Raw genomic sequence first — 58001 nt, forward strand, 5'->3', positions numbered from 1 at the left:
GAATGATTAAATGTTAATGGATAATGACTTAATTCTTAATTGATTATAAATTTAGGGTCTTTTTAATTTAAACTTTAAGGAGATAATAATAATTTAATTTTAACATAAATATAATATTTACACAATCACACTTCACAAATAAACAATTAAATAAATTTGATTTTATTAAATTATTAATTTACATCGTCAACAATATTTCCATCCTCCAAATCTGTGTTTCTGAAGAGGTTGAATAGTTTGAGATCTTTAGGGTGTTACTGATCTTTTCTGTCTACATGAGTCTAATTATGTAAACATGTTATGACTTCAACCATGTTATTGGTTAAAGAGCATCTTCTCTTTTCAACAATGCGGCTACTAATTGAGAATGTTGACTCGAATGCAATTGTCGAAATTGACATAGATAAAATGTCATATGCCATTTGGGCTACTATAGGGAATTTACTTGCATTGTGGTTCCACCATTGAAGCACATTCATGTCATGTTTCTCCTTCGTGGTCATGTAGGACATGTCCATTTGTAGGTATCGATGCAGCTCATTTGGTCCAAGTTGTCTATACGCTACTACTTCCACCACCACCACTACTGCCACGTCCCATAAACCTCCAAATGTTTGTTCCTTGCCGTCCTTGGTCTTCATCAGGGTCCTATGCTTATCTTTGTTGGCGTTGGACGCTTCAATGTGCCTAGTTTGATACAAAGAAAAAAGGCTTTCCATTTTTCTGTTAAAGTCTATCAAATAAGAACTATAGTCATATTGTAAATTATGGCATATCTCAGCAACCGTACAATTAAATACGCTTAATTTAAATCTAGGATCTACAGTAAGATCTAATCCACATAATAATGGAATATCTAACCAATATTTCTGATATTTTTTTCCATTAGAATAATAATGTCACGCAAATCTTCATTATATCTATATGTAGCAAAAGTTGTAGAAATTCGAAGTAAAATATCTAATGCTACATTAGTAGTAGGATAATAAATACCACTTAATATATTAGTGGAATAGTAAAAAACTTTAAGAAACGAAAAAAAAAGTTCGCAAACCGTCCAATTGGATTCATTGGCAACTTCCTCTAGATAGTTCTTTCGATTGATGAACTCTGTAATTTGTCTTACAGTTGGAATAACTTTTTCCAACATCAGGTATGTGCAGTTCTAACGGATAGGCATGCCCGTACATACATAACTTCTTTGGTTCAATTGGCAGATCTTCTTGGCGACAATATTTGCAGAACTTCGTCCATCTTGAATTGCTATCGGTGATGAACCCTTTCAATCCTCAAATATATAGCTTTTAAAGTTGCTTTAACAATCAAATTGATGATGTGGCAAGCACATCTCTGGTGAAAAAATTTGCTTTCACCATGCAGATCTAATCTCTTTTCAAATAAAGAAATTGCAGAGGTGCACAACTCTCTCAGATAATAAATATTCTTGCAAAACTTCAATAATTGTAAAATAAATAGTGTCAACAGTACTATATTTTTCATATAATGCTTTAAAACCTATCAATATTTGTTGTAAATGCCAACCATTATCTAGATAATGTATTGTGACACTCAAAAAATCTGTTTTTGATTTAGCATCCCATATATCTAAAGTAAGTGCAATAGATATATTCCTAAAATTTTGAAATTCTTTTTTAGGTTGATATTTTATTTTATCATAAAGTTTTATTATGTCCCTTCTAATTGTACCTCTACTAAAAGGGGTAAATGCTGGACAAAAAGCATTGTTAATTATTTCAACAAAATAAGGATTTTCAGATAAAGAAACAGGAGAGTCCGTAGCACATATGAATTTTGCTATGCACTGTCATGCTCTGAGTGCATTATATTGCCATGTTGAGAGAGTTGAGGATTGTGGATTAAAATTAAGTTGAGTTTGAATTTGCCTACCTGGTGCGGTTGAACTTGAATTGAATTGGCGGGACAGTTGCATATACTAGGGGTGCTTCTTCTCCAAGTGCCGCCCCATCATCGAAGTCCTGTTCTCAGCGCCGATAATGGTTGGACAAAAATTACATTCCCCACACATCTTTTCCCCCAACCCATTTGGCTTTGGTCGTTTTGATTGGGTGAAAAATTGCCATACCCCGAACACGACCATCTTTGACGGTCGGGCCATGGAGTCACAGCTCGCTTGTGTTTGGTCAGACCCAATGCCGACCATTTGTGGTTGTGAAATTGGAGTTGCTGCCTCTTGAAAGGGTGAAAATGGATTGAACCCTTCCATTTCTTCAGTGGATGGAACGTAAAACACAATTGGGGATGATCCTTCGAATGCATAATTTCGAGAATCCATTATGAATTTATAATAAAATAATAAATAATTAAAATGAAAGAAATTGAATAATAAATGAAATTGAAAAATGGAAAAAATTGAATAATATAAATAATAATATGAATAAATGTAAATATAAATTGAATTGAAGAGAATTTGAGAATTGGAGTAGAGAGATTGTGAGATTGAGAGAATAGATTGAGAGTTGAGTTGTGAAGAAAATGGAGGTTTAGGGGGTTTTTATAGTTGAGGCTTTGGGGGGAAAGTGAAAAATAAAAAAACTCCCAAAAAATAAGGGGTTTTTTCCAGATATTTTTCAAGGGTCAATTTAAAAAAGGGAATAAAGGTTTGGGCCCATGCCCTCCTCCATGGTTTTGGTCCGGTTATAGGACCGGTCCTAAACCCGAGTTTTTGGATGGGTTTTTTTGGGTCTAGTTCCCAATTCCCACCTCATTATTATTCAACCAAAATCTATCATTATTATTCAACCAAAAACTATCTTTTAAGGTTACAAAGACCTATATTTATACTAGAATTATCCTTAACTAACTAGGAAATCAATAAACCTATTAATTGAAACAAATCTTATTCTAATATGGAAAATAACTAAAACAAGAATTCTAATTAAATTGAACTCCTAAAACATAAATCTAATTTAAGTAGGACTATTAAAACAAAGATAACAAAATTTAAACTTGAAAACCTAAATATAAGGAAATACAGTAATAAAATCCCTTTTCATTAAAGAATTCTAAAACTATAAGCTTTACATCATCCCCCCAGGATGGAGGAAATTCGCCCTCAAATTTTTGTCACGAACAACTCCATTGTCAACTTGCTTCAACTGAAATTCTTTCAGATTCATCTCAAACTGATATGCTTGAAGAACTTTAAATTTCCCAATATTTGTGAGAAGTGATAACATCCATCCAATTTGTCCAATTATTTGAAACAAAGTCATGAAGCGAAAATTCCTTCAACTTTATTGTGTCATAAGAGTCATGCACGTCCTTGGAATAATTTATAACAAAGGAACTTTTTTTGAAGGCATCGATTTGTTCTTCAGGACAATTTCCTTTAGGCATTGATTCGTTTTCAAGGAATTCATCATCAAATTGTGGCAGCTCATCATCATCAAACTAATCATAGTGATCATTGTCGCTATGCTCAATTTTATCATCAACAATATCTTCAAAGTCCTCTTAGTCTTCCTCTTCCGATTGTTGGTTAGAAGGTGATTGAGACCGTTGTCTATCCCCTAGAACGGTCATTTGTTGACTTAACGTCTCCACTTGAGAGTCAACCTAGTTGTAGTCTCATCTCGACTTTATGGTTGGTTGTGTGATTGTCTTCCAGGAAATACCAGCTTTTTATATGATTTTCTTTCACACAACATTTTTTCTTCTCTAGGTTTCCCAAAAAACACAAATAAGGATGAAACTAAAAAGCTAAAGAACTAAAGGACCCAAGTGCATATGAGGACCAAATTGGGACTGAACTGAAAATAATTAAACTTGATATACTAAACTAATATTTGTTTAGGTAAGACCAAACTGAAACTCAATATGCTCACGTTTCAAGCAATTTTTTATCCTGAATTTTTTTAATGTTTTTTCTTCCTTAGGAAAACTGAACGAGTAAGGAAGCTAAATTTTGAGAAAAGTATAGGAGTGAAAGAAACAATTACAAGCTTGGTTTCAACTTTGATATGAACCGATGTAGCATAAAATAAAGGATAGATTCAATACTTGTTGATTCTTTGAATATATTAAAATGAAAAGATAAAACAAGTTGATTCTCAAAAGAATATCTAGGATTGCGAAATCTCACACACGAGCCAAGAAGCCACTTATTTATAATAAGTTCTCAGCTGATCCTAATACTTGATAATTAATTTGTTAAGTCAGTTATTAGTTTGTTTAATCAGTTAGGAGTTAGTTGCTTTACTGTTATATTAAGCTTGATTAGTCAGTTTTTAGTTTGTTAATTAGTTAGGAATTAGTTGCAGTTAGTTACAAAACAAGCTCATGAAACTCATGTATATAAGCTGTATTTTTCCCACTTTCAATGTAACGAATTCATTTTTACATTCAAATTCATTTCTTCACATGGTATCAGAGCAGTGTTCTCTCTATTTTTCTTGAGCTCAAACCTCTTGTCTTCGCTGCATCAATGGCTGCCTCTTCATCAACAGTTCCTTTTCAAGATCCAACTAGTCCATATTATCTTAATCCCAATGAAAACCCCGCTGTAGTTTTAGTGTCTCCAGTTCTTCATGGGACCAACTACCATGGTTGGGCAGATCAATGAAGATGACTTTACTCTCAAAGAACAAATTGAAGTTTGTAGATGGCACCATTAAAATTCCTTCAAGTAATGATCCTTTATACTCTGCTTGGGAAAGATGTAACACCATGGTATTGTCCTGGTTAACTCATTCTCTTTCTCCCTCAATAGCAAAGTCTATTTTGTGGATTGATAAAGCATGTAATGCGTGGGATGATTTGCGGGAAAGATTTTCTCAACGGGATGTTTTCAGAATTTCTGAATTACAAGAGGAAATCTAGCCTTTAAGCAAGAAAAAAAAATGTGACTGAATATTTTACTGAATTAAAAATTCTTTGGGTTGAACTGTTAAATCTTAGGCCATTACCTTCATGTACTTGTACTAGTCCATGTTTATGTGGCGCTTTGAGCAAGGTCAAAATTTACTAACACAATGATTATGTAACTCAGTTCCTCAAGGAACTTGGTGATCAATTTGCAATAGTAAGATCCCAAATCATGCTTATGGATCCACTGCCTTCAATTAATAAAGTTTTTTCTTTGGCCGTTCAACTTGAAAAACAGATGAATCTAGGGGCATCAAAGGTGTTCGTCCACAAGACTAATAATCAACAAAATTTCAACTCACAGCAACCAAAAAGGTCCACTGGTTCACAAGCTGCAAATAGTCATGGTAATAGTGATAACATATTTTGCACTTTCTGTGGCAAGCCACGCCATACAATTGAGACTTGTTACAAGAAACATGGATAACCTCCAGGATACAAGCTTCAAAATGCTAATTCTACTGCTCATAATGTGGTAATTGGTGATGATGCCGAAGGCATTGAAGGTGTTGATTTACAAACTGACATTTCAAAGGGTACTCTTAAGCATTCAGGTGTTACTCTCACTCAGGAACGATATCATCAGCTAGTTGCCTTACTCCAATCTACCAATCTTGAAATATCTTCTCACACTACAAACCAAATATTATCTCATCCCAACATCATCTTCCTGCTAATTTCTCTGCTTCATAAGGTAATCATTTTCTACCTATCTTGTTCCTCGAATACTCATCTACGGATAGTGGACATTGGTGCCACTGACCACATTACTCATTCCTTGTCATCTTCTGCCTTTTACAAACATATCAAACCCATCACCATAACTTTACCAAATGGTGCTAAAATCACCACCAATACCTTAGGCACCGTTTGTTTTTCTGACAAATTGATTCTTATTGATGTCTTGTATGTGCCTAAATTCTGTTTTAATTTGATATCTGTTACTAAGCTTACATCTTCCACTCCTTGTTGTTTGATTTTTCAAAGCTCTTGTTGTCTAATTCAGGATGTGAACTTGTGGAAGACAATTGGTTCAGCTAAGGTGGTTGATAGCGTGTATGCAATGCATAAACCTGCAAATTTGTTTACTTCTTTTTCTCTTGTTTCTCTGTCATCTACAACTAAGTTTCATGATCTCTGGCACTACCGACTTGGTCACTTATCAGATTCTAGGATTAAGCATTTATCTTCTCTTATTCCAAGTCTTAAATTGAATGATAACTCAACTTGTAGTGTGTGTCATTTTGCAAAACATAAGTGTTTACCTTTTCCTGTAAGTCATTCAAAAACCAATAAAAACTTTGATCTCATTCATGTTGATATATGGGGACACTTTTCTACTTATTCTATTCATGGCTATCATTACTTTCTCACCATTGTTGATGATTGTACACGTTATATTTGGGTGTATTTGTTGCGAAATAAATCCGAAGTCAAATATTTAATTCCTTCCTTTTTTTAATCTGATTGAAACTCAATTTGGTGTTAAAATAAAATGCATTTGCACAGACAATGGTGGTGAATTTAATCTATCCCAATTCTATGCATCAAGGAGTCATTCACCAGACTTCATGTGTAGAAACTCCTCAGCACCGTGGTTTGGTAGCGCATAGACACCAACATATATTAAACATTGCTCGCTCTTTACTTTTTCAGTCTTCTTTGCCACAACTCTATTGGAGTTATGCTGTCCTTCATGCCGTGTACTTAATGAATCGAGTCCCTTCTCCTTTTTTGCAAAAGTAGTCTCCCTTTCACTTACTATATAACACCATTCCAGATTATGAATCCTTACATGTGTTTGGTTGTCTTTGTTTTGCTTCAACTTTGCTTGCTAATCGCACCAAATTTGATCCAAGGGCTCGCAAATGTGTCTTTCTTGGTTACAAAAGTAACACTAAAGGTTTTATCCTTTTAGATATTCATTCCAAGTAAATGTTTGTCTCTCGAAATGTGTCTTTTCATGAACACATTTTTCCTTTTGCACATGTAGAGAAATCTGCTCCTTTACTTCAAGCTAATTCTTTGCCATCTTCTGATCTTACACCTCCTCAACCTCTTTTTACTGATGTTCCTTCTTTGCCACATGCTGATGCCTCTTTCCAACCTCTTTTGCGTCACTTTGAAAGACATAGAAAACCATCATCATACCTACAGGATTATCATTGTAACATGGTTGCTGTATCTACTACCAATATCTTTCCATGAGGTACCTCTCATTATCCCTTATCTTCTGTTCTCTCTTATTCTAAACTTTCTTTTTCACACCTGAATTTAACTCTTGCACTTCCTGCTGTCTCCGAGCCAAAATCCTACAGTCAAGCTATCAAACACAAGTGTTGGCAAGGCGTCATGCAAGCTGAAATTCAAGCTCTTGAGCATAATAACACCTGGGTACTCACTGATCTATCCTCGAATAAGTCTCCAATAAGTTGCAAATGGGTTTATCGCATCAAACATAGAGCTGATGGTACGATTGAGCACTATAAGGTGCGTTTGGTAGCCAAAGGCTATTCACAAACTGAAGGAGTGGACTATTTAGATACATTTTCGCATGTTGCCAAGTTAACTACTGTCCGTTTACTTCTTGCATTGGCGACTTCTCTGAACTGGCATTTAAGCAGCTTGACGTCAATAACGCCTTCTTTCATGGTGATCTTCATGAAGATGTTTATATGTTCTTACCTCTAGGCTTTAAATCAGCTAATCCCACTCAAGTCTGCAAACTCCAAAAATCACTCTATGGCCTCAAACAGGCTAGTCGTCAGTGGTTTGCAAAGCTTACTTCTGCTTTGCTTGCATTAGGTTATTCTCCATCTCTTTCTGATCACTCCTTGTTTGTCAAGCATTGTTCCATTACCATTACTGTCTTACTTGTTTATGTTGATGATGATATTTTGGCTGGTGATGATTTGCATGAAATTGATGATTTTAAGACTTATTTAAATGCCAGGTTCAAAATGATCTTGGTGATCTTAAGTATTTTCTTGGCCTCGAGGTGGCTCGCACAACTAAGGGAATTGTGTTATGTCAGCGTAAATATGCCCTTGATATCTTAGCTGATACTGGTTTTCTAGAATCCAAACCTGCTACGACACCCCTTCACACTTCTTTAAAGCTACTAAAGGATGCTAGTGTTCCTCTGGAAGACAATTCCATGTATAGGAGGTTAGTTGGTCGTTCGTTGTATCTCACCTTTTCACGCCCTGACTTATCTTTTGCTGTACAATAGCTTAGTCAGTTTATGGACAAGCCCACTTCTTTGCATCTTCAAGCTACGCATCGCGTCCTGCGTTACCTCAAGAACTGCCCTGCTTCTGGTATATTTTTTCCTGCCTCCTTTTCATTAACGCTGAAAGCTTTCAGTGATTTTGATTGGGCTGGTTGTTCGAATACCAGGAGGTCAGTCACGAGTTTCTACATCTTTCTTGGTTCATCTCCGATTAGTTAGCGTGCTAAGAAGCAGCTCACGGTGTCCCGCTCTTTGTCAAAAGCAGAGTATCATGCTTTAGCTTCTATCACTTGTGAACTTCGGTGGCTTTCTTATTTGCTCCTAGATCTTCATGTGTCTCATCCTCATCTTGCACTAATTTTTTGTGACAATCAGTCTGCACTTCAAATTACCACCAATCCAACCTTCCATGAACGCACCAAACACATAGAAATAGACTGCTATATTGTGTGTGAGAAGGTTAAAGCAGGTCTGATACATCTCATGCCTTGTTCTTCTTCAGACCAATTAGCTGATCTCTTCACAAAGTCTCTCGCTCGTGCTCCATTTCAAGCATTAATTCTCAAGCTGGGAATGTTGTCTATCCATTCTCTAGCTTGTGGGGGGCTCTCAGCTGATCCTAATACTTGATAATTAATTTGTTAAGTCAGTTATTAGTTTGTTTAATCAGTTAGGAGTTAGTTGCTTTACTGTTATATTAAACTTGATTAGTCAGTTCTTAGTTTGTTAATTAGTTAGGAATTAGTTGCAGTTAGTTACAAAACAAACTCATGAAGCTCCTGTATATAAGCTGTATTTTTCTCACTTTCAATGTAACGATTTTATTTTTACATTCCAAAATCCATTTCTTCACATAAGTAAACCTAGAGTACTAATAAGAGTAAACATGTAAGAACTAAACCTACTTAAACTAGATAACAATAATTTGGAATAAAATAAAATCTTAATCCTAAAATAGAAAAATCATAAACAAAATTAAATTTATCTAGATAGTTAAAAGCCAACTCATCAATGTAATCCAAATAAGCATAGTACTTTGCATCAATAGTGGTTCGGCCTAACGAGGCCTACGTCCACTCCTAGTCATCCTCCTTCAAGTATTCCAAATATCTATCTTGGTTGATCACCTAAAAAGTAACAATAATACTAATCTCACTAATCTCACTAATCCCTCTCACTAACCCCTCTCACTAATCCCATGTGGGAGTTTGTGATTGGCTTGGTTAGGTGGGACTCATTATTAGACAGACGAACCCTATGGAAATTGACGAATTGTGAACTGACATGTGGCATTAGTAAGAGAAGGTTAGTGAGAAGTGTTAGTGAGTGTAGTGTTACTCAAAAAGTAAATCCGATACAAATAGCTTTCCTCCATGTGTCATTAAACATTTGCACACAATTGCTTTACAAGGTGCAATTAAACCCCCTACAAACACTAGATCTTACTTTCTCTTTCTAGAATAACCTAATAAAGGAAATTAGTCCAATAAATGAAATCTTAAATATTAACGATATTTAAAGATGACTTTCGTATAAGTTTTTAATATATTTTTCTTTACAAAGGACTTATATTTGCTTTTCCTCTCTTCTATTCTACTCATTTTATGTTTCCTTTTGTGAAGTCTAAAGACCAACTAGCCGACATTCTTACCAAAGTTGTAGCCAACAACACGTTTGATAATGCTTTAGACAAGTTAGGCATGTGTGATGTCCATGCTCCAAGTTAAGGGGGAGTGTTAGAAGATCCTATGGAAATTTGAATAAACAATCTATGGATTTTATATTTAAACCAAACAATGGAATTTATCAAATACATGAATTTTGAATCCATGGATTGTACAAAATCCATGGATTTTAAAATCCCTCAATCCAAACAAGGCCAAAATTCTTTTCAAGCTACATCTACATGTACAACCTTTTGTTTTCATTAAAATTCTTTTTAATTCATTCATTTTCTCTGTTTTAAAACCNTATATATATATATATTTTTCAACTTATTCATATGATAAATAATTTTTCTGCTAAAAATGGTTATTAGTAACTGACGATACCTGATATGTACTATATGATACGATTCGATACAGGTCGTCAACGATACGTATCAGAGAGTATATCCTAAACTTTTTGATACGTTGATATGTATCGTACGATACGATACGTATCCTTAAAAATATCAATATAAATCGATACGATTTTATTAATTTGGGTCAAAGGCCCAAACAAATTTTGGGTGGAACCGAGTCACCCAACCCGATTCACTAAAACTTGTCCAAATTTACCCATTTTGCATAGAGAAAGTGAAGAGAAATATGTGTTACCCATTTTGCATGATAATAATAATATAACTGGAGATATTGATCTTGGAAATAATATGAATGGTTGAGAGAAAATAATATATAGATTCTTAATTTTGTGATTAATTTTGATTATGTAATACCATAATTTAAAGCCAATAATACTACAAAATTCTTTAATTAATCTTGGGGATGATATCAATTTTTAGAAAATTTTGATTGTTTTATTAATTTTTTTTTAAAAGGCGTATCCTACGATAAGATACACGATACACGATTCAAAAAATTAGCGGTGTGTTTAGTTCAATATTTCTACCCATATTCTCAATCATATTCCCCAAATATTGTTTGGCTAGTGTATTTTTTAATTACATTTAGACCCCTTAGTTTATTAATTTCACTAAATACCCCAAGAAAAAAGTTTAAAAATTAGCAAAAACACCCCCACCCACCCATACTTGCTAGATTCTGGCAACCACCATCGGTGGTAGCCGGAATCTGTCACAACGACTTACACCACAACTGGAACTGGCTGATTATTCACTAATCTGGCCTTCAGCCATAGCCAAAGAAATTGTCGAAATCTAGCACTGCGGGTGGTGAGGGTGTTTTTGTCATCTTATATATTGAGGTGTTTAATTAAATTAGCAAACCTAAGGGTTTTTTTTAATTTTTAAATTTTACCTTGTAATACTCCTTTATTCAACTACCTAATATTATTCCCAAAATTCTATCCAAAATAATAAATCAAACGCACTCTAGGTTTTTAATACACGATACGATATGGGATTTGATAACTATGAAAACAACCCATTAAAATCTATTTAAAGTTTTTTTCTTTAATTAATTTTGGTATTAATATAACCTTTAAAAAAAGAACAGTACATAATTTGAATTATGGGCTTTTCTTTAACAAATGGGCCACGATCCAAGAACAGTAGCCCGACCTTTAAAACAAAAAGAAAAGGTTAAACTTAAACATAATTAACAGTTCATTATCAATAGGATAATTTTTGTTATTTAAGAAATTTTAGGGGGATTTTTTTATTGAATCAAACCTCAGGGTTCTATGAACCGAAAAGAAAATACAAAACCATTTCAGTAGAGATCGAGTCGAAGCAAAAACAAAAAATTGAGGTGAAAATGGGAAGGGAAGTTTCAGAGAGCTGCGTTGATAGTCTGTTAACTGAAATGGTATCAACCTATTGCAATCGGTTCTACGCTAATAAGCCTGAGCTCGCCGCGCGTCGGATCGAAGCCATTGGTTATCAGGTCGGCCATCAGCTCTCCGAACGGTACACTCTTTCACACCTTATCAATCCCAAACTTTTGTTCCAGTTTTTTGTAAAAAATTGATTTAATATGCGGCGTTTAGAGTTATCGGAAGCTTTGGTGTTTAGATCTGATTACGACTTCTGAATTATGCGGTTTGGTTGCTGAGAAATTGCGGGAAAAGAAAAGAAAGGAAAAGAGAAGAGGAAGAGGTTTAGTTTTGGTATGTGTAAGAAAATTGAAAAGTTGAAGCTTTAGATTAGTTTTAATTGTTTAAGCGTAGGATTCTGTTTGCTTTGTATGTAAAAATCTGTTTGATATAGGTTTGATTTGGGTGAAAAATGTTGTCAGAAACAATGTTGAATTGGTTATTTTTGCTTTTTGCTGGAATATTCAGTGTTGGTATGGCACCAATCTGTGGCCAATATTGGCTTTGTTTTCGAATTTTCAAATATATAAACTTATTAAGTGGGTGGATGAACGGAGTTCCACAATGTCGGTCTCTTGTCCTTGTTTATTTTGGTGGTTAACATCAAAGTAGGGTACACAGAAGAATTGTTTTTGAAAAAATGAGTGGTAGTTTTTGGAAGCTTTTCAAGAACTCATAACATGAACTAGAATAGCTCTTTTCAATCATAATTTTCTGAATGTCGTTGGGACAGAGCCCTAGTACGTAGTGCAAACTAGAATAATTAGTTGAGAGTATATCTTTTATCATCTTGTGTTAATGGTATTTAATTTTGTATCACTTTCAAGTTATGTTTAATGCCTCTTTCTTGTTCTTCTGTGAATCCATTGTGCTGCCTATGATGACGGAATTTAAGCTTTTGTTAGGTATACGATGGAGAGGCCACGCTTTAGTGATCATCTGGAGGCAATAAAGTTCATCTGCAAGGACTTTTGGTCTGAACTCTTCAAGAAACAGATAGACAATTTGAAGACAAATCATAGAGTATGTCGAAGCACCAAAAATAGTGATTTAGGGCTGGAGGTCATAGTTTTTAGTTAATGAAATTGGTTATGTATGTTTTGTAGGGTACATTTGTATTGCAGGATAATGGGTTTCGCTGGCTTTCGCGTATTTCACTCGATCCATCCCTGGAAAATGCAGAATCTCAAGATCCTTCTGCTTCAACCGAAAGCAAGGCAGCACAAGCAACCAGCATGCATCTCTATTTCCCTTGTGGAATCATAAGAGGAGCTCTTTCAAACTTGGGAATTCCTTGTGCAGTTTCTGCTGACATATCCAACCTTCCTGCATGTAAGGAATTGGCTCTTGAGCTTTCCATTCTTGAATTGTTTTTAAAAAATTCTCATTCAATTACATTCATCGGACCTTTATTTTATAAGTACTTTTGCATCAAGTAAGATATCATGCTATAATTAAACTCATGGGTATATGAAACCAAAATTGCTCTCTGACTTCCTTGTTTATGAATTGAAGCATTGCTGAAACGCTTTTTACTTAAGTTTTTTAAATCCTGTGAATATTCTAACATGTTCGTCAATGCTATTTGGCCCACGCCTTAATGTCTTTATCTTTGCTAAAGCCTTTTAAGTTATGTTGTACTAATCCTTTTGATCAAGTCAGTTAGAAACTAAAAATAGGCAATTAGCTCCCTTCACTGCTTTAAATCCGAGCTTGGTATTTTGATATTATCTTTCTCAATTTTACTTATAATGTTTTTCCCTTTGATCTAATTTTGAATCTCACAGTTCTGAGAGATATCTCAACTGTTCTGTCAATATGTTTTTCAACCATTCACTAAAAACATTCACTTGTTGTCCTCTGTTTGAAAAATTCAACAGGCAGAGATAGTCCTTACTTTCATTTTATGTAATTGCCAAGTCCTTTCGACATGGTAACCTTTACATTCCAATTGTTGTGCTGATGCCGTTTATTTTGTTTTATGCATTTATCTCTGACCATATGAGTATAGTGTTTATATTCGTGTATCTGATATTTTACATCAATTTACAGGTTCGTTTGTGGTCCGGATAAAGGCCTGATGAACAGTTGAGCACAAGTGTGGGATTAGAGCCGGGGCTTGAAGCATGTAGTGATCTGTTTTCTCCCTATACAGCTGATGCATAAAACTGTATTTGATTTGAAAATTTCTAGATATCCCTTTGAAAATATCCATTGTGTAGCTCATGAATATTTGGGAGGAACTTCTGTTGCACAAGTAAACTTGAAATCTGGGTGCAGATATTGTGAAGCTCTATGATAATTGATGACAACAACTGTTGTTGAGTGTCAATATTAAAAGTCAAAAATGCCTTTTGTTTTTTGGGTTTTGAGTGATAGTGTAAGAATTTGGACTCATTTTTCCACAAGTAGTAAAAATTCTTTTTTCTTCCTTTAATGATGTGTTTGTGTTTGGTTCAGGGAATGTTGTATTACTGGGAATGTTATATTAATGAAAAGATAGATTACCTTGAAGATTACTGAGAATGTTTAAGAAAATGTGTTTCGTTAATTGGAATAATTTGGTGGGTATACTATATTAATATGTTTGGTTGGGAAGAATAAATCAGTGGGTATGTTATATAATTTACTAAATTTTCTTTCTTTTTAAATATTAATATAATATTATTTTTATTATTATTTTTTGAATAATTTTTTTAACCCCTTACGTTTGAAATATTGCTAAAACACCCTAGCAACAAAAAAAGTTTAAAACTTAACAAAAACATTCACACCCACCCCAAGCATTGTCGGTCACTTGCCACCGCCGCTAGCGGCATCGTAAGTGGCTGTAACGGCGTACGACCAGTCAAATCTGACCGGCTACGCGTTGATATGGTCATTTTTGGTCGGATCTACAGCCAGAACTGCCTATCGTTAACAGCCAAAGCTTTGCCCGTCATTAATGGTTAGAGTTCTGGCCGAATATGGTTGTCGTTAACAATTAGATCTATTTGGTCATTTGGTCATTAACGGCCGGAAGTCGAAGATTTGGCCGGAGATGACCAGAATAGATCTAGCCATTTTTGGCCAAATCTACGGCTATCTAGTTGTTTCCAACCATCGATATCGGCGCACGATGGTCATTTCCAGCGACTTCAGGTGGCGACAAACGGTGGCCAGCGGTGGTTGGCCAACTGTTGGCGGTGGTGGTTGGCCAACTATTGGCGATGGTGGTTGGCGAGCGGTGATGGTCATGGGTAGCCTGCAATTTGTTTTAAATATAAATGCATTATTGTTTAAAAACTTAATTAAATAGGGGTAAAATAGTAATGATAAATTAATTTCAAAATAATGGTATTATTGTCTAAAAATTTTATTAATAAGTGATAAAATTTTAACAAAAATAAAATTATCAAGTAATATTAAAATATTTATGAAAATGTAATTAATCAGATTACCTCTTATATAACCAATAATAAATATTGAAAGATATCTTATATTACTTGACAACCAAACATGATAATCAAATAATAAAAAACATAATATAATCAAATAATAAAAGAAGAGATTACCTCAGTATTTGTGGATTACCCCAACTGATCACGCCCTAATTGTATTCCTTTGCGAAAGTTGTGCAACGTTAGACAGACATAGTTGCTACGTGTGATGTCACGCGACCCATCATCAGTGGCCCGACATCCGCCCCAATCGATGAGTAATCTTGAAATAATCAGCGTACAAATTTTTGTTATTTCTTTTATTCTATTGTAATTTAAATTTATCGTAATTTATATTTAATTTTAATATAAAAAGTGCACGCATCATCAACATTTTTCGCTACTCCACTAAAGAGTCAATTTAAGTATCTACATATCTATATTAATCCTGAAGCCTAGACTACTTGAACGCCATGTAAGAATCTAGAATTGTTGTAAGTGTTTGCATGTAATTGATTTAAGCTATTTGGTATTATTAATGATAGATAATAATATAACAAGATACATTCAATGTTTATTGGATGTTTTTAATTACATAATTATAACATTTGTTGAAATATTTCCGAAGCCTCTTGACCTCCCAAAGCCTTTATCGTATATAATATTTTAGTTACGTTTTTATAATTATAATGTTTTATTGTTATGTTTCATTGTTTTTGATGAATTTAATTTGATTCAATGTTTCTGTTGAATTGAATTTGAAGGGCTAGAGATTTATTAATATTAATAATTAATAATAATTAATGTGAATGTGAATATTAAGGGATTGATAATGTGTATTATTGAATTTGGTGAATGTGAAAAGATATGTTGTATGTGTTATGTGGTAATGTTTATGTGTAATTAATATGAAGAGTTAGAATGTTTATGCGTATTTAATATGAAGGGTTAAATATATTTTATTTTTATTTTATTGAATATGAAAGGATTCATTACTTTGAATCCTATATATATATATATATATATATATATATATATATTAACAGTTTGTTACATGACTTATTTGAAGAAAGAGAGGTAACAATTTTTAATTGTTTTCTTTTGCTTTTGCGTTTATTGTTAACCTTTTTTTATTCTGATTTGATGTAGGTATATACTATTGGTTGAAACATAATATTTGTTCTCATAGTTGCAAATTACGTGCTATAGAAGGTAATGTATTCATTTTAATATGCCTCTTTAATTGCTCCTTATGGTTGCTACATATTTTTTTGTTAGAACTGTAAAATTTGTTCTCATAGTTGCAATTTATTTGCTGTTGTATTGTAATACTCTTATTCAATTGCTTATCATGTTTGCTATATAGTTTTTGTTAAAAGTTTATGTAATTTATTGTATGGTTTTAACTATTTGATTGTTTTAGTCCAGATGGTGGACCGTAAATTCTACTACATAATTGTCAGATCCATTTGACGAACCAGTAATTGTGTTATTCAATTATAAGAAGATATAGGTCGGACCATTCCAAACCATTTATTTGTCTATTGTTGTACTAAAAAAATCCATGTCGCGAACTATTTGGATAAATTATTTTTCTGTTTTTTTCTGATACGTGTGCCGAACCATTTTGATCATCAAGTTGTTTACAATTATACTATAAAATTGTAGCCATTGGTCGAACCATATTGTTGAATTATAAGAAGAAAGATGCAAAACTATATAGATTGTACTATATAATTGCAAGAGACCAGTTACCCAACCATGATTCATTAACAATTGTAATACTGTTACATCTTTTTTAGTTAATACTATATGAAAAGTTAATTTCACATTGTTGTTGATTATAATTTCTGCAAGTAAGTTGCCGAGCAATATTTTCATCCATAGTGGTAATAAACTAAAATCTTCTTTAGTTCAAATTTAATTTTTGAGATAACTATAGACCTACTGCCAAACCATTTAGTTTATCACTACACACATTTCAATTTCTCTTGTTTCTTGGTTTATACTGAACAATCAGTAGTAAATTAGTTATAGTCTACTCAATAAAACTCCAATTGATGAGCGATTTTAATCTTTGGAAACTAGAAAGACAGATCTTAGATTTTATATATTAGACAATGAATTTGGATAACTGTCGACCTGCTACCGAACCATTTGATTTATTATCACTAGTAAATTAGTCATAACTTGCTCAATAAAACTCTAATTGATGAGCGGTTTGAATCTTTAAAAACTAGACAGACGGGAATTTAATTTGATATATTGTATGTTAAATTTAGATAACTGTAAACCCACTGCCAAACCATTCACTTTATCATTACACATATTTCGGTTTTCCTATTTCTCGGTTTCCATTGAACATTCAGTAGTAAATTGGTCATAACTTGCTCAATAAAAATCCAATTGAGAAGCGGTTTGAAATTTGGAAACTTGACAGATATGACTTTAATTTGATATATTATATGATGAATTTGGATAACTATAGACCCACTGCTAAATCATTCATTTTATCATCACACATATTTTGGATTGATGGGTGGTTTAGATAATTAGAAACTAGACAGACATGGATTTAATTTGATATATTATACGTTGGATTTGAATAAATGTAAACCATTCCAATTATGGTTGAACCACACTTAAAAGAAATGATAATTTATTTAAAACAATATATAAAACGACATCATTTTAAAACGTTGGACATTTTGAAGCTAAAAAACTGACACCACACAATAAAATTATAATGTAAAACTATATATACTTAAAAAATGATATCACCAACACTAGAAAACAAACTTAATAACAATTAAAATAATGTATGAAACGACATCGTTTTAAAACGTTAGATATTTTAAAGCTAAAAAACAACACTATACAACAAAATCATAACGTAAAACTACATATAATTAAAAAATGATTTCACCAAAACTGGAAAACAAACTTAATAATAATTAGATATGCTCCTTTATATTAAATGAACATAACAATATTAATAATTAAACATAATTCAATTAATTTATTAAAAAAAAAAAATTCTGTCAAAGTTTATGATATGAACAATTATCAATTGTCATGTCAAAACACATAACACAGTCGATGAACAATAATTTGAAAAAAAAAAAAAAAAAGGTGGTTGACAAATTCAATACATGAACTATTTAATAAATATAAAATTGTATTCAAACAACATCTGATATTGTTTTTATCTTTCTTACGGATAATTTTAAATTTAAATAAGATAGTTGTCGAACCATAAATTAAAATAAATAATAGACCGGCTTTCGATTTCAATATACCAAAACATAATATATAAATATGACATAGCAAAAAAATGATATTGCCCACTATTCAATTGTAATGACCCAGATGTGCACAATAATTTCGGCTATGAAATTATATGAAGATAGATGATGAACCATATAACATTCATAATTTTAATTGGTTAAGTTATGCTTTAGTACCAAATTCTATAGAATGGTAATAAGTTACATGCTGAAGGAATGATTATTTCTTACGAAGGAATACGAATGATTGTTCCTTATGAATGGAACAATCATTTCTTATAAATGAATGGTCGTTCATCTTTAAGAAACAATCGTTTATTTCTAAGAAATAGTCGTTTATATTTAGTCAAAGTTATCAATTGACGTGATAATGTCAACTCTGCTTACCACATTAGATTATAAGAGAAAGTTGTGAGTTTAAGTTTCAATCGTAGTATTTTTGTTTAAGTATTGTAATAGTTACCAGATATAAATATATATAATTTCAATTAAAAGATCACTAACTCTTAATTTAATTTAAAAGTTTATACTTTAACGTGAACGAGAAATTTGTTATTTAAGGTAAGCATAGCTGAGGGGGAAAATGTAATAATCAATTTCTATTACTGGATAATTATTGGGTTATTATTTTATTAAATCTAAAATTTGGGGCTAAATGTTTATCACAATATTTTCTATTTTTTACTAATCTGTAACTTAATTCTCCCTATAAAATTTTGGTTTTGCTTGTGATGATAGGCTTGCTGTGAACAAGAAGTCTACAAAAGCAGCTGGAAAGAAAGCGGGAAAGGCAGCTAAAGATCCAAACAAATCCAAGAGGCCGGCCAATGCCTTTTCGTTTTCATGTGAGCTTACTTAATCCTTTTTTTTTTTTAAATGCTTTTCATGCCTGAAAATATTTCGATAAAATTGACAAAAAGAAGCTTGACATCTGATTTATTATTATTGGTTTAACATTCCAGGTAATATATGTTGTTGGCTCGTCGTTTTGCTCCATTTCTTTTACTCTGTTTACAGTAATTGCCATTTGCCACCTACGATGAGAGTGAGGTGATAAATAGTAGACCAAATGTTTGATGAAAGTCGTGTTAAGACTCTTAAATACAATATATCCGCGTAAAAATTCAGTTTCTGAATCAATTGAGGAGTATGAATTCTATGTTCTCATCCATTAGTCTGTATCCCATCGTGCCAGCCGATATTACATTCTCAGGTAGCAGAAGTGTAACTTTGACGGCACAGTCAAGTAGAAGAACTCATCGCAAGAAGGTACCAAAGAACCTTCGCAATCCGCGGCGCTCCAAACTCCCCCCTGACTTTGGGGTTAACTTGTTTTTAAAGAAACCAAGCGCTGACACTGACCTATCTCACACATATTTTAATTCTGATGATGAGGAAGATAAAGGCGGAGGAGATGAAAGTGAAGATGAAAAACAAGACAGTGATACTGTTTGGGAATCAGAAGAGCTTTAAAAGATATCGTCTCTATTTCAGGCAAGAATTCCTCAAAAACCTTGAATGTTATATAGAGAAAGGCCTCTGCCACTCTTTCACAAGTTAAGGCCACTCAGACTTCCCACTTCAAAGAAGCATGTTACGTTAGCGGCTCCAAAGATAGCCTCTTCGCTTGCATCTATGTGTCAGCAAGTATACAAAAACCCAAATTTCTTCATCAATTTAGCCAGGGAGATCAAAGGCCTTACTTCAAATGACGATGTGTCCGTAGTTCTTGACAAATGTGCTAGATTCTTGCGGAAGGGTCGTTGTCATTAACAATTAGAGAATTGGGTCACATGGGGCTTCCTGAGAGAGCTTTGCAGGCTTTCTGTTGGGTTCAGAAGCAGCCTCATCTTTTCCCAGATGGTCGGGTTTTGGCTTCTACAGTTGAGGTCTTGTTAGGCACCATGAGTTAAAAGTGCCATTCAATTTAGAGAAGTTCACTAGCTTGGCTAGTCGGAGTGTATTAGAGACAATGGTGAGGGGTTTTATTGGAGGTGGAAATTTGAAGCTTGCTTGGAAGCTTCTCTTGGCTGCCGAGGCTGCTAAAAGAATGCTGGACCCAAGCATTTATGTGGAGTTGATACTGGAGCTGGGTAGAAATCCTGATAAATACTTGCTTGTCATGACCTTACTAGATGAGCTTGGACCAAGAGAAGAATTGAATTTAAGTCAGCAAGACTGTACAGCTATCATGAAAGTCGGCGTGAGGCTACATAAATTTGATGTTGTGGAGAGTCTCTTTCATTGGTTTAGACAATCTGGAATAGATCCAAGTGTGGTATATACATTACCCTTATTGAGAGCCGTTATTCTGAGCAGAAATACAGGGAAGCATTGAATGTTGTCTGGGATATGGAGGCTTCAAATTGTCTCTTTGATCTTCTGGCTTATCGAGTTGTTATAAAGCTTTTTGTTGCTTTGAATGATCTTTCAAGGGCTGTGAGATACTTTTCAAAACTTAAGGAAACCGGTTTCTCTCCAACGTATTACATATACTGGGACATTATTAAATTATACATGGTTTCTTGGAGGTTGGCGAAGTGCAAAGAGGTTTGCAAGGAAGCAGAGTTAGCAGGATTCAAGTTGGATGAACAGATGGTGTCACGGGTTTTAGCAAATTGAAGGAGAAACAAGAATAGGTAGTTGAAATTTCTATGTTTTTAATGTTATAGTTTTGTATTAATGACACCAACTTTTTAATTATTTTCCAAATTAGCTTTAGAAATTAAATACTAAAATTACTTCAAACTAACAAATAAATTAACTAATTATATTTTATAAAAAATAAGAAATAATACGTATAGTTTTTAGAAAATTAGGGTTTATTAATAGTATCAGTGTTTTGCAAATTTGACATTGAGGATTTATTATTTGAGAAGTATATCATTTATTGCTCTTTAGATTTAAGGTATATTTAATTTTTCCTGTTTAATGCATCTTCTAAATGTTGATTGTTGTTTGGTGCACTTTTGTTGGCAATGGATTTAGATTTAATACTTTGTGTGCAGGACCAACAATATTATGTGATAAGTTAATCTAACAGTAGTAATGTACATTGCTATTTTCTTGGAATTAGTTGTTAAATCATTATGCTGAAGATAATAAACATGTTCTGAGATCTTGGTGAAGTTCCTGTATAACACCATGATTTATTTATTGGTGCAAAGTTAGAGCACATGATGGTTTACACTTGATCCCTGAATTTCAGGTAAGTTCACTTGTTGAGAAGCTTATGTGCTGATGCTTTTTCTTTGCACCTTTTGTCTGAATATGTCCTGTGGTTAGCCTGGTGTCATGTTTTGGTGTTGTTATTTATGCGGAGACAATGAATGATTGTCGAGTCTACCTTTTCTTTTGCTGGTGCAAACTCAGTGCATATGATGGTTTACACTTGATCTCTGAAATTCAGGTAAGTTCACCTGTTGAGAAGCTAATGTGCTGATGCTCTTTTTTTGCACCTTTTGTCTAAATTCAGAATATGTTCTTCTATTTAATCATACTTTTACATTTGCCTTTAGGTGGATAGAATTATATAGATGCTAAGAGATATGGAGTTGAGGGAGTTAAGAGATTTATTGCTGGGATGAGTAACGAAGGAGAGGTTGGGAGATTTCAGAGATTGTGTAATGCAGATTCAAGAATCAATCTTGCTTATGACTTAAATATGAATCATTATTATGACTCCTTAATTGTTAGAATGTGTGATTGCCATATAGGCCTTTTCTAATTTAAAAATGAGACCAGTCTCCATTGTTCCTCAGCTTTCATGAAGGAATTCTTAATTTCCATTAAACTTGCTTTACTTTCTGGTGAAAATGTTTGATGTTGCTCTATGAGTAACTTGACACTTCTGGCTATCATTTTCTTTGTGCAGAAAAATGTTTTTCTCATTTGTTCCAATGCAATGCAGTATAATTCACCAGATACGATTTACTTCCAACAGGTTTAATCTGGTTTCAGATTGTTATGTGTTTTCTTAGGGTTCTCTTTCTTTTGTTTGTGTGACAGTTGAAAATGTTTCTGAAGGCTCAAATCATTCAAGAGATGGCAAAAAAGGACTTAAAAAATTTTAGGCAAGATAGTGATAGTGAACCACAACGTCAACCAAAAGTTGTGAGGAGAGGCTGGCCACCAAAGAGCTTGAAAAAGTCACTTGACACCTCTCCTTCTGATCGTGCGTGAGTTTCTACAACCCCTTTATTTATGAGACGATTCAATTACTGAAATTGGATGAATTGATGCCATCAGAAATGTGTACTAGGCATGGAGGAACATTCTTATACAACTCATTGATCTCAAATGCATACATGCACAAAATAAAATAAGAAAAAAAATTCTAAAATATGCAGACAATTACAGTTCCTCTTCATTTTTCCTTAACAAAAGTCCTTGATTCAAAAGATGGGTGGGTGCTTTTCTCCAACAATTTTAATTCCTCAGTCATTGATGAGACGATTTAATTACCGAAATGGGATGAATTGATGCCATCAGACAGTTGTAGTAGGCATGGAGGAACATTCTTTACGACTCCAAATTCTGCTGGTATTATGTATTCTATAAGCCTATGTAAACCTGGAGATACAAAATGGATTACCTTGAAATTTACTTTATGTTGAAAGTAGTGATCCTTGTAGAATAGAAGATGATTTTTGGGGATTTTATGGAAATATTTTTGATAATGTAGAATATATGGAAGGAGTTTTCTCCTGGTCTTTCCATTGCCTGGTATAGGTTCCTTCAATCCTAAAATGAATGAGCGGAAAGGCATCCATATCCTCCAAAGGAAGGATTTTTTGTTCTAACTTGATAAACTGTGTTAGGTCAGGGATGAAATGGTGTCGCATAGAAAGGTTGGAGAAGAAAGCGTTGTTCTTGGGGAATAAATGCATGGGGGGAGACAAGTGAATTTTGCAAGCACTATACACATTCTAAATCCATATGCTACCGTGTACGTGCCAATGGACGACCCAATATCAATATATCAATCAGTATGTCCTGAAAAAGATTCCCAAAATGTTTTAGAAAGGCAATTTAAGATCGGAAGTTAGGAGAAGGATTCAACTCCCTCAACAAAAATAATTTATTATTCCACAATGATATGAATACGAATATTTTGAAACACAAGATTTGTTTGGTGGAAAGTTCATTTTTTATTATATGCCCAAAAGGGAGTTCCAAATGCTCTTAAATTCTTAATCACTATCTTTGGAATTGTATATTAATCGTTTTAAGATAATACCCCTAAGAATTGGTCTGACGATAACAGAGGTTTGTTCTCTTCATTGACTTCCTATATTTGAATCTTGAGCTATTTATTAGGGGTGTTCAGTTCTGGGTATACTGCATTTTTTGAAGGAACCGAAACCGAAACCGACAGTTTTGATTCCTAGGTACCCAGAATCAGAATCTGTAACAACGGTTCTGGTTCCGGTTCTGAGTACCCTGTATAATTACATGGATCCCCAAAAGTTTTTAAAATGGTAAAAAAACCCTTAAAAACTTACAAATACCCCCCCATTTGGCACTTGTTAACAAAAATAAAACTACAAATTACAAATTCAAAATTACAAACTCTATTACTTTGTAAAGGTAGATTCTCAAAAGTCAAACTAACTTACTTTAAATATTATGAAATATAAATATAAATGTATTCACGTTACTTTTTCTACAAAAAATTTTATTAACCCCCCTAATCTTTAATTTTATTTTATATTAGTCTCGGTTCCTGGTTTCGGTTCTGGTTCCTAACTATAGGAACCGGAAACAGAACCGTACAGTAACGATTCCAAAAATTTAGAGTTGGAACCTACCTATTGACGACTAGTTTTGGGTAGGAACCGGAACCAAACCTAGGGTACCCGTCAGTTCCAGTTCCAACCGGTTTTTTTGAACACCCCTACAGTACTTACTATATTGTAATTTATTTGGTTCTTTAGATTTGTAAGGTGTTTATTAAATTTTGAAGATTAATTAAAGTACGTGTAAATTGGCCTGAACATGTCAATTATTAAAAAAAAATAAAAAAGAAAAGAAAAGGTTACATCGTAATTATTCAAGCCTCGCATCAATGTCCAAAACCAGTCAAACGATAGAATACCTTATGGCAATCTAACACAGAGGGGTTTTTCGTTATTNGAGTTACTTATCATATTGTAACTTACTTGATTCTTTAAGTTTGTAAGGTGTTTATTGGATTTCGAGGATTAATTAAGGTACGTGTAAATTGGTATGAATATCTTGACTATTAAAAAAAAAAAAAAAAGAAGGGTAACATCGTAATTATTCAAGCCTCGCATCAATGTCCACAACCAGTCAAACGATAAAATATATGGCAATCTAACACAGAGGGGTTTTTCGTTATTCCCCAAACGTGACGGAGAACTTTGTCATTGAAGCATAGCTGAGGGGGAGAATGTAATAATCAGTTTCTACCAGTGGAGAACTACGGTATTTTGACTATTTTCTATTTTCTATTTTATTAAAATCAAACCTGAGTTCTGTAACTTTATTCTCCCCAATTGTTGAATCAGCTATTTTCGACTACCATTAATTGAACCCACTAATCGATTACCAATCGGCACCGAACCGGACGCATTCAGTATTCAGAATTCAAGCAACACAACGCAACTGTTGTCAGCTTTCTTTCAACTTCACTTCCCTTCAGTTCTTGTTTATTCATCAAAATGGTTGCACATAAGAAGGGTGCACCTAGGGTTTCAGAGGACCCAGATGATTTGGCTCGTCAGCCGTTACAAGCCGTTCTCTTGGCGGACAGTTTCGCCACCAAGTTTCGACCCATCACTCTCGAACGCCCCAAAGTGAGTTTCTAATTTAATGCCTTGATAATGTTTGTGTTTATGCGTCTGTTAAATGTTCCGAAATGGGTTCAAATTTGTTCACTGTTTTTGAAGGTGTTATTGCCGTTGGTGAATGTTCCCATGATAAATTACACTTTGGCATGGCTGGAATCCGCTGGGGTTGAAGAGGTTTTTGTGTTTTGTTGTGCTCACTCCAGGCAAGTAATTGATTATTTGGAAAGTTCTGAGTGGCTTTCACAGCCGAATTTTTCAGTTACCACAATTGAGTCACACAATACTCCTAGTGCCGGTGATGCTTTACGTTTGATTTACGAACGCAATGTGGTAGGTCAATCTTTTCACTTGCAATGTTTAGGTAAATGTTAATGCTGGTTAAGTTCATTCAGTTGCACTAAAACTGCAATATATATTGCATTCAGATACATGGAGATTTTGTTCTAATTAGTGGGGACACGGTGAGCAACATGTCACTGACGCAGGCATTGCAAGAACATAAGGAGAGGAAGAAGAAAGATAGTAATGCTGTTATGACAATGATTATTAAACAGTCTAAAACTTCTTCGATCACTCGTCAATCCAGGCTCGGTACTGATGAGCTCTTTATGGCAATAGATCCTGGTACAAACCAACTTCTTTATTACGAGGATAAGGCAGATCATTCAAAAGGGACCATAACTCTCGATAAAAGTCTGCTAGCTGATAATCCTTCAATTTCCGTGCACAATGACAAGCAGGTACATCATTTGCATCCTTTCACCAACTTCATTTTGTCAGTAACAAGTTCAATATTTTCTAGTTTTGTGCTGATTGTGAGCAATTGTTCATTGTTTGTCTGACATGGATGATGCACTTATTTTTCTGATATATCAAATAATGATTATTGTTGTTTACCCTTCCACGAGCCATAGCCAATTATTGAGGCCTTTAATTTTCATGACTTCAGTAAAATTGCATTGGAAAAGTTGCAGTCACTTGTTTTCTAACGTTGCCACTTTTTGCGAATCTTGGCCAACTCTAATTTTTTGTAATCTGCAAGATATAAATCTATTTTCCATCATCTCATGTTTGAAAATTGTAAGGTTATGAACCCCAGCCCATGAAAAAATTGAAAATATATAGCTTTAAGAATCTTTTGTAGAAGTTGCAAGTTCAAGTAGTGTTTCTACATTATGGTCTTTGGTTTGTTATAATTTGCATTTGCAGTTCTGGAATGGCTTCTTCAGTTTCATAACATTGGTTGTTTGATTGATACTAGGTTTCAAATTAATTTTTTTTTTTTTTTTTGCTCTGTTTTCTTTTCAACTTTCTAAAGATAGGGGTGCGATTTATTGTATGCTATACATTTTTTTATGCTTTTAATTTATACTAAAATGTTATTTTAATCTGCAGGATTGCTATATTGACATATGCTCTCCAGAAGTTCTGAGTCTTTTTACAGATAATTTTGATTATCAACATCTTCGCCGCCATTTTGTGAAGGGATTGCTCCTTGATGATGTGTGTATTGAACTTTAACATCTTTTCTTTATGCTATTTTAAAGAAATCTATGAGTGAATTCTTGCATGTAATGCATGAGATTTGTTTGTTCCATGAACATGGACATCGAAGACCAGCATAAGACAATTACACACTGTTTGTTCACATTGTAAAATCCATGTATCAAGCTGCATAATCTGATAATTGTTGCTGCAGAATTGGCAATTCTTTGAAAGTGATTGGAGTTTCTTTGCATGAATTATGAAAGAGCAGGATGGCTATCTGTTGTTTTATGTTCTCTTATTAGAGATAATCTTATATTTGTATATATGTGAACCTATGCACCTTGAAGCCATTAAAGAGCAGATTACATATGCGTTTTAAAAAAAAAAATGATCTGTTTCCAACATTTAGGCATGTCATAGATGTTTCAGATTTTTTCTTCTATCTATTCACTCCATCTCATGTTAACATGATTTAAGAATTATTTAGATTTAAATTTATCAATGGATGGCATTAAAGTTCATTTTGACATAATGCTAACATTAAAGATATTTGGCCCTTTTTTTCCAATTCAATTTTTTTCCTTTTAAGCTAATTATAACTGTTGTCAGATTATGGGCTACAAAATATTCACTCATGAAATTCACTCAAGTTATGCGGCTAGGATTGATAACTATCGAAGCTATGATATCATAAGCAAGGACATAATTCAAAGGTGGACATATCCTTATGTGCCTGATGTAAAGTTCTGTGGCAATCGTGCAACAAAACTTGAGAGACAAGGAATGTATCGAGCATCGGGTAACAAATATAATTTAATTACTGTTGATTGTTGCTGTCATTTTTCCTAACCTTTGTCTTTCAGTCCTTCAACATTGTTGGTTATTGTTGTTTTTTGTAAATATTTTTACTTCTTTGCAAGCTTTTCTGCTAAATTGAAGTTTGATTAAATTCATTTGCTTCAGAAATAATACAATCACGTTCTGCACAAATTGGTTCGTTTACTGTTATTGGATATGGCACCAAAATCGGGAGCAACACTAAAATTTCTAATTCAGTTATTGGGGAAGGTTGTACTATTGGATCAAATGTATTAATAGAAGGTTCCTATGTTTGGGATAATGTCACAATTGAGGATAGCTGTGAGCTAAGGCATGTGATTGTATGCGATGGGGTGATATTGAAGGCAGGAGCAGTTCTGAAACCTGGTGCAGTTTTATCTTTCAAGGTGTGTGTTTTCTAAACTGTTATGTAATCTTTCTTATATCTTCCTGTCAATATTTATGTTTAAATGCATTGTTAGACTTAAGATTTTGTCCAAAAAAAATTGCATTTTGGAGATGCTTCAAGCAATTTGCAAAATCATATTCACATTTAATTAATGTTTCCGTATCATATACTGTTTTCTTCCCCTTTGAATGTCTTTGAAATTTCCTGAGTTTCAGAAGTGAAATGTAATTTACATGTGGTTGATATAGGGCAATTCAAACTTTGGATTTTAATTGTATTAATTTATCACTCAAAGTACCCATGGGCTGCTAAAGTGACTTATTCCCTTTATTGTCTTTGTTGGTGTTTCTTGCCCAACATATTTCTGTGTATCATCATGATTCCTGTAAATCTATTATGTCTGTATTTTGATTGAAAAAAATTGAACTTAATTTGACATTGTAGTTACCTAATCTCAACAAGTGGTACAGTCATATAGTAGGGTGCAGCCATATACCTGGGTTTTTCCCATTCCTTGACGTTCTTTTCTTTCAATTATTCATGAAAATGAGAAAGCTTGATGTTGTCAGCAATGACATTAGGGTGAACCATGCAATGCCTTGAGAATTTTATGATAACACTGTCTTAACTTGCTACATGCAATTATTTGCAGTTCAATCTTGATAATGCAAACAGCTTGTATTGACTTGTACAGATCACCCACCTCAATGATGACCAAGCCATACCTACTGTTGGCTTGATTGCTCTTCAGTCTTGGTTGACACAAATTGTGATTCCTGTCCTTATAGGAGCTATAGCTCTTTAAAACAAGTAGAGTGATTGAAGTTATTGTTCAAAGTTGAGTCTCCTTTGGAATATTATGAGGATTTTTTGTATAACTATATTATGTTTACTGTCACACATTTGAGAAGGCCTTTATCTGGGGTGACAATTGGAGCACCCATTTGCATTTTTAAGAACATCATGTGGCTATAGGCCTTAAAATTTTGTATTTCTCCTTTTCATAGTCACTTCTATTTTAAAATTTGTATGATTTAAAGTTCAAAGATATTCTTTTGGTGATAATTAACATCTGACATACTTTACATTTGTAAGGTCTCTCAACGTTTTTCTTCTCCCAGGTTGTAATTGGACAACAATTTGTAGTTCCTGCATACTCAAAAGTGTCTTTACTTCAACAGCCAACTGTGGAAGATAGTGACGAGGAACTTGAATATGCTGACAATAGCAGTGCGAATGCAGAACTTTCTTGTAAGTTTGTAGGCCACTTGCTCATTTGTTTTTGAAGATTTTTCTTTGATATTGGAAAAGCATGGCCTTCATTGGGTTATAGAATCTTGGTTTATCATTCTTTATTTGTGAGATTGTACTTGTGCATAGTTTCTGTATGGTATCTTTTTAGATCATGCGATAATTGGGGCAAGGTAATCATCGTGAAGATTGAGGAAATTGTTTGGACATCAAGTGTCTTTATTGAAATAACAAGATAATTTGCAACATTTTGCTCCATTAACCCTTGTTATTTGTTGTAATTGGCTGCTATAATTTATTGTTGTACAATTAATATATTGCTAATTCTAATTCTGGATTTTTCCTATGCTTGATATCAACTTTCTGAGAAATTAGTCCTCTGCTATCTTATTCATTTTTTTTTTTAATTTTTTTCTGTGGAAACTAAACTTGCAATTTGAGTAGGAATATCTCTTGAAACTTTGTCTATAGCGATATTTTAATCATGAATTTGATTTTCGGGCTGTGCATATCTTGAAATTTATTGTATGTGAACATGTTTTGATTGTCAATGTTTTTCTATTTTTTTAGTGGCTATGATATTACTTTACAAAAACTTAAAAAGAAAATTTTCTGTTCCAATAATTCTGAAGGCCTTTCTTTGAAGTGCGTTGACATTTCTGATAATTGCAAAGTGGGTTATATGCTTTGTGTATATTATTTTCTTCAGTTTTTAATAATTAGTGGTACAATGAGGCTAGTTGAAACCATCAAGGTTCACTACAAGTGAAGTGTGAAAAATTTCAACTTGATGCCTTGGTTGATAAATTCACACTATTTTAAATATATATCTCATTTTATGTGTGCATCTACATGCAATTTTTTTAAGAGTAGATGCAATTCAATCTGTGCCATATTTTCTTATTATAACTTCTTTGGTGTTCAGCAATTCAAAGTACAGCCGATATGTTGAACGGGGACATGGAAAATGAATCATCCGAAGTGCATAAATCTGAGGTAGCTATCATATGGGTTTCTAAATGTCCTAAAACCTGTAACACTGCCTAATACCTTTGCATGAATCCTTACTTTTGTTGAAAATTTCTAAAAGAATATCTGTGTCGCATGACTAAATGTTTACTATTCAATTGTATTTGTAAATAATTGCTATTATTCACTGCCTTTCGCTTGGAGATGAATTGGAATTCCATGTGGAAACAATTTTAGAGGGTGCAATACTTAGTAAAAGATATGGTTCACTGTACAATTGGAAAGTATATGAAACCAAATTTATAATTTTTTTTTAAACCTCAATTTGAATCAGAATATGCAATTGAGTTCATGAATTTTGTGGCTTCTTAGTATTCTGTAGAATTCAATCACTTGAAATTCTTCTTCCTTTTTCTCTTGGTCCATCCTCTTATACTAATTTTTCTGTGCTTTGTCAGCTTGGTGTTGGTGGAGTTGGTTACATTTGGTCAATCTGTGAAGGAGGCCATGAAGAGGAATGGAGACATTCAGTTGCCCCCATTCCTGCAGATAAACTAGCTGAGATCACTCAAGCTGTAGATGATGATCAGGAACTTCTAACTCAAGATGGAACTGCTCTTTCACCTTCAGGAGAGTTGATATCTGACTCCAATGCTTCTGGAGATGATAATGAAGACATTAAAGATGATTCTGCCGACTTTGAGAAAGAGGCGAGTAGCACATAAACTAGAATGTTTATCATTGATATACATAAACAAGGAACTTTACTTTTGTTACTCCGTTATGATTTTCAGGTTGAGGCAACATTTTTGAGGGCTGTTCATGAAAATGTGAAAGTAGAACATGTGATCTTAGAAGTGAACTCACTTCGGTATGTTTTTATTTTTTATTTTTATTTTTTTTTGGGTTTTTACTAAATTGCTATGTTCCCTGTTTATCATAATTTTAAATTTCACTTGTTCTCTAAATGGAAATGCATTTTGCAATTTGGATTGGGCGCTTTTGCATGCCATGCTACATCTTTTAGCATTGTGCCAGACCGACCCAGTACTGTTGGATGGCAATTTTGTATATGATCTACATTTTGTCAGATGGACAGCTCTGTAAACTTTCTGCATTATTTTATTTTTACTTACATGATAATGTATATTTTGACTTTCTTTTTCTCTATGATACTCACATATGGATTCACTGAAGCTTAGTTCCTTCGTACTATCGTCTCTAATATATTTCTCATTGCAAACATCAGGCTGTCCTATAATATGACATCTGTAGACTGTGCTGGAGCACTATTTTACTCAATGATGAAATTGGCTGTAGAAACATCACATAACTCAGCTAGTGAGTATTCTTTATATGATGGATATGACAATGTATTAATTCCTTTGTGTGAATACTCTCTCTAAGTTTGTTTTATTTGATTTTTTCAATCGAAAGATCAATTCATATGTTATTGCAGTCTGTTGCTTTTTTATTTCTTGATTACCACCTCATACCTTAGTCACAGCTACTAATACTTCTCCTTCTACCTCTCAGACGAATTGTATCAGAATACTGTTAATGTAATATTGACTTGGCAGAAGCTTCTGAAGTCTTATCTACCAGATATAGATGAGGAGGTTTGTGCTATTAAACTTGACTGTTTATTAACTTATCATCATAAATATTTTGATCCTCAAATAACTGGTTTTTACTCACAGTCTGGGGATACCCCTAAGAGCGTCTTCTAAAATATTTTAGAAGTTAGCTTTCTGTTGATTGCTCCCAATTATATCATATGTTATATTATTGCAGGCTCCTTAGATAACTCTCTCCTTGCTTTGGCACTCATCCGTTTAAATTTAATTATTTGGCTTATTGTTACTTCTTTCCTTGCCAGCCTGTGTTTTCTGGGTATATAATGTACTCTATGTTTTAATTGTCTCCAATAGATTTTTGGGTCTTAACATGCTGGGGTTCCTTTTTTTCTTTTTTTTTGGCAAGACAGACAACTTATTTATGTCTTTGCTTCTTCAAATATGGTTCTTGTAGGAAAAGATCCCCAGTGTGTTAGATTAAGAACTTTATGGATTCAAATTACGTTAGTTCCTTCTATTAGATGGGTACTTGTGAATCCTAATTTTTCATATTGTTTTTACAGATTGAAGTGATCCTGAAATTTGAAGAGATCTGTCTGGAATCTGCAAAGGAGTTCTCTCCATTGTTTGCACGGGTATCTTTGTTTTTTAATTAATATAATTTGGTTACTAAATGCTGATAATACATGTGCTTGGAAGAACTTTATTAGATAAGAACTTTTGGTTACTAATTCAGAGGCATGAATGTTGTGTCATTTTCTTCACTAGAAAATCTAATCTCTCTTATTTTCTATTGCAGATTTTGCATCTTCTGTATGATAAAGACATTCTAGAAGAAGATGCTATTTTAAGGTGGGCTGCTGAAAAAGAAGGGGCAGATGAGTCAGATAAAATTTTTGTTAAGCAATCAGAGAAGTTTATCCAAGTAAGAAAATCTTTTCTATTGGTAATATTCTTTTCAATTCTGTTATTATAAGAGGGAATTATCTATGTTACTATTGTGTGAGCTGGGATTGGTTTTATGTTGACCAATTTTTGAAGCAATTCTAGTTTAAGCATGCTAGAGGAATGCTGCATTTGAAAAAATATAGAGCTACATGTATGTAAATGTTGCATAAACTGGGAGAGATATGCTGGGACCCTCTTGATTATGTCATTGATAGAGATACCATTGAGTTCAAAACATTTCAAATGGTTGAAACTGATTTCCAGGTTGCTTGCGCAATCTTTTGATCTTGCAAAGAACAATAAAGAGGATAGAAAAATTGTTGAGTTGCCTGAGAAATTGGGTTAGTTATCTCCTGTATATACTTCCTTTTGTCCTTGTAAACCTAATGGTGCCGCAGTTTCCTTCTTTCTGCTTCTATTTCCTTTCCCCATCTGATACCGTCGGTCATGAAGTTTCTCCACAGTTTACACTTTTTTTGTACAGTTGTTTCTAAGCAATTTATGGGGCATCTTGTATAAAGTATAGGCTTCCGTACTCTGGTTGCATACAACTATTCTGTTTTAACACATGCATTTCTTTGTTGCAGTGGTTGAGGGAGGCATCTGAAGAAGAAGATTGAGAAGAAGTGGTAGATATATGCTTTGACGCAGAACTCGTCGGTCATGAACGTCAAACAGAATTATTGGTTTCAGCATGCTGCATTTGTTGTCTAGGAAGAAGTTTTTGCTCATGGTCGCATTTATTTTATTCAGGGTAAATGTACATACAATGTTTTGAAGAACGCTTTCATCTGAGTGAATTTACAGGATTTATTGTAGGAGATAAAAACTGATATAGAATAAGAAAATATAATAAGTTTTGTTGCTAATTTGATTAGATTAGAACACTTGAGTGCCATGATCTAATGGGTAGTCATTCATCAAGGGACCTATATATATGTATTTGATTTCCTTAAACCAATTTTTCTAACTAAAACATTACATAAAGAGTACAATTATTTTTCTTTTTAATTTCAATGGATTTTCGAGATTAGTTAAGGTGCGCGTAAGTTATCCAGATACCCGGGTTATCAAAAAAAAAAAAATTGCTTTTAAATTGCCAAACTAATGTCAATAAAGAATCCACAAATACTGTAAATCTGTCAATTATAGATGAGAATCCAAAAATCCACCATTAGAATGTTTGATGATTAAGCTGTAATGCAGAATAAACATGTGATTTTGAGCTTACCCTTTTAATAATTCTCCAGTTTTCAGCCAATTCATGTTTCATGCTTGTGGATTTGGCTGTAATACTTTGAAGACATGGGTGTTATTCCATGGGTTAAAAAAGCTTGACTGTGGAATTCACTCAGATGAAAGCGTTCCTCAAAACATTGTATGTACATTTCATTTTGTCGCGTGCTACGCCCCTTCTTCTTCATCTCTGGGTGCGGAGTATACGCTCATGTTACAAAATTTATTATGTAGTCATATTCATTATTGTGGTATGAAATATGGATTTGCATTTCTTCAAGTGTGTCACGGCTTAATTGTTCATCTTATAAAATTAAGTATAGAAGAATCTAATTGGAGTTAAGCATAATATAAAGTTATTATAAAAAGATAACCAAAAGTGCATAATCCATTTTGATGTTTTCAGGTAAAGTTGATAAGCATCACCATAACCATACTTCACACATTTAACACAACATAAACACAAGGAACCATACAACACATTACATAAGAAGATATATTAGGTGGAAATGAAGTGATCAGAATCCAGGAGGCCCACCTGGCCCACCTGGTCCACCTGGCCCACCAAACATTGGCCCACAACAGCTCTCAAATATGCAGCAGCAGCACAACACATAGAAACTGTCCACAAAAACACCCAAACTCAGTACTAATATATATTCACTCATTTTACTTGTACTAATATTATGACATAAATTATTTATATTTTCAGCATTTTTTAATATATGAATACTCATTTGATTAAATATCAAAATTTTTAGATTTAATCACATAAATATCTTTTTATTTTTTTTATTTTTTATAAATAATGAATCATATCTGGATCACCCATTAAACCTTATACTAAAACTCTTTCTAAACCCGTTATTAAATAAAAATGATTAAATAAAATTATACATTTATTTTATTCCGAGAATGGCCTTATCGTCTTCCCTAAATTTCACTTCTATAAAGATCATAAAGTTTTAAACATAGTAAGGTTGAAGCTTAATTCAAAATATTCTCTTTTTAATATCCAAATTCCACCCTTTTGTGTCTTACTCCATCTATAGCCATATTGAATTTATATCCTATACGATCTGACAATTTACATGTCAATATTAGACTGAGTACAAGGAAGTTATTTAATCAAGATGGTGCACTGCTGATATATAAACAGCCACATCATTTGGGATATAAAGTTGCCATCTGTTTAGTATTATTGTTAAGATAATTTGTACTAAACAATATATTTTTGATCCATTAAAACTTTATTACAGTGAGTTAAAAATGAGGGTGTTTAAGAACAAACTTACCATGAAGACAGAAGGCGGCAAAGTCCACCGCAAAGAAACTCACAGCAACCACAACCGGGTGGCCCTCCTCCTGGTGGCGGTGGTCCCCAGCCCGGTGGTCCCCAACCTGGTGGCGGCATCTCTTTCTCTTTCTCTTTCTGACTCTAGCACGCTCTTGAAGTCCTTAGAACAGGAACGATATTGCTGATGATCAAGAAAGTGTAAAGCTGTGTATGAATTTATAGGTTGAAGAAAGGGAAGTAGCTAGAGAGCTTGACTTAATGGCTTAAGGGTTAAGGATTCTTGAAGTGTCTATGGAAATGAAAGTCTTAATTTGACTAGTAAGTAGAGAAGTCTTGTTGAGATATGGATAATGGAAGACTTGTAAGTTGGATGATGGAGAAACTAATATTCAATGTAGAAATGCCCCGTGGTTTCATACTTTTGAAATATTGCTAGTTAAGCAAACTTTGGTCGACATGGTTTATAAATTTCGATACAATTTTTACATAATTTAGACTATATATATAACTATATAAAGAAATTGCATGTCTGGTTTCTTGTATAGATTGCTAAACTTATAACCAAATATATGTGTTGTGTCTAATTTCCTGGCAGTCAGATTTGTGTCACGCGACGTCCTTAAGGTATATCAAAGCCTAGCGGCTAAGATCATTCTACTTGTTGTCCCATCAATGCTTACCTTCTCTCACAAGAGGATTACTGTCTTAAGCATGGGTTAGACTACTATTTGCATGACCTAGTCTATCACAAGCATGGAGATTACTGACTCAGACCTTGATTAAGAGGATTATGCATGTAAGCAACCCCGTAATACCCATTGTCAACCACTACCAAGCAGATCAAGTATAAAAAGAGTCCATAGCTTTTGTTTCAAAAGATGATTCCAGTTTTAATAAAGTTAAAAAGGAAAATAAACTGGTCCGTGTAAAGGAGTGTTTAAAGAGAGAAGGTCACGAGAGCTAAATGTTTTCCATTTAGCTCGCATACACTTCTCTTGTAACTTCTCCTAGCTTTGTAACATTCTAAGCAATAACATAACAGTGTATGTAGGCTTGGTCTTTATACCGTTAAACCACTATAAGATCTCTTTTGTTCTTTATTTTTTTACGTCGTTTTTATTGACCTTGTTGGTTATCAGTAATCACATGCACATCTTACCTAACCCCTTCTGAGGTCGATTGGGTATCTCTGGTTGGAATGAATTTTCGCATCAATAATATGTATCTTATAATATACAGAGTTATATCTTTCAGTTGGTTATTTTAAGTTGGAGATATAAAATTTAACCTATTGTTCAAAGATCAAATATTTCAATGTAGAAGAAGTGCCCATGCTTTCATACTTTTGAAGTATTGCTGGTTAATCAAACTTTGGTGGACATGATTTGTAATTTAGATACAACTTTAGCATAACTTTTCTTGTATAATCCTAAACATATTTTATACTAAAAAATAAAAAAAAATTATACCTCTTGTTTCTTATATGGATTACCAAACTTGTAACGATATGTATAACCTATAATATAGAATCAAAAGTATTTTTGAAAAGTAAAGGGTTATTAGGTATATTTATATTGGACAAATTGATTCAGTATTAGTTATTTTATGAGGTCGAGCCATGTGATTGTTTAAAAAGTTATTTTTTCTTATTTAATACTTATGAAATATTTTATTTGGTAAATGAGTTTTGTCGTTATAATTGATGTATATGTTTAAGAAAAAAAAATCAAATTAGTTGAACTTTTGTGATTTATATTGGATAAAGGAATTTTAGAGGATGAAGCAAAGAAATGGGCATCTTTTTCTTGTTAGGTTTGGTAAGTGATATGTTTTTTCTTGTATTAATTCCATCAAATATCAGACTTTTCTTTCGTGAAAATCAAAGTTAGAAGACACGTGTATTATTAGGATAGAAAAGTTAGTTATGTTTCCTTATTTTTTTCATTAATAATGAATTAATCTACTCACTTTGTATTATAATTATATTTTATATTTAAAGAGTTTATATATTTAACATTGTTAAAAGAGAATGCTTAATTATTAAGAAGTGCTCTCTTAACTGAAATCAAACCTATAATAAAAGAATCTCAATTATTTGCAGCAACCTAACCACTAAATATTTGGTAGATATGGCAATAAATATTTAACATGTGATAATTATATTAATCTCATAAATAAACAACCTTATATTATAAATCATAATTAAATTGAAAGATACAGGTGTCCCAACCACTGTAGTCAATGTCATTTATTGAGATAATATAAATTAAAACCACAAAGAACACTCTGGATGGACGGTGCAAGACTCTGACTCTGATCATGGAGGTGGCGGCCCGAAACCTGGTGGGCCTGGTGGGCCTGGAGGCCCAGGTGGGCCTAATGGGCCTCCAAAACAGTCTTGTAGTAGCCAGCAACAGCACAGAAAGCTCAAGCTGCCAAATAACACATAGGATTAGCTTTAAGGAGCACCATTTGTTAATATTAATCAACTATATCATAAATTTATTCTCTAAGATTGGCTTGAATAGAATAAATTGAAGGCATTGGCTAGAATTTTCAAATTTATTAATAATTCTAAAGTAATTTTTAATCAAACTTTCTTCTAATTATTCATCTCATGCAAAAACTGCCAACTTGGATTGAAACCATTATGACACTTGGCAATGCACTATATCTCATAATATTTGGCTATTTTTTTTTTTTTAAATCTATTTTAATTTATTTTTTTAGATATATGATGAATGATTTCAACCAAGAAAATATAAACAATCTTTTTATTTTTTTTATTTTCTCTATGAACTGTATAAAGTTTTGTCAATGCATGAAAAATAGAGTGAACTGAATAAATGATTTTACTACAAGAACAAAACAAATTCATATGCTACGTACCATGACCCAATAATGTCACAAAAGCCACCGAAGAATCCCGGCGGTCCGCCAGGACCAGGCGGCGGTGGACCCCACCCTGGTGGCCCTGGTCCTCCTGGTCCCATTACTTGCTACTAGCTCTCTCTTTAAAGCACTACCCAGAAACACACTTGACAAAACACCCCAACTCACAAGCTCTCTCTTCTCTTGCTGCAAATACGTGTGTATATGTATATATATATATATATTTAAAGAGACTAAGATTTTGGTAAGTTTTTGAGAATGGAACAAAGCCCCATACGGGAAAGTTATCGCTTAACCTAGAAGCATCCACCAAGTTTGTTCACATTGTTCCTAACCCTCAATGGAGTCTTAGTATCAAACACTTTGCACCTACCAGTCTTCTTCAATATCTACCATTCAAGGCTGCTCTGGTCTCTGAGTTCAAAATGTGTCAAAATTAGAGGCTTATTTGATCACATTTGCATTCAAATTCTTTAAACCATGTTTCCTTTGTGACTTTTACTTTCCAGGCTGTGCATATCTATATTTGCATTTTGTGGATTTCCCATGTTCTTTCTTCCAAGGATTGTCCATAAGTTTTGAATAATTTTTTTAACCCCTTACATTTCAGATTTAGCTAAAACACCCCAACAACAAAAAAAGTTTAAAACTTAACAAAAATACCCCCACCCACCCCAATCTACTACCCACGGCAGTGATAGTGGAAATCTGGCCATGAAATGGCCATCGTTTCACGACCAGATTTGTGGTCATTTTACGGCCACATCTTTGGCTGTGAAACGGCCAGATTTGGCTATTTCTAGCGTTGGATCACAAATCCATGGCTGAAAACAGCCTTAATGTTGCACGGCCAGCTAGATCCTATCGATCGTACGTCATTTCGTCAATGCGAGTGGTGGTGGCCGACGACTAGCAATGGTGGCCAAATCCGGCCATCACCTTGGATAATTTTTTCTAATTCCTGTGCATATATGTCCTAAAATTTTTGTATATAACGATAAATAGTTCATTAGCATTTTTGTAAATTGTTTTTAAAATAAGGGCATTATTGTCCTAAAATTTTATTAATAAAAGATAAAATTGTAACAAAAATAAGATTACCAAGTAATCTTAAAATACATAAGAAAATAAAGGTAATCAGATTACCTCTTATATTACCAACAGTAACTACTATTGATTAGGGGTAAACACGGGTAGCAGGTAGAATCGAAACTGGAACTGGAACCGAAACCTATCTGGAACCGACACTGTGCGGGTAGGTTCCGGTTCCATTTTATTGGAACTGACACTGTGCAGTTCTAGTTCCTACAAGTTTTGGAACCAAAACCAGAACTTGGGAAAAGAACCTGAAGCAGGTACCCGAACTTGGAACTTGTTTATGTTTTGGTTTTGATTAGGAAATTTTATGTGAATTGTGATGAATTGATTGAATTCAAGTGTTGCCTAGAAATTAGAGGATTTATGAGTCATATTAGACACAAATGAATGAGTAATCAAAAGTTGAAAACTACTAAATGTAGGTTTTCTTAATTTGTTAGGGGTGTAGTTGTAAACTTTTAAGGTATTTTTGTCATTTTTTTAAACTAATAGGGGGGCAATTAATTTTTTAAAGGATACTAAGGTAAGGAACCAGAACCTACATTTCAAGTTTCGGTTCCTTGAATTTCCAATTCCGATTCTTTTTTTTGGAAACTTGCACTATGCGATTCCGGTTTCGATTCTCCCGAAAATACAAGGTACTCGAAACTGCTCACCATTACTATTGGTTTTAAAAGATTACCGAAATATTATATTACTTGATAACCAGACGCGATAATCAAATAATATATGATGACATTACCTCAGTAATCCCTTATTACCCCTAACCAAACACACCCCAAAGTAATCTATCTTCTCTCTAATATAATATTTCCAATAATTCAACATTCTCTGAACTAAACGCCCCAAAAGTGTATGTGAGATTATTGCAGCAACCAAAACATGCGAATCGCGTTGGATCACAAACTATTTCTTTATTTTGAAACTAATCTAACATTCTTACAAGTTTCATTCTATGATACTTTAACAGTACCATACCGGCCTTAAACCCAATTAACATTACTGGAAAATAAAAAGATATTTTAATCTTCATCCAATGGTCTACAAAGAATCGGTATCCATAGCATCCAGTGTAGTGGAAAATTTCACCTTACGAATATTGGTTGCTTTGGATTTTAACCCAAACAAAAAATTGAAGTTTCTTTACTGGAGATAGCAAGGGGAACCTTGAAAGACAGGAATTTCAAAAGCAACACCAGGTGTGCATTTGTGGTATTAAACTGCCAATGAGACAAGAAGTACAACATATTCATGTACAAATACAAACCTCATTTCCATGATGATAAAAGTAAAGAGGGTATAAGAATTCTATATATTTACTCAAAATTACATTTTGAGGTAGCCTAAGAGGGTGAACTGGTTGCACAACCCCTGTAGAGCTATGGCAGCAAAAAAGATGCCTTTTACCTCGGTATATCTGTCAAATAACTCCTCGGTGTAATTCATCATTGTACAACTCTGCCAAATTATAAGTATCCTTCACAAAATGGCTGCCAATCCCACAGTTTCCCCCTCTTCGATTCTGGTTTGCGGAACATTGACTGAGCTGCGTGGCCTTGCTGTAAATAGGAGCAAAACAAGCTACTAAATACATATGCATTTTACTGCTTATCAGAATTGGAGAATATACAAATGAAGGAAAGCTCATTATATGTTGAAATTGGGTCTTAAGCTACAGATGAGATTTAGAAACAGCTTAAGGGAGAGAATAAGTGAAAATTAAAATGAAAGTGCTTACCTGAAACATTGGTGATAACATTAACACTTTTCTGAGCAGCAAGTGCTTTTAACTGGTTCCCAGTACCTAGCAACAGCAAGCTCTTCATATGTTGTTTTTGTTCCTTTGGGCTAGATGTCTTCGTTAAGGCATCTTCAAAAGCATGCAAATCTTGTGGGGTAATACATGGAAGAGAGAGTAGAACCTGAACAAAAAAATCAATCAATGCCTTGGGTTATATACCAAATTCCTACTTTATATTTTAAGCAAACTTTTCAAAATATGAGGCGTTACGACTAACCTGCCTTGGAGCTGGATCCCTATCACACATATATACGAATATTTCGCGACAGAGACCAACCAGATCAGCACTGATAACAGCATTTGACTCAAGGATCAAACCTTGGATAGCCGCAGAAAAAAGATCTTTTGAAACGAACTGTCGAAGCTCCTCATTATTTGATGATATAGCCAGAACAATCACCGCAGTACAGAAGGAAGAAACTTTTGTCACGGCTTCACCATCTGTCCATGTGAAAGCTTGTATGGAAATCCGCAACACTGGAAGGACAAGTTCTTTGTGGTTCAAAAGGAACCTGTCATGATTATCAATATTCAGTGGAAATTAGTGTCTGTGGCAGAATATGAAAACTAAAGAATCTATAAATACTATCATAAAGCAACAGAAAGGCTACTTTTATAGAAGCAGGATGCATGCCACATACCCAACCATAGAGCTTGATGAGAAAGAATCCAAATCTTTCAGAGACAACATGTCTACACGGGTGAATTGCCCTGACTGCTCTAAAGCAGGAAGCCCTGTATTTAATCCTGAAGAGGCCATTATAGAGAGAAGTGAACATATCTCACGAGTCAGATCACGAAGTAGTTTCTCCTCCATTACTTCCACTTTTAAGTCAGACCCAGCAACAATCCCATGGAGATCTGGAACCTTTGCTCTACCTTCATGCATAAGGCTGGACCAAGAGCAGCTAAGAGCTTGTTGACAGTGGACAAATAATGGGTGCAGCAACTTTTCCAGCCAGGCCTCCCACATATCAGGAGGACAAAATTTAACCAAATATATTAAAACAGAATGAACAAGTTGCCTTATATGCCTGAATTCCATTGACTGTACATTCTCCATCAGTGCCACAGCAACAGAGTGGAAGTCCAACGATTTAAAAAATGGATCTCCAATGGTTGCTGACAGGCCCAGCACATTATACCTGAAATTATGAGTCAGCATTAATTTGGGGAAAAAAAATTAGCAACAAAAAGGCTACGGAATACATAGTAGGTATACAATAACTTCCATATTTTGACTCTAAGGCTACTATTTGCTTCTTATTATGTAATCTGATCACTAATCCTTTATCTACTGCGAGGACATAATATACATCAATGATATACAATTGGGGTTGTAACTGCTATAGTTCTTCTGGCTCATACGGCTGTTGAGTTCCTCACTCCCCTGACATTTTGTATTTCTCAGAAGGACACCCTTTCCTCCCCATTCTTCTACATCTTAATATAATTCCTTTTTTCAATTAAGAAAAAATTCACAGAACACTAAATTGTACATAAAAAACTAGCTTCCATGCCACAGGACAAACCCAAAACCATACTTACCCACTGTCTCTGACACCCTTTAACCAATTTCGTATATCAGATTCATTAGGCTCTCCATATCCTTCCCGGCTAGTCTCAAACTGTGATCCGTCTGTGAAAGTCAAAGCACCCTTCAATGGTTTAGGATTACCTCCGCCAAGAAGGCTGGACCACTCAACATCACTCATGGTCATTGCTGCTTTTACCTCTGCAGGCAACATTTGATGTATGGACGGAGACCAAATGGAATGTATAGCACGAAGGAGCTGCAGATTAACAAAAACAGGCTTACTACAATGTGCTTAGGGTGAAGATAATGTCACAGCAAGATGGCTCATAAATTACAAATCATGATGAGCAATATGAATGAGGAAACTCAAAATGATCAGAACATAAAAGCAAAATACATACTTTCAGGAGAGGAGGTAGCATCCACGAAAGATGAGAAGCCATTGGATGAAGAAAATTTGAACTTTCAGCTGAGTTGTTCTGTAAATTCATACTGCCTTTTCTTGTTCCACTTCTTTTAAGTGCCTTCTCAAAGAATGTCACCGTGTGAAAAAGTGACCACATGAATGATGTGTCAGAGCACAAGCAAACAAGACCTAGTGGATCAGACAAGTACTTATTTTGCCACTCAAGCTGTGTCCATTGTTGGCTCAAAGGTTCAAGTAACCAGGCCAAAACTTCTTGCTGCTGCTGAATCCTGCACCAAGTTGATAGTTTTGCAAACGTTAAGAAAATTAACATAAACAAAATATAATGTTGATCCGTGGTAATCAAATAATTACCCAGCAGCAGAAGCCATAACAAGAAATGCTTCCCCTAGAAGATTATGTTCACTACGATGCAAACAACCTTCTCTTTGCAAATATGCCATGGTGTCAGCTATGCCCTTCATAGAAAACAATCCAATGAAGTGAGTACGAAATCTCTCTGAAAATCTTAGCTTCTTCAATCAAAGGCAGACATAGGATGACAAAAGGATTTTACTACATTTTGGTTCAGGGGAAATATAATAAAAGTTCTATAATCGTTTTCACTTAGTACAAACAGTGATTTCTTATTGTAAAGCTAAATTATCTCCATTCCAGCCAAGGTCCTGTGGAGCCATTACATCAGTTTCGTTACAGGAAAGTAAAAGAGCAATTAGCACAGTCCACATGACCAAAAAAAAACTAACTTCTGGTAACATATGCATTAACAAGTTCCATTGCTTTTGTTCGGTCCCACCAGGACTTGGCCTACAGTTACATATTAACCATCTCCTACTCAGATTAATCTCCATCTTTAATTTCCAAATAACCAGATCAATTCCATACCCCAATAGTACATGTCACTTTTTTGCCAATAAAAGAAGAAGTCACCTTCATGTGAGGCAGAACACTTTTATCAGCAGCTTTGGCCATTCTAATAAATGATGCACAAATCTGTAATCTTGCATGGCGTGCCCTACTCGTTGCAGGATCCTGTCAAGCAAATATATGGTTAGTGAGAGCAGGAATATATAAATCCTCTCTGTAAGCAATGATAATTAAAAATGACAATAAAAGTTGGCAGATAACCTTAACAACAAATGGAAGTGAAGTTAGAAGCTCAAACAGTTTGTTGATGACACTCCCAACTGCATCTGGAAAATGTTTCAGAAAGGGGCCCAGTGCAATTAAATAGTTCCCGAGAGCTTCCACCAGGGGTGGTTCAGTCCACTTCAAAGAAAGAAGTTGTTGAAGTAAACCTACAATGCAACCAGAGTTTTTCAGTAGATCATAATAATAAAGATCTAAATGTAAGAGACAAATAAAGCACTAAGAAACCTTCAAATATTCTGCACAGGGCAACATGAACTTCAGAAGTGGCCCCACCAACTTCATTGGGTCCATCAAAAACTGCACTCACAACATTTTCTAGAGCAGATTGCATGCTTTCCATCACAGCTAAATCCTGAATATCATAAAGAATTGTTTTAATAACAAAGAGATAAGCATGAAGTAATAGTGAATGATACATCCTCCACAGCTTGGAAAGCTAATTATTAGGCACCCAATACTGATCCCATAATAAGCATTTTAATCAAACCTGAGCAGGTGTTGGAGAACTCAAGAGACTTTTAATGATTGCAATAACTCTTTCAGAAACTTTAACACCAGCTATGAGAGGCTTGTTAGAGGAGACAAATTTGACCAGCTCCAACTGCATCAAGAGATTTATCAGGAAAAGAAAAATTTATGCAAAGTATAAAAGAAACAGCAAGTGCATGATTCATCAACTGACAACCTAGTCTCAAATATCTGAATTTATTAATGTAACAAAGATATGCACAGTACTTTAGTAGACTCAAGTTTAACATGGTTAATGGATTATAGCTGAGGAAGGGTAGAAAATAAAAATTAAAAAGAGATGAAAAGGCTTACATAAACATGTTATATATATAAGTGCAAAATATTTATCTGTACTTTTGTTTTTTCCTATTTCAAAAAAATAATGTCCAATATAATTAACCATTTTCATAAGATGTAGTTATAAAATAAATCAATGACGTGGATATATATAAGCAGAATTCCAAGGATACTTCAACATCTCCCTTTGGCAAAATTGGAGGTACTTTCAAAACATATGAAAGAAAATCGGAATAACAGTCCACAAAAACATGAATATTGTGATCCATGGCCCAAACACTACAAGTTCCAGAAGAATTAAAACTCCCACATCAAAAGGATATCAGAATAAGACATGTAAAACAAAAGCATCTGAATTCAGATCAATGTAAAATATACCAGCCTAGAACGATACTGGCCGAAATCACCCTTGCCTTCAAAATCATCACTCCACAACACCAGGGACCCCAGAGTAAGGGCTGTTCCAGGAAAAACTTTTTCTTTCTTAAGCATGCGCTGGAAAGATATGTCGAGAATTGCACTACAAACATCATCATTCACGAAACTCAAAATCTTTCTCTTTTCATTATCAACCTGTCCTGAACTAGAGTCTGTATTATTAACAGCTGATCCATCTCCAGATGATAGTGCTTTAGGTTTTGACATCAAATCTCTCATTAGTCCCTACAAAAGCAAACAAACATGAAAAATGTTAAAATTTACATACCATCCAGCCTATCACCAAAAGTTAAAAAAAAAATTAGTGACAATTGCCACGTACCAGCCAAAATAATAGGGATTGGAAATGAAGGGCTACCTTCAAATGTTGAAAATACCCTAGCATCTGGATGGATATCAGAAAGTTAAATTGCATAATTCAATCGTTATACTCACAAAAGATTAGAAATATATATATAAGGACCAAAGAAATACTGAACAATCTATTCATGCACTGAAAACAGAGCTAGATTGTAGACTGCTGATCATTGTGCAAAAGAAGCCCATGTCAAACCCAAGAATAAAAAATTTGACCAGAACTTTAAAATAAAAAGAAAATTATATAACCAATGCCATAGAGTGCCAAAATGAAGTTTAGATTCAACATAAACAAGTTGAATATGCTATTTAATAAAGCAAAAACCTGCATGAACTAATAATACAAGAGACCTATGGACTAAATTTCAACTCAAAGCCTTAAAATTGAATGCCAAATCAGCTTTAGGTCATATCAGAGGAGCCTAGCCTAGAGGGATTACCTGCTGTAGGTAAATAGTAAGTTTAGCGTCATCACCAGAAATACATTGCAAGTTTGCAGAACCCAAAGACACCATGCTCTCACATATATATTCTGCAAACTCAAACTCACTTTCATCTATAACCCCAGCATTTGTTACAGATCTATGTAAAAATTCTCCAGAGACATTCATCAGGATCTGAAAGACATCATGCATTGCAGAATCAAATTCAGAAGCTGATGAAGAAGCATCAAAAGGTCTCTTTCTGCAATTCAAATTAAGAGTTAAATCAGTCATGGGAAGATTCTTCCAGGGAAAAGATATTCAAACTAAAGAAGAGATTAAACAATAAAATTACCTTGGTGAGACAAGTTTGAAAAATTCACAAGCATGAAGACGGAAGTCAGGTGAAGAAAGTAAGAAGCCACACCTGATGAGAGACAGTGAAAACAAGTAAGAAGCCAATCAATCCCAACAATTTGAAATTATACTCTACGGGAACTGCAAGAAAAGTTATTATACCCATGAATGATGCCATATTTAGCAAGATCAGGCAAAGGAGCCCATTCAGCGTATGCGTTTATAGCATTCAAAGTAGCTGTTACTGCAGCTGCATGCTGCTTTGCAATGTCTAATTGTTGTCTACCAACTTCACTTATTGCAGCTCCAAAGTGTCTTTCCAGTAACTGTGTAAAAAATTCTGGCATCACATTAATGCTAAAACAACTAACTTGTAGTACAACCAAGAGTGAGACATACAGTGTACAATAAAGGCAAAATTTCAGGCAAAGATTGAGTAAGTCCCCGCAAAAGCAGTCTACGTCGATCACCTGGATATCCATTCAGAATCAGGGTAAGTGACACAAACAACACAAATCTAAAAAGAAGTTAAAGTTTCAAAGAAATATACTTAACAAGAACAACAAAAATATGATGGAAAAAACAGCCGCTAAAGGAAGAACACCCACTAAACTAAGGCTAGGTTGATAGGAGAGGACAGCAGAAGGATGAAGGGATAGTGAATGACACTTTTCTTTCATTTGGTATAATGAGAAAAGGAAAGGATTGAAGAGGGAAGAGCGGTACTTTTACATCCTCATTATCTAATCATCCCAAAAAGGATGGCAAAGAGAGTGACCAACAGTAAAAGTTATTAAGAACATATTGATCCCCAATTTTTGTTCCCCATCCTCCAGCGATCCATCCTTCCTATGAAACACAAAGAAGGAAAGCACTATGCTGTTTCTTCAATTTTTCATTTCTCTACTTTTCCATCTTTGACCAATCAGGCATTAGCAACAAACTCTAAATGAAACTTTGGAAACTCTACACCCATACTTGTCATTTGGATTCAGATGTTCATAGATCGGCTGCTTACATTCTAAAATATAGCATTCAAAGTGCTTAAGAGTTTCCAAAGTACATAATACTTATTTTTGGCACGCACACACTCTAAAGGAGCATGACCAAGGAACAGACCACAGACCTTCTAGATCTTCATTGTGAACTGTAATATCTTCAGGAAGCCACCTTAGCATCATTGAAACCAACTCAGCCTAATATAAAAGGAAAAGATCAGTACAATTACCTATTAAGAGTAAGAAAGCAAAATAATTGCTGCAAAGCAGGATAAGTTAGAAATACTTGTATGGGACCCTTGCTGGATAAAGAAACTAGAGATGGAAATAGCTCTTGCCACAGATTTATGCCTTCTCTTCTAACTATCTGTTAAAGAGCAAAACAAATGAGTACTGCAACCAGGAAACTGAAATCATTAAAACAAAATAAAATAAAAAAGAGCCTAAACAAAAGTTAAGAGCAGAGTAATGAAAACCTCAGCAAGAAGGGCAGCTGTCTGACTTTTCAAAGCCCATTCTTCACAAGGATCTGCAATCTCAGACATTAAGTCGACTGCAACATTTGCAAAGTCCCTACGTTCTGTAGGGTTCAATTCCTCCCACCGTAATCGGACCAAGTGCTGCAGAAAGATACATATGCTACAGTCAAACCACTAAATTTATCTTCAAAATTTAAACACTTATAACCTGTAGCAGCTAATTAAGAAATAATTTTTTGTTACATGGAATTCAACAGGCATTGGGTGTTTCACATTAAAACCATCTTTGCAAATTCTTTGAATCAAAATTTGCGTATCTAGGTTGCAAAGTTATCAGAATTATGATTCGCCTAATTCAAATTTCCGAACCATAGATATGCTCCAATATTGATAAGAATTTTCAGTTCACTAATTGAAATTGCTTAAAACATAGATAAACACATTGAATCTATATCACTAGTGATTGGCAAATATTGTATATGATGGACAGTTAAGCATTATTTCTTTCCTAGGAAATATGCTAATTCAAGTTAAAACTGTCATGCAGCATTTTAAATGCATGCAATCAGAATTCAGCCGATTTAATCTATAGCACCTCAAAGATGATTTTTATAACATAACATTTCGAAACATATCAATTTCCATCATACTGGATGAGTTAGATCAACCGTAAGGACAGAAAAAAATTCTTTTCAGCATGAACCTGGAGCATTTTAAATGCATGTAATCGGATTTCAGAAGACCAATCCTTTTTCACTAGAAGGAATGATGTGCTCGCCAAAAACCGTATCTCTCCTGTTTTTACCTGCAAATAACAGATAGCACGTAAGGAGCACATTTTCAATTTTGCCTCTTTTCTAATAGAATAATAGTCCATTCTCAAAGCCTGTTTGGAACTAAAAACTCTAAATTAGCACAAAGTAGCAAAGTGATCCTCAAAAACAAACACCCAATCATAGCTATATTTCAACAGCACAAATGTATAGTACTGAATTTAACGGTCTGATCACTAATACTCTTTTGTTTAAAGCCTGAACCTAAATCAAACCACTCATCCCTCTCATAAAATTTCACAAGGTTACCACATTCAAGAAGTTGAATTCACAGAAACCAATTTTTCTTTCTTTCTAAGGCCTAAAACTCAATAAGTTTTTCACAATAGAAAGTAGAATAACACCACAAGGGATCACAAACTATTACTTTATTTTAAACTAATCTAACATTCTTACAAGTTCATTCTATGATGTTTTAACAGTACCATACGGCCTTAAACCCAATTAACATTACTGGAAAATAAACGATATTTTATCTTCATCCAATGGTCTACAAATTCGGTATCCATAGCTCCAGTGTAGTGGAAAATTCCACCTTACAATATTGGTTGCTTTGGATTTTAACCCAAACAAAAAATTGAAGTTTCTTTACTGGAATAGCAGGGAACCTTGAAAGACGGAATTTCAAAGCAACACACCAGGTGTGCATTTGTGGTATTAAACTGCCAATGAGACAAGAAGTACAACATATTCATGTACAAATACAACCTCATTTCCATGATATAAAAGTAAAGAGGGTATAAGAATTCTTTATTTTACTCAAAATTACATTTTGAGGTAGCCTAAGAGGGTGAACTGGTTGCACAACCCCTGTAGAGCTATGGCCAAAAAAGATGCCTTTTCCCTCGGTATATCTGTCAAATAACTCCTCGGTGTAATTCATCACTGTACAACTCTGCCAAATTATAAGAATCCTTCACAAAATGGCTGCCATTCCCACAGTTTCCCCCTCTTCGATTCTGGTTTGCGGAACATTGACTGACTGCTGGGCCTTGCTGTAAATAGGAGCAAAACAAGCTACTAAATACATATGCATTTTACTGCTTATCAGAATTGAGAATATACAAATGAAGGAAAGCTCTTATATGTTGAAATTGGGTCTTAAGCTACAGATGAGATTTGAAAACAGCTTAAGGGAGAGAATAAGTGAAAATTAAAATGAAAGTGCTTACCTGAAACATTGGTGATAACATTAACACTTTTCTGAGCAGCAAGTGCTTTTAACTGGTTCCCGTACCTAACAACAGCAAGCTCTTCATATGTTGTTTTTGTTCCTTTGGGCTAGATGTCTCGTTAAGGCATCTTCAAAGCATGCAAATCTTGTGGGGTAATACATGGAAGAGAGAGTAGAACCTGAACAAAAATCAATCAATGCCTTGGGTTATATACCAAATTCCTACTTATATATTTTAACAAACTTTTCAAATATGAGGCGTTCGACTAACCTGCCTTGGAGCTGGATCCCTCACACATATATACGAATATTTCGCGACAGAGACCAACCAGTCAGCACTGATACAAGCATTTGCTCAAGGTCAACACTTGGATAGCCGCAGAAAAAAGATCTTTTGAAACGAACTGTCGAAGCTCCTCATTATTTGTTGATATAGCCAGAACAATCACCGCAGTACAGAAGGAAGAAACTTTGTCACGGCTTCACCATCTGTCCGTGAAAGCTTGTATGGAAATCCGAACACTGGAAGGCAAGTTCTTTGTGGTTCAAAAGGAACCTGTCATGATTATCAATATTCAGTGGAAATTAGTGTTGTGGGCAGAATATGAAAACTAAAGAATCTAAATTCATCATAAACAACAGAAAGGCTACTTTTATGAAGCAGGATGCATGCCACATACCCAACCATAGAGCTTGATAGAAAGAATCCAAATCTTTCAGAGACACATGTCTACACGGGTGAATTGCCCTGACTGCTCTAAAGCAGAAGCCCTGTATTTAATCCTGAAGAGGCCATTATAGAGAGAAGTGAACATATCTCACGAGTCAGATCACGAAGTAGTTTCTCCTCCATTACTTCCACTTTTAAGTCAACCAGCAACAATCCCATGGAGATCTGGAACCTTTGCTCTACCTTATGCATAAGGCTGGACCAAGAGCAGCTAAGAGCTTGTTGACAGTGGACAATAATGGGTGCAGCAACTTTTCCAGCCAGGCCTCCCCATATCAGGAGGACAAAATTTAACCAAATATATTAAAACAGAATGAACAAGTTGCCTTATATGCCTGAATTCCATTGACTGTACATTCTCCATCAGTGCCACAGCAACAGAGTGGAAGTCCAAGGATTTAAAAAATGGATCTCCAATGGTTGCTGACAGCCCCGCACATTATACCTGAAATTATGAGTCAGCATTATTTTGGGGAAAAAAAATTAGCAACAAAAAGGCTACGAATACATAGTAGGTACAATAACTCCATATTTTGACTCTAAGGCTACTATTTGCTTCTTATTATGTAATCGTGATCACTAATCCTTTATCTACTGCAGGACATAATATACATCATGATATACACTTGGGGTTGTAACTGCTATAGTTCTTCTGGCTCATACGGCTGTTGAGTTCCTCACTCCCCGACATTTTGTATTTCTCAGAGGACACCCTTTCCTCCCCATTCTTCTACATCTTAATATAATTCCTTTTTTCAATTAAGAAAAAATTCACAGAACACTAAATTGTACATAAAAAACTAGCTTCCATGCCACAGGCAAACCCAAACCATACTTACCCCTGTCTCTGACACCCTTTAAACCATTTCGTATATCAGATTCATTAGGCTCTCCATATCCTTCCCGGCTAGTCTCAAACTGTGATCCGTCTGTGAAAGTCAAGCACCCTTCATGGTTTAGGATTACCTCCGCCAAGAAGGCTGGACCACTCAACATCACTCATGGTCATTGCGCTTTTACCTCTGCGGCAACATTTGATGTTGGACGGAGACCAAATGGAATGTATAGCACAAGGAGCTGCAGATTAACAAAACAGGCTTACTACATTGTGCTTAGGTGAAGATAATGTCACAGCAAGATGGCTCATAAATTACAATCATATGACAATATGAATGGGAAACTCAAAATGATCAGAACATAAAAGCAAAATACATACTTTCAGAGAGGAGGTAGCATCCAGAAAGATGAAAGCCATTGGATGAAGAAAATTTGAACTTTCAGCTGAGTTGTTCTGTAAATTCATACTGCCTTTTCTTGTTCCACTTCTTTTAAGTGCCTTCTCAAAGAATGTCACCGTGTGAAAAAGTGACCACATGAATGATGTGTCAGAGCACAAGCAAACAAGACCTAGTGGATCAGACGTAATTATTTTGCCACTCAGCTGTGTCCATTGTTGGCTCAAAGGTTCAAGTAACCAGGCCAAAACTTCTTGCTGCTGCTGAATCCTGCACCAAGTTGATAGTTTTGCAAACGTTAAGAAAATAACATAAACAAAATATAATGTTGATCCGTGGTAATCAAATAATTACCCAGCAGCAGAAGCCATAACAAGAAATGCTTCCCCTAGAAGATTATGTTCACTACGATGCAACACCTTCCTTTGCAATATGCCATGGTGTCAGCTATGCCCTTCATAGAAAACTCCAATGAAGTGAGTACGAAATCTCTCTGAAATCTTAGCTTCTTCAATCAAAGGCAGACATAGGATGACAAAGGATTTTACTACATTTTGGTTCAGGAGAATATAATAAAAGTTCTATATCGTTTTACTTAGTACAAACAGTGATTTCTTATTGTAAAGCTAAATTATCTCCATTCCAGCCAAGGTCCTGTGGAGCCATTACATCGTTTCGTAGGAAAGTAAAAGAGCAATTAGCACAGTCCACATGACCAAAAAAAACAACTTCTGGTAACATATGCATTAACAAGTTCCATTGCTTTTGTTCGGTCCCACCAGGACTTGGCCTACAGTTACATATTAACCATCTCCTACTCAGATTAATCTCCATCTTTATTTTCCAATAACCAGTCAATTCCATACCCCAATAGTACATGTCACTTTTTTGCCAATAAAAGAAGTCACCTTCATGTGAGCAGAACACTTTTATCAGCAGCTTTGGCCATTCTAATAATGATGCACAAATCTGTAATCTTGCATGGCGTGCCCTACTCGTTGCAGGATCCTGTCAAGCAAATATATGGTTAGTAGAGCAGGAATATTAAATCCTCTCTGTAGCATGATAATTAAAAATGACAATAAAGTTGGCAGATAACCTTAACAACAAATGAAGTGAAGTTAGAAGCTCAAACAGTTTGTTGATACACTTCAACTGCACTGGAAAATGTTTCAGAAAGGGGCTCAGTGCAATTAAATAGTCCCGGAGCTTCCACCAGGGGTGGTCAGTCCACTCAAAGAAAGAAGTTGTTGAAGAAACCTACAATGCAACCAGAGTTTTTTCAGTAGATCATCTAATAAAGATCTAATGTAAGAGACAAATAAAGCACTAAAAACCTTCAAATATTCTGCACAGGGCAACATGAACTTCAGAAGTGCCCCACCAACTTCATTGGGTCCATCAAAACCTGCACTCCCCACATTTTCTAGAGCAGATTGCATGCTTTCCATCACAGCTAAATCCTAATATCATAAAGAATTGTTTTAATAACAAGAGATGCATGAAGTAATAGTGATGTACATCCTCCACAGCTTGGAAGCAATTATTAGGCACCCAATACTGATCCCATAATAAGCTTTTAATCAAACCTGAGCAGGTGTTGGAGAACTCAAGAGACTTTTAATAATTGCAATAACTCTTTCAGAAACTTTAACACCAGCTATGAGAGGCTTGTTAGAGGAGACAAATTTGACCAGCTCCAACTGCATCAGAGATTTATCAGGAAAAGAAAAATTTATGCAAAGTATAAAAGAAACAGCAAGTGCATGATTCATCAACTGACAACCTAGTCTCAAATATCTGAATTTATTAATGTAACAGATATGCACAGCACTTTAGTAGACTCAATTTAACATGTTAATGGATTTAGCTGAGGAAGGGTAGAAAATAAAAATTAAAAGAGATGAAAAGGCTTATAACATGTTATATATATAAGTGCAAATATTATCTGTACTTTTGTTTTTTTCTATTTCAAAAAAATATGTCCAACTAATTAACCATTTTCATAGATGTAGTAAAATAAATCAATGACGTGGATATATAGCAGAAATTCCAAGGATACTTCAACATCTCCCTTTGGCAAATTGGAGGTACTTTCAAAACATATGAAAGAAATCGAATACAGTCCACAAAAACATGAATATTGTGATCCATGGCCCACACTACAAGTTCCAGAAGATTAAAACTCCCACATCAAAAGGATATCAGATAAGACATGTAAACAAAAGCATCTGAATTCAGATCAATGTAAAATACCAGCCTAGAACGATACTGGCCGAAATCACCCTTGCCTTCAAAATCATCACTCCACAACACCAGGGACCCCAGAGTAAGGGCTGTTCCAAAAAACTTTTTCTTTCTTAAGCATGCGCTGGAAAGTATGTCAGAATTGCACTACAAACATCATCATTCACGAAACCCAAAATCTTTCTCTTTTCATTATCAACCTGTCCTGAACTAGAGTCTGTATTATTAACAGCTGTCCATCTCCAGATGATAGTGCTTTAGGTTTTGACATCAAATCCTCATTAGTCCCTACAAAAGCAAACAAACATGAAAAATGTTAAAGACATTACACACTCATCCAGCCTATCACCAAAAGTTAAAAAAAAATTAGTGACAATTGCCACGTACCAGCCAAATAATAGGGATTGGAAATGAGGGCTAGCTTCAAATGTTGAAAATACCCTAGCATCTGGATGGATATCAGAAAGTTAAATTGCATAATTCAATCGTTATACTCACAAAGATAGAAATATATATATAAGGACCAAAGAAATACTGAACAATCTATTCATGCACTGAAACGAGCTAGATTGTAGACTGCTGATCATTGTGCAAAAGAAGCCCATGTCAAACCCAAGAATAAAATTTGACCAAACTTAAAATAAAAGAAATTATATAACCAATGCCATGAGTGCCAAAATGAAGTTTATTCAACATAACCAAGTTGAATATGCTATTTAATAAAGCAAAAACCTGCATGAACTAAAATACAAGAGACCTATGGACTAAATTCAACTCAAAGCCTTAAAATTGAATGCCAAATCACTTTAGGTCATATCGAGGGCCTAGCCTAGAGGGATTACCTGCTGTAGTAAATAGTAAGTTTAGCGTCATCACCAGAAATACATTGCAAGTTTGCAGAACCCAAAGACACCTTGCTCTCACATATATATTCTGCAAACTCAAACTCACTTTCATCTATAACCCCAGCATTTTTTACAGATCTATTAAAAATTCTCCAGAGACATTCATCAGGATCTGAAAGACCACGCATTGCAGAATCAAATTCAGAAGCTGTTGAAGAGCTCAAAAGGTCTCTTTCTGCATCAATTAATAAGTTAAATCGTCATGGGAAGATTCTCCCAGGAAAAGATATTCAAACTAAAAGAGATTAAAACAATAAAATTCACCTTGGTGAGACAAGTTTGAAAAATTCACAAGCATAGAACGGAAGTCAGTGAAGAAAGTAAGAGCCACACCTGATAGAGACAGTGAAAACAAGTAAGAAGCCATAATCCCAACAATTTGAAATTATACTCTATGGGAACTGCAAGAAAAGTTATATACCCATCAGTCTTGTAGTAGCCAGCAACAGCACAGAAAGCTCAAGCTGCCAAATAACACATAGGATTAGCTTTAAGGAGCACCATTTGTTAATATTAATCAACTATATCATAAATTTATTCTCTAAGATTGGCTTGAATAGAATAAATTGAAGGCATTGGCTAGAATTTTCAAATTTATTAATAATTCTAAAGTAATTTTTAATCAAACTTTCTTCTAATTATTCATCTCATGCAAAAACTGCCAACTTGGATTGAAACCATTATGACACTTGGCAATGCACTATATCTCATAATATTTGGCTATTTTTTTTTTTTTAAATCTATTTTAATTTATTTTTTTAGATATATGATGAATGATTTCAACCAAGAAAATATAAACAATCTTTTTATTTTTTTTATTTTCTCTATGAACTGTATAAAGTTTTGTCAATGCATGAAAAATAGAGTGAACTGAATAAATGATTTTACTACAAGAACAAAACAAATTCATATGCTACGTACCATGACCCAATAATGTCACAAAAGCCACCGAAGAATCCCGGCGGTCCGCCAGGACCAGGCGGCGGTGGACCCCACCCTGGTGGCCCTGGTCCTCCTGGTCCCATTACTTGCTACTAGCTCTCTCTTTAAAGCACTACCCAGAAACACACTTGACAAAACACCCCAACTCACAAGCTTTCTCTTCTCTTGCTGCAAATACGTGTGTATATGTATATATATATATATATTTAAAGAGACTAAGATTTTGGTAAGTTTTTGAGAATGGAACAAAGCCCCATACGGGAAAGTTATCGCTTAACCTAGAAGCATCCACCAAGTTTGTTCACATTGTTCCTAACCCTCAATGGAGTCTTAGTATCAAACACTTTGCACCTACCAGTCTTCTTCAATATCTACCATTCAAGGCTGCTCTGGTCTCTGAGTTCAAAATGTATCAAAATTAGAGGCTTATTTGATCACATTTGCATTCAAATTCTTTAAACCATGTTTCCCTCGTGACTTTTACTTTCCAGGCTGTGCATATCTATATTTGCATTTTGTGGATTTCCCATGTCCTTTCTTCCAAGGATTGTCCATAAGTTTTGAATAAATTTTTTAACCTCTTACATTTCAGATTTAGCTAAAACACCACAACAACAAAAAAAGTTTAAAACACCCCCACCCACCCCAAGCCACTACCCGCAACAGCGATAGTGGAAATGTGGCCATCGTTTCACGGCTAGATCTGTGACCATTTCACGGCCACATCTTTGGCTGTGAAATGACCAGATTTGGGTGTTTTTGGTCATGGATCACAAATCCACGGCCGAAAACAACCTTAGTGGTACACGACCAATTAGATCCAATCGATCGTGCGTCATTTCATCAACGCGAGTGGTGGTGGCCGACAACTGGCAATGGTGGCCAAATCCGACCATCACCTTGGATAATTTTTTTTTTTTTTTTTAATTCCAAGGGCATATATGTCCTAAAAACTTTGTATATAATGATAAAATAGTCCATTACCATTTTTGTAAATTGTTTTTAAAACAAGGGCATTATTGTCCTAAAATTTTATTAATAAAGGATAAAATTGTAACAAAAATAAGATTACCAAGTAATCTTAAAATAAAGGTAATCAGATTACCTTTTATATTACCAACAGTAACTAATATTGGTTAGGGGTGAGCAAGGGTAGCAGGTAGAACCGAAACTGGAACCGAAACCTACCCGAAACTAACATTGTGCAAGTAGGTTCCGGTTCCATTTTATTGGAACCGACACTATGCGGTTCCAGTTCTTACAGGTTTTGAAACTGAAACCAGAACCTAGGAAAAGAATCTGAAGCAGGTACCCCAGCTTGGAACTTGTTTGTGTTTTGGTTTTGATTGAGAAATTTTATGTGAATTGTAATGAATTGATTAAATTCAAGTGTTGCCTAGAAATTAGAGGATTTATGAGTCACATTGGACATAAATGAATGAGTAATCAAAAGTTGAAAATTACTAAATGTAGGTTTTCTTAATTTATTAGGAGTGTAGTTGTAAACTTTTAAGGTATTTTTGTCATATTTAAACTAATAGGGGGGTAATTGATTTTTTACAGAGTACCATGGTAAGGAACCAGAACCTACACTTTAGGTTTCAGTTCCTTGAATTTCCAATTCCTATTCCTTTTTTTGAAAACTTGTGCTATGCAGCTCCGGCTTCGGTTCCCTAAAAAAATGCAAGATACTCAAAACCGCTCACCCCTACTATTGGTTTTAAAAGATTACTAGAATCTTATATTATTTGATAACCAAACGTGATAATCAAATAATATATAATGACATTACCTCAATAATCCCCTATTACCCCCAACCAAACGCACTCTCAAGGTAATCTATCTGTCCTTTAATATAACATTCCCAATAATTCAACATTCCCTGAACCAAACGCCCCGAAAGTGTATATGAGATTATTGCAGCAACCAAAAGTCCAAAACATGCGAATCGCGTTGGATCACAAACTATTACTTTATTTTGAAACTAATCTAACATTCTTACAAGTCTCATTCTATGATAGTTTAA

The 58001-nt window shown here is 34.4% G+C and overlaps 3 protein-coding genes, 1 long non-coding RNA gene, 2 other non-coding genes and 1 pseudogene across 6 annotated transcripts; 5 read left to right on the plus strand and 2 right to left on the minus strand.

Annotated features, from left to right (window-relative positions):
* The first annotated feature begins 11458 nt into the window (after positions 1-11458).
* On the plus strand, positions 11459-14040 carry LOC116114590 (trafficking protein particle complex subunit 6B-like). Its single transcript, XM_031400731.1, has 4 exons — positions 11459-11726; positions 12538-12655; positions 12739-12964; positions 13685-14040. Exons 1-4 carry the CDS (start codon positions 11575-11577, stop codon positions 13711-13713), a joined length of 525 nt encoding a protein of 174 aa, XP_031256591.1. The 5' UTR covers positions 11459-11574; the 3' UTR covers positions 13714-14040.
* Positions 14041-19381: 5341 nt separating this feature from the next.
* Positions 19382-23354, plus strand: LOC116114580 (annotated as a pseudogene).
* On the plus strand, positions 21520-21583 carry LOC116114601. Its single transcript, XR_004125580.1, has one exon. It is a non-coding gene; the product is annotated as a small nucleolar RNA snoR101 (small nucleolar RNA).
* On the plus strand, positions 21721-21784 carry LOC116114600. Its single transcript, XR_004125579.1, has one exon. It is a non-coding gene; the product is annotated as a small nucleolar RNA snoR101 (small nucleolar RNA).
* A 1464-nt stretch (positions 23355-24818) lies between the features above and the next one.
* On the plus strand, positions 24819-33488 carry LOC116114588 (translation initiation factor eIF-2B subunit epsilon). Its single transcript, XM_031400730.1, has 15 exons — positions 24819-25156; positions 25250-25480; positions 25576-25890; positions 26546-26653; positions 27248-27437; positions 27602-27864; positions 28988-29117; positions 30043-30113; positions 30545-30796; positions 30881-30957; positions 31336-31427; positions 31623-31705; positions 32227-32298; positions 32463-32588; positions 33199-33488. Exons 1-15 carry the CDS (start codon positions 25022-25024, stop codon positions 33229-33231), a joined length of 2178 nt encoding a protein of 725 aa, XP_031256590.1. The 5' UTR covers positions 24819-25021; the 3' UTR covers positions 33232-33488.
* Positions 33489-34203: 715 nt separating this feature from the next.
* Positions 34204-35465, minus strand: LOC116114589. The gene is made up of 2 exons (XR_004125577.1): positions 35143-35465; positions 34204-34468 (listed from the first exon to the last, which is right to left on the minus strand). It is a non-coding gene; the product is annotated as an uncharacterized LOC116114589 (long non-coding RNA).
* A 5148-nt stretch (positions 35466-40613) lies between these two features.
* Positions 40614-55400, minus strand: LOC116114581 (protein HASTY 1-like). Its single transcript, XM_031400724.1, has 34 exons — positions 55298-55400; positions 55014-55208; positions 54329-54416; positions 54138-54252; positions 53471-53584; positions 53219-53344; positions 52690-52889; positions 52236-52304; positions 51863-52151; positions 51667-51723; positions 51439-51564; positions 50366-50472; positions 50188-50254; positions 48613-48795; positions 47907-48050; positions 47717-47797; positions 47559-47628; positions 46832-46902; positions 46595-46758; positions 46431-46502; positions 46094-46337; positions 45619-45681; positions 45237-45521; positions 44539-44652; positions 44277-44403; positions 44028-44197; positions 43830-43931; positions 43254-43357; positions 42874-43168; positions 42484-42728; positions 41577-42080; positions 41153-41447; positions 40873-41056; positions 40614-40693 (listed from the first exon to the last, which is right to left on the minus strand). Exons 1-34 carry the CDS (start codon positions 55398-55400, stop codon positions 40614-40616), a joined length of 5253 nt encoding a protein of 1750 aa, XP_031256584.1.
* Positions 55401-58001: the final 2601 nt, after the last annotated feature.

The sequence above is a fragment of the Pistacia vera genome, unplaced genomic scaffold (genome assembly GCF_008641045.1).
Source record: "Pistacia vera cultivar Batoury unplaced genomic scaffold, PisVer_v2 Contig714, whole genome shotgun sequence".
Classification (NCBI taxonomy): Eukaryota; Viridiplantae; Streptophyta; class Magnoliopsida; order Sapindales; family Anacardiaceae; genus Pistacia; species Pistacia vera.

Bases quoted from the DNA above. Each gene is read 5' to 3' on its own strand.
- LOC116114588 (XM_031400730.1), top strand. From the start codon at position 25,022: ATGGTTGCACATAAGAAGGGTGCACCTAGGGTTTCAGAGGACCCAGAT. The intron at 31,428-31,622 runs GTGAGTATTCTT...TCTACCTCTCAG, and splicing joins AACATCACATAACTCAGCTA to ACGAATTGTATCAGAATACT. The intron at 32,589-33,198 runs GTAAGAAAATCT...TCTTTGTTGCAG, and splicing joins AATCAGAGAAGTTTATCCAA to TGGTTGAGGGAGGCATCTGA.
- LOC116114581 (XM_031400724.1), bottom strand. From the start codon at position 55,400: ATGGCTTCTTACTTGTTTTCACTGTCTCTATCAGGTGTGGCTCTTACT. The intron at 47,629-47,716 runs GTATTTCTAACT...CTTTTATATTAG, and splicing joins CCAGCAAGGGTCCCATACAA to GCTGAGTTGGTTTCAATGAT. The intron at 46,903-47,558 runs GTCTGTGGTCTG...ATGGATATCCAG, and splicing joins TCACAATGAAGATCTAGAAG to GTGATCGACGTAGACTGCTT.
- LOC116114590 (XM_031400731.1), top strand. From the start codon at position 11,575: ATGGGAAGGGAAGTTTCAGAGAGCTGCGTTGATAGTCTGTTAACTGAA. The intron at 11,727-12,537 runs GTACACTCTTTC...AGCTTTTGTTAG, and splicing joins GGCCATCAGCTCTCCGAACG to GTATACGATGGAGAGGCCAC. The intron at 12,965-13,684 runs GTAAGGAATTGG...ATCAATTTACAG, and splicing joins CATATCCAACCTTCCTGCAT to GTTCGTTTGTGGTCCGGATA.